Genomic DNA, 72,089 nt, shown 5'->3' with positions numbered 1-72,089 from the left:
TGAAGGAGATGAAAACTGGTACATTTTAATTTTATTAGATGCCACATTGCACTTTTGGAGGCTTGGTGCCTTCTCTATCCTTCATTTTTGCACTTTAATATTAGTTTTGTTTGCACACTACTTCAAGTTTTCTTTTTGGCAGACAGACTGCCAGTATTACTTCTAGTATTTTCTTTTAACTGCTTAATCCCTTGCTGGACAAGTGTTTGGCATTTGGGAAATAAAGGGACACAGGAGCTGCAAATCTTAAAAAAAAAAAAAAAAAGTTTCAGATTAACAATGCCACAGTAATAATAGAATATTAACAAACAAATTATTAGAATACACCAAAGTTGTGCTCCTATTATGTGTTTCTTCTCCTACTGCAATTTTTTCTTTTGTTTTCTTTTTTCCAGGGTACTGGCATGTAATATTTCCCTTCCCTGCAGCTGTGTGGTATGACTCTGGCAGCCAGAGGGTTTTATATGGCCATCTTTATTCAACTGCAGATCGACAGGAGCTGATAGGGTAGTCCAGGGAAATGCTACAAAAATTTTGCCCTGCACTGTCTTAAAAAGCCCATTTCTGGTAAGAGGCTGCTTGAGCAGATAAACCTTGAGTTCATCTGACCCCATCGTGTGTTCTTGTGTTTTGCTCTGGAATTCACCTCCTACCCAGAAGTATATGCCAGCATCACCCTACATTTCCTTCGTGTGCTGGGATAAACCTTATGCTGCCAGGTTCTCTTTCATCTGGACAAATGTGCAAATAGACTTTATGATAGATCGAAAGACTTAAATGGGCTGAGCTATATTAGATATTCCCTCCTCTCTTAACTGTAAACTTTGCTTTGAGTTTCTGTAACTTGTTTTGATTAGGAAAAAAAAGTATGTTGTGGTTTAATCCCAGCCAGCAACTGAGCCCCACACAGCCAGTTGCTTACTCCCCACCCCCAGTAGGATGGCAGGGAGAATTGGGGAAAAAAAAGTAAAATTTGTGGGTTGAGATAAAGACAGTTTAATAGTCAAAGCAAAAGCCACACATGCAAGCAAAGCAAAAGAAGGCATTCATTCACCACTTCCCATGGGCAGGCGGGTGTTCAGCCATCTCCAGGAAAGCAGGGCTCCGTCACACCTAATGGTGACTTGGGAAGACAAACGCCATCACTCCAAATGTCCCCCCTTCCTTCTTCTTCTCCCAGCTTTGTATGCAGAGCATGACTTCTTATGGTCTGGGATACCCCTGTGGTCAGTTGGGGTCAGCTGTCCCAGCTGTGTCCCCTCCCAATTTCTTGTGCCCCCCCAGCCTCCTCGCTTGTGGGGTGGGGTGAGGAGCAGAAAAGGCCTTGACGCTGTGTCAGCACTGCTCAGCAGGAACGAAAACATCCCTGAGTGATCAACGCTGTTTCCAGCACAAATCCAAAACACAGCCCCGTACTAGCTTCTGTGAAGAAAAATAACTTTATCCCAGCCAAAACCAGCAGAGACTATCATACTTTTACCCTTTTATAGAAGCTCAAAAAATCTCCTGGAAGGTCACTGGATTTATAGGCATTTGTAGAGAATAACTGTTGAGAGGTGATGAGAGAGGTCACTTTAAGTCATGCCTAAGACCCGTAGAAGATAAGCAGAATGTCACTGCAAGTCCTCAGGAAGCATGGTAAAGGACCAACTGTTTTACCAAAGGGAGAATTCCTTTTGAAACTTCTTATATCATTTTGTGAAAGGATATTTAAATTATTTTTAAAATAAGTAACTGACCTTTTGCAGTTACTCCTCTTCTGGTCAATGTGGGAATATCTTACTACTCACCCCATCCCTTCATGCTTATGAAGAAATAATAGTCTTGCAATGTATGTCTTCAGTGTAATAAGGTTTATTGCACAGTGGAGAGCAGCATGTTTTTATAAACAGGAAAATATTTCTTTTGGAATAGCTAATGCTATTTCCATCATCATTCTGCATTGAACATGATCCCTGCATTTAATTATTATTCCTTTTTCATACTGGCCACCTTCATGTAAGAGCAGCACAACTTTCACTACTGGGAAATCACTGAATTTCCAGAGGAAACATGCCGGGTTCTCAACTCTATAAATATGCATGAATTTTCCACACAAAGTTTGCTCAGGTCATAAAAGAAAATGAGTAAAGCAGGTGTTACTGGCTTCCAGAGTCAATACATAGTTATACACAAAATAAAAATCTTTGGTGTCTTTTGATGTGATCTCACATGTTTACTACAGGCAAGTGAATCTGGATTTTTACAGCGTTTAACTGTTTGTCAAACCTTTCAAATTCACTGTCAGTCTAATATCTCTGTAACTATGTTCAGAGGTAAAGATATAACTAGATTATAATCAATCTTCATAGTTTTTAAAGGTGCCACTAATTATAAACATTATAACAGCTTTGTCCATTAAGTATTATAACTACATTACAAACAGAAGCAGAGAAAATAATTTTTCTCATGTACACTTCCAGCATAATTTTCAAGCTGATATAACGTGATATGATTTTCAGCAACGAATAGGGATTCACATCACTTGGATCACTTTACAAAAAGGGAGTGCAGAAACAATCAGAAGTATTTGTTTTCTTATCAAATCATGTCTCACTGTCTGACTTATGGTAGCTGACCACACATTTTCTCTCAGCATGCCTGTCCTGGTTTCAGCTGGGATGCAGTTAATTGTCTTCCTAGTAGCTGGTACAGTGCTATGTTTTGAGTTCAGTAGGAGAAGAATGTTGATAACACACTGATGTTTTCAGTTGTTGCTGAGTAATGTTTAGTCTAATGTCAAGGATTTTTCAGGTTCTCATGCCCAGCCAGCAAGAAGGCTGGAGGGGCACAAGGAGTTGGCACGGGACACAGCCAGGGCACCTGACCCAAACTGGCCAAAGGGGTATTCCATACCATGGGATGTCATGCCCAGTATATAAACTGGGGGGAGTGGGGGTGGGAGGATCGCCACTCAGGGACTAACTGGGCATCAGTGGGTGGGTGGAGAGCAATTGCATTGTGCATCACTTGCATATTACAATCCTTTTATTATTACTGTTGTTATTTTATTAATGTTATCATTATTAGTTTCTTCCTTTCTGTTCTATTAAATTGTTTTTATCTCAACCCACAAGTTTTACTTTTTTCCCTGATTTCCTCCCCCATCCCACTGGGTGAGGAGGAAGTGAGTGAGCAGCTGCATGGTGCTTAGTTGCTGTCTGGGGTTAAACCATAACAATGCCAAAATTGTGAAGCAGAGCACATTAAACTTAAGCTGCAAATATATTTTGTTCTTAAGTGTAACAGAGTGAGCAGAAACTGCACTGTCTGTCTGATTTATAAAGAGAAAATAAATTACCTAAGCAACAGCTGAAGTCTATAACTACTTTGAAAGTATAAATAGGAAATATATATATATACACCAGTGAATTGGGGAGAAGCAGCAGCAGATTGGAGGGAACTCAGAAAAGAAGAGGGAGTTATTAGAAGATGCTTACTTGCCTGCAGGTCTATTAGTTTCCACCATAGTGGGGGCTGAAATCTTATTGTCTGAATTATTTTAAACTAGCTTGCAAAAGTCACTATAAAATGCACAAACATATACTGGCAGGAAGATGGACTGACCACACAATATGTCTTTTCTATCTCTGCATTTTCATTTCTATGAATATCACAGTCAATTGGAATTGCACTGGGAAATCTAAGAAAGACACCGGTTAAAGAAAATATCAAACTGATGCTTCATATACATATTTTAGGCATCAATATGTAATATTAACATACAACCAAAAATTTAGTGTCTGTTATTTAGATTCCTTCCATTTATGGGACAAATCCTGTGCTTGCTGTCCTGGTTTCAGCTGGGGTAGAGTTAATTTTCTTCCTAGCAGCTGGTATAGTGCTGTTTTGGATTTGGGAAGGGAATAATGTTGATAACCCATTGATTTTTTAGTAGTTGCTGAGTAACGCTTACACTAAGTCAAGGACTTTTCAGCTTCTCATGCTGTGCTGCCAATGGGGAGGCTGGGGGTGTACAAGGAGTTGGGAGGGGACACAGCCGGGGCAGCTGACCCAAACTGGCCAAAGGGATATTCCAGACCACAGGATGTCATGCTCAGCATATAAACTGGGGGCGAAGCTGGCTGGGAGAGGGGGGGCACTGCTTGGGAACAGGCTGGGCATTGGTCAGTTGGTCGTGAGCAATTGTCTTTCATTTGCATCGTTTATTTTTCTGGGTTTTTATTTCTCTGTCTTTTTGTTATTTTCATTATTATTATTATTAATATTAATATTATTACTTCAATTATTAAACTGTTCTCATCTCAGCCCATGAGTTTTCTTACTTTCTGATTCTCTCCCCTATTCCACTGGGGGAAGAGTGAGTGAGTGAGTGGCTGTGTGATGCTTATTTGCCGGCTCGGGTTAAACCGTGACACTTGCATAAAGTATATGGGGGGGGGGGGGGGGCAGGGGGAAGTGCTTTTATCATTCTAAGTTTTCCAGTAGGATTAGAAACATTCCAAATAATAACAGTCCAAAATTCTCATGTCAGTCCCTGAGGAATTTTGCAGTTCCCTCAACACTCAAGTCAGAAAATAGAGTTAAATATTGAAATAATACTAGGAAGGAGCAGACAGTCTAAGTTTTCCAACCTTTGGTGTGTCTGTCAGTTCTGGGGCAGCAACCACAGGCTCTTCTCTGGATTCAGTGGTGAGTCTGTTTATGTCATTGCCATTTATAGCACATTGGTGGCGGCTTGCGTACAAGACATGGGCTTGCCTGCAGGCTGTACTTGGAGCCCTGAAAGGACCACTCTGGTGAAAGGAGAAGATTGGTGATGTTGTGCAGCAACCAGGAATGCTGGATCATGGGTCATTCCTGAGGAAATCAGAGGCTCTGAGAAGATAACTGAGGGAACGTACACGAAAGCCTTCCAGGGCACAGTATGTGAAGCAATGCAAAAACCAACAGAGAGTCAGTGGTGACAAAATTCACACTCATTCAAACCTGAGGAACTCTCCAGCAGCTCTTAAACTGTGATACAAGTATCCCTTGCAGCATCTGAACTACAGGAAAATTTGAAGGTTGGAGTAAGAAGCTGTATGGATAAAAAATTGTAAGGGTGTTACCCAGCTGCTTGCAATTTGTGATGCAGTAGTTATTACAGCTGGAGAGCTGTTGGAAAGGTGGAGGCCTTGTGAAATATTTGTGGAGACAGAGGATGAATTCTCATTTGCTGTGTACTGGCTCCGGAGAAACCCACTGTGTAGACACCTTAGAACTGGGACTCTGTATAGATTTCATTTTATCCCAATGTTTAATAATTCTATGCTAAGAGATAAGAATTACTATTGATGGGATACGGACATGCATGACATTTTATTTTTCAGGGTGTATACAAAGATTTATATTGAGAAAATAGAGATACAGTGAAGGCTTTGGATAGCACCTTTAACATTGAATGTGACAACAAAATACTGTTGCTTCTGTGTTTTCTTGTCATGCAGTCTTGTTACATGTATATTGTTATGCCTTACAATATATATCCCAAGCATAAAAAATAACATATTTTTGGCTACGTTTCATAAATGCTCAATTTACATTCCAAGTACAAACATCTGTTTCAAAAATATTTTTGGGTGTAATTTTCATTTTAATAAGCCAATTTTTAAGGGTTTCTTAATATCTGTTATTTTGCTCTTCCTTCAGCATTTTTCTCTATGGTTTGTTTTGGTAGTAGAAAATTATAAGCAAAAGTATGGACACAAATTCAGAACAGGAGCTGCCGTTCCATACTGAACATAAAAGAAGCCCTTCCCAGAAGCCTGAAACCTAGGAAATGCATTGGGGTTTAGCCTCCACATCAACTGGAAGTAAGTACATAATTATCTTGTGAAAAGCAGACTGTGATGTTTAAAATGAGTTTACTGTAGATCACACCTTATATCAACACTACAAGACATGGTTCTGAACAATTCACAGACAGTGAGGACACTTTCAACATGAATGAAGATCCAAAAACTCACCGTAGCAAACTTCAGCATGTCAGTCATACAATTAATAGTAAATAGTTACATGACAATCCTTACAAATATTTACCAAAGCTCCTTAAACTTTGCAGAATGGGCAAGTAAAATCTGGAGCAACTCCTTAGCGTGCTTCTGTGTTCTGGAATGTCATATTCTAAAACAGAGAGAAACTTACCCTGTATCTAGTTAGTAAGGTAGATAAGAACTTTTTAGGAGGTCCTTTCCAGCACTGTTTTCTATGCTTTCTATTCTTTCTGCACAGAGGGAAAAGCGGTGCCTCATATTTTTAATCCATCTTCCAAGCATATTTTAGGCACTACACCACTGAAGCACACTTGGGGAAAGAGCTTGGTCTAAGAACACTGCTTTGAGGCATGTGAAGGGAGAAATGAGGTAAGAAGTGGCAGTACTGAGTGACTCGAACGGCTAATTTCACTTTGAAAAGAGAGTGGAAGTTTCCCCATCACTTCAAGTTTACAGATCAAAATGTACTTCCTTTTCTTGTGGTAAAGTTCTATGGTCTATTCTTCAAGTTTTATTATTTTAAATTGTAGGCAAGGGTGGGGTGTTTGGTTGGTTGTTTTTTTTAAGAAATCACAGATAATAACAGATCATAATAGAGAAAAGCACACTTTCAGCTCAGAGGCATGGTGAGTAGTTACGTGAATTCTGTATAATCTATGAAAGGTATCTCAAAATTACAAGAAAATTATACCCATTTAGCTCAGCTAAGCGATACAGATATAAGGAGTTACAGACCATGAGAATTTAAGAAACATTGAGGATTTAATGCAAAGTTAACTAAGATAAATAAGAAACTTTCCCATCATTCAGTATGCCAGGTACTTGACAGAAAAACCTGTCTAAGGCCATCCTACATCGATGGATGTATGCACTCAGGGCCGAAGGAAACAGATGAAAATGGCTGAGGTGGGTTGTTATACCTCTTTCTCACTGTCATTGCACGGCTCTATGGAGGCAATAATAAAAAACGGTACCCAGATCTGAAGACAAAGCAGCGAGGTCACCATTTAGGTGCAGCCAGCCTTGAGCAGTATGCCTTGCAGAAAATAGATACGTAAGATCTGTTAGGCAATTGCGCCAGAAAGTCTTACTTAGCCAGGTATTCCAGCCAGAAAAAAACATGCCCTTCCACCTTTCTATCAGGATATGTATTTCTAGCCAGTGGCAGGGACATCATGAGGTAATGAGGGTAGGTATACAGTGAGATACAATATCAACATCCAGATCACTAAAGCCTGCTGCAACCCTGGCAAAACCCCAAGAGCTCCTTAATGACGTACTGTCCTGATAGGACAAAAAAAGAGTGTGACAAAATGAAAAGCAATTGAACTACAAGTTACTGCTTCATAACTGCGAAGTCCGTGATGATGGCTGTGTGGCTGCGATCTGTCAGGCTGCCCCACTCAGTGACAGAAAGGATTTCAGTTTAACTACCTTCATGCTTCTAGCTTACATACTGTCATGCTCCTTAATCACTTATTACAACTAAAGTTGATATTTTAGGCATGGATCTCATACTTTTGTGAGTGCTTTGTAGAGAAATACTCAATTTTATTCTGACATTGTTTATTACCCCCCAAAAAATGAATTCTTCACCACTAGTATGGAAATCCTGATTTGACAGAACTATTGCAACCATGTAGCCCTGTCATACAGTATTCCCATTGCTATTAACAGGCCACAGTTTTGTGCTGAATTTGCAAGGCTTCGGGAGTGAGTCTGGTCAGCCTTGCTCTATCGAACTTCTCCTAAGCTGCCTGCAACTTTGTTTTACTCAACTTAGTTGTGATAGCAATTTCTCAAATTGACCAATGGTTAATTTGCTTTCCTTTTGTTCATCTTTGCGTGGTACAAGCAATGCTTTATGTAGATTGCAGTAAAAGCAGTTATTCTAGGTAGAATAAGATATTTATGGCTCTAACATAACAATGCAGTGTGGAAAAATACAGGGCTGGCACTAGAGAAGAAGAGATACAGGATGCAGGGTGGAGAAGTGCAGGTGTTGGATGAGGCACAAGCTTGGCACTGGAGACCCCACAGCTATGAACAGCTCACCAACGGTTAATCAAAGAAAGGCAGACCTGGAGCTGGGCACAGCCAGTTTTAGGGGTAACAAAGAGAACAAAGAAATATTTTCTCCCACACTTAAAAAGTACTGTACATAGCAAATTCAGATGTAGTGTGGAGATACAGGTCGATGAAGAATAAGCAAAGGTGTGAAAGTATGTTAATAAATGTCTAAAAATGACCCCAAGTGGATCCTAGAGGGAGGGAAAATCCATCGACATGAACAACATGTTCCTCCCGGTGAAGGACTCCAGTTGCTCGTGATAACACCCCCCAACCTCTAACACCAGAGTGAAACCACCAACCACACAACGCAGAGAAGCAGGGAGAAAGTGGGCATAAAACCGGGAAAAGGGGAGGAAACTAAGCATGTAAACTGCATTGTTATTCTTTCTTTTTCTGTAACAATTAAATCTGCACTAATAATGATTATACTCTTCAGATTTCAGTTATGCTAACAGGAAATTCTTGGCTTTGCTTGTCTATAAGGTATTTTTTCGATTCTCTCCCCCATCCCACTGGGTGTGGGGAGTGAGCAAGCACCTGCGTACTACTTAGTTGCTGGCTGGGGTTAAACCATGACAGGTATGCTTCTACTGTGCCTGCAAACAAGATTTTGAGTGTAATACTGTATTGCCTCAGGATAATTCAAATGAGTCACCAATCGTGGGCCTTAATCATGTTGTGCAGAAGTAAAGACAGCAGTCGTTCCAAATTACTTTCTTCTATGACTCCACAATCTGTTGCCTATTACAATCTAGTCGAGTTTTGGGAAGCAGCTTGTCAGTGCAGATACTTTTTCTCCCAGAGATGCTGTGTATCCACAGGATGACAAAACACTCTGACAAGATTGGAAGAGGAATGAAAGAAACACCAAGGGAGAGCAACAAGGAGGTTAGGTTATTTTTAGTCGGGATTTCTGGAGACTTAGAACTTAGGGGATAGAAGACACAAACAGATGTTGGGAGAATAGGAGTTTTGGCAAAGATACTGTGTCCATGGGAAAAGAAAAAAAAAAAGGAGTTTTGAAAGCAAAAGCTTTTAGTGTAAAGTAGGGCAAAGCTTTTAGCCAACCAGGAGGAGTGCTGGGAAGATAGGCTATGTATGGAGTGGTGAACTATAAGTCTAGGGCCTGGATTTCTGGTAGTTCATACTATTTAATTACTTGCACATCCCCACCACAACTTTAATCTGTGTCAGTTCACAGTCTCACAAACAAGAAGCAGGCACTGCTCAGGGAACAGCAAAGAAAAAACACTGTTCCCAGGAGGTAGAATGGATGAGGCAACTTTCCTTGAAGGAAGAGGGGTTGAAGCATATGATGGTGGTCTGCAGCATGTGGTCCCCTGGACAGAGAAGCAGCTTAGACTTAGGTCTTTTTTATGTACTAGTCTAGATGCAGCCTGACATGCCAGCTGAGAATCCTGAGAGGGAAAAGAAAAAGATTTTGTTTGCTCTGTGTTCCTCAGAAGGGCAGATGCTATAATGGGTTGCACAGAATAATGACTATTTAAAAAAGTAGCTGGGAAGACTACTATATAGCTGTGGCTTGCAGAAAGTTAAAATTGACAGAGGTCATACAGTACTAGTTCACACAGAACTAGGACTAGATACTGTTTGTTCCATGATGCAAAATTTGTTTAGATGTCCAGAGCAAGTCAGAGTTATCACAGATGGCCTTTTTTCAGGAGAATAGATCACATCATATAAGCACAATTGGATTTGCAGCTGTGTAGCTTCGAACTGAATGTACCAGAACTCTGATTTTTATTCTTTCTGTGAGTGATTTTCACAGAGCATAATATTCATGTACTCTGAAACCCACAATGCAGCCTCAAAATAATTAGGTGCCAGTTTAATATACTGTAACAAGAACGCTGTGAAAATCCATCAGGACTTTTCTAATATGAGTGATCACTTGTTATAGCAGATGATGAAATGCAGAAAAATACTTAAGAAACTACTATTACTTTTTCTAAAATGATATTTTGGAAAAAAAAAAAAAAAAAAGTAAAAAACCCCCCAACAACTGAGTCTATAAATCAGAACCGATTATTTGATTAGCCTTTATTTTTCATTAGAATCTGTATTGCTTAGGCAATGCTCATTTTATTTTATCAAACACAGCATTTTTTTGTGACCCCAAATCTGATTGATTAATATTTATTCGCAAAATAATTGTAATGTATTATCTTAAAAGAACACAGAAAAAACAAAGTCCTGAAGGATAGCCTTGCATGTCATGTTATGAGTGGCAATAGTGATTTTCTCCTCACTAATGTCACTAACGATGTCATCCTATGAATCCTTTTTTAAGTAACAGAATGAAAGCTACAGCCTCATACTGCAGCATGTGAGGAGGCAGGTGATTTTGTTTTGAAGGGAAGTTACATGTCTTGGACTTCCAGGTTGGGATGATTTCTGTAGGTTTTCATCCTACAGAAAATGTTACTCACTTTTTTTTTTTTTTTTTAATCAAGATGAAAATTTCAGGCTGAAAGAAAACATTAAAAATATTTATTTTTTACAATTATGTTTGTATTTGATTTGGAGTTTAAAATACTTCAAGTATCAAAACAAGAAGCTGTATGGAATTTTAAATTTTTCCATTCTCAACTTGAGATACAACTCTTATTGTGCAATTAGAGATTTGAAAATATCAGAAATACTGTTGTCAGCTAAAGCTGATAGGGAATCTTTCATGGAATCAAAATATGCTTTTAGTACTGTGGAAAAAGGCTGATTTTAACTTACTGTTGTGATTTAATTTACTTCTAAATTAAAAAAAGGCCAAAACCTTCTGTCTTGACAACATCTATTTTTAAGTTGCAAATTAGAATGTTATTTCTCATAACAAAGGTGAAAACAAGATCTACTTCAGACATATCTACAAGGAGACCGGTCTATTAAATAGACTGGGATAGTAAATATAGTAGACGTATATAGAAATGCGAGTTTTAATGCACAAACATTAAATAAAAATACAATAAATACAATATTCATCCCTTGATGGCCACAACCTGGTCAAACTAAGTTTGTGGTATGTGTGCCAGTTTCATCATGCAAATTTCAAACAGATTCAAAATAGTTGAGCACCACAGAAGAGCTCTGCTGCTTGTTTAATTTTCCCATACAACCAAGACAGTGGTAGAATAAAAGGTCCTGGATGAAACTTTTCTCCACAAAAACAATGCTCTAAGTGTCAAACAGAGCAGGCACACATGAGGTCAAGAGTAGCAGAAAGCATTGGGAGAGAGACACTGTCAGGGGTGATTTGCATGAAAGGTCAAGTACGAGCTCTGAAAGTCTAGTGATACACGTTCATTGGTCTGGAGGTCTTCGCAGGTAAGGGAGCTGTAGTACTCTGACATGACTGTTTTGCTTATGGTTCCAGGGCTATTTCTGCCTCCCTTAGAGTGGTGATGGTCTCCTGGAGCTCTATGTCACTGTGGTGGGGACCTTGTAGTCATCTTGGGACCATTGTAATCTTGAGTAATTTAGAGAAGATCAAAGACCTAGGGTCAGGTTTAGAATCGGCAAATTACAAAGAGTAGTTTTTGTGCTCGTGTAACTGTGATAACATTCACCCCAGAATAAATACATTTACTGTAAAAAAGGTCCCTTGTTTGTATCCTTGCCTCCTATTTTATATTGCTTTTCTTCAAAATATTATGAAAACATGGTTTAATTTTTATTAAATTACATTTATATTAAATAACCTTGCTCTGAGAAAACATTATTTTGGTATAAAAGTACATACAGAGATTTTCAGCTATAGATTTAGATTTGGAACTTGGTTTAGCTTGCCATTATGCAATCTATAATAGTATAATATAATATAATACAATACAGTACAATATAATATTCATTATTCTCTTAGTGGTACTGACTACAAAAGGATTTTGCACATCAGACTGTACAAAAAGATTTTTTTTGTACAAAAAGATTTTTTGACATCAGAGACACAATGTCAGATTAAGGTAATGCATAAAATTATTCTTTTGCTAATTTAATTCTCTCCAGTTTAAGGAAAACCATAATATTTCCTAATTTAAAACCCAAAGTTTAATTTCTAGTTGTGAAACTGAAAATCAAAGTGTTGGTGGAGACATACGTCACAGAATTCATGTAACATTTCCAGAGACTGAAATAAGATGCTTTTTTGTACTATCAATCGAAACAGCTGCATTTATAATTTTATTGGTCTAAATTGAAGTGCATTTGATGGCCACATTGTCATTTCAGAAATTTTATTCTATGCAAACATGGGTTAATTTCTATTACAGTAATTTCAGGAAGCTCACTCTAGATCAACAGCATAGGAATAAAAAATAGAGTAAAAATGGATCACCATAAAAAGAGTCTAAATATGCTCGTAGAATACTGATCTGAAACCTCAACTAAAGCAAATTAATATAAGATCCCCATTCTCATTGAAACTAACTTCCAGATTAATTTGTTGAATGCATAACAAATACGAACAATATCAACAACACTTTCACCTCGTAGAAAGCCTTTGTATGAAGGAAGAACACCCTGCTACAAAGTTTAGTTACACTGTGCTTCCAGTCTGGAAGCCTGATCTCAAAATTTAAACTGTTTAATCTTGCATATCTGTACATTATGTATGTCGGTTCTACAGACTGAAGTGGATGCTACACTTCAGAAAGCTGACTTTCCCTTCAACCACAATACCAAGACATTCTCATTATTTTCTTTCCTTTATGAGCTTTGTAAAGTATTCTGAATATTTCATAGGAAGATCTCCTTAATGCTTGATACGTATCAGTACATAAATGTGATACTCTATAAACTGTCAATGATGAATTGCCATTCCTAAATGGCAATTATTAGGTTGAACTGTTGTCCCATGTACTATTTCATAATCTTTGAAGATAACTTTTTATAAGTGGGAAGGAGAAATTAAATTCAGGTAGAGTTCTTTCCAAGTAAGTGCTCTATCTTGCTAAGTAGATTTAAAGGAAATTAATATATTTTAAAAATATATGAAGAGAACGATTCAAATTATCTGTATCAATGATGGCCAGAAAAACAAAACAGAGTTCTCAGTCTTTGCATTCAAATCCAATGGCAGTCCAATGGCAGGATAAATAATAAGAAATGCTATTGAAATAATAGGAACGATATCTCAAATGAAAAGTCAGACATCCTAGGCATCAGGGTAGTTAATTATTCTTTTGTTCTTTAGGAACAAAAGACTACTGTGCTGTCAGATCATACAGTGTTTGTTTGATGCACCTTTCTTATGGAAGCTGGAAATATAGATTCAAGTCTGACATTTGTAATCATGATCAATGTGACAAAATACAAAAAAAGAAGTTAAACATATATTGATTAATTATGAATGGCACAATCATTTCATTTTTTTTTTTTCTTTCGGACTACAATCTTTAAACTGTATTCAGATTTTTAAAATGTTTTATTACAAATATTTTTCTTTCTGGTCATCATTTTTTCAAAGGTTTCCTAAAACCAAGTTTTTCTCATATGGCTTCTCAGTTGCCTATTTATCACTAGTACGAGTTAATCAAATTTTATTTCAGATTTGTATGCATATGTCGCTGAAATTCAGAAAGCTGAATTAATTCATTCGTTATTTGAGGACACATTCTACTTCCTTTCTTCACTTTGACTTGTTCCAGTAGTTGTCCAGCAAAAGTTTCTTGTAGAACTAACTGAGAAAAAGTTGGTCCCAAATGTTCCTTGTTAGACAATCCCATGATCTGTATATAAAATTCATACCATCATTAAATTGTAAAACCCAAAGACACATGCTTTAATTCTCAAACTAACTAAAAGGAGGTTGACATTAATGGCAGTTGTGCAGCTTAATCCCCTAATCAGCTTTGGAAATCTAAATCCAAAAGTCACGCTGACAAAATAAATTAAGCAACAACCTACTTATCCTTTTCATTTCCTAAAACCAAGAGAAAAGCTTGAGAAAAGGAAAAAAATGAAAATAAAAGGTGATCTTACACTTGAAGCTTAATAGAGCAGAGGCCAGACTGAGCACCATGCTGCTGGAGGCTGCACCGTGTCACTTCCCTGGAGCACAATGGCAGCAAACCCAAGTTGTCTGACCGGAATGACAGAAAGTAACTGGGGTCTAGCGGGAAGCCTTGCCCTTGCTCCCCTACAGGTTTACACTGCAAGTGGAAATCAGACATACAGTCTGGTAGTGTGGCTTTTTAAAAAAATATAAGCCGTCAAAGCCTATCATCTGTCACACGTGATCTCAGCTACCACTAGCAATCTGTCCTTAGCTTTTTTAGACTGTTTGTATGTCTAGTAAGCTTTTAAAGCATCACAGAGCTAATGAGAAAAGGAAGAGACGTCAATGTGTCCTATATTATACCACAGGCCTCAGTCACCAAAATTATACCACATGTTGCCTAGAACTGTTAAGTGTGTTAGGTCAGTTTTGTCAGAAACTTTTTATGTCATTTGTACCTTTGCTTATTATGTATATCATTCAAGTTAGAATCACAGATTATTTACAATGTTATTGACCAATGTATTTTAGTCATGTTAATCAGCTATGACTAGTAATTTTGTAAGTTGTATGTCTGTAGATTAATCATCTGATGTTACTGCCTGTGTTACAATCAAATAATAGCTGCACTCTCACTGTAGAGGAACCGTTTAAAGCCACTTCCCTTCATCAAAATTAGAGTACACATTTTTGCTTTCCTACATTTTAAATTTGGCATTCCTATTTAATTTAATCCTCAAGATACAGATGTTGATTCTGTGAAGAGTTCTTCAGTCCCAAGAATTTGTTTTTTCCAACATTGCTAGGGCAATGTGGCTCTAATTCTGAACATCGCAGCAAACCTTTGCTGGCAGAGTCAAGAAAGTTGCTTAAGTAACGTCTTTTCTTTGCTGTTAGGGTATCTAACGCAACTCATTTAATTCTGGAAAACTCTTCAGAATAACCTTATGTATTGAATGTATTTGTCTGAAACACAGTATAATAAAAATGTAGGTAGGACTGCTAGACTTCACTTTTAAGTAATTTGTAATAACTTTATAAACAAAAGAGCTGTGCAGGTCCATTCATTCAGGTCCATACATTCATTTATGTATAGTCTCAGCAAAGTGTGTTTGTTAGCATCATGCTATGCTCTGAATATTCATTCATTTATTCATTCAACTCTGAATATCACTTCCTAAGGAAAAAAAAAACCAAACAAAACTCTTCAGAAAGTGGCACTGCTTCTGCTCTGGAACTATCTCACTTGTCTACAAATAGCTCTTCTGTGTGATAAAAAATAGATCATGTAGAGAAATAGGGCATGTATGTAAGTAAGCAAGCATAAGAAAGTGAAGCAGAGATGTTCACAATAAAGATACAGGGGTTTTGTATAACATTCTGTGGATATGAGTCCTTGGAATTGGTGATGAAGACTAAATAGCTGCCTCATCCATATCCATTGAGCTTCACTAGACTGCAAAAGTATCACTGAACCTGTTCTGTATATATTATAAAGACTATATATTATATAAACATTCAGTAGACAAATAAAACCTGATGTGTAACAAAACAATTTATCACCTAAGTTATAGATCACTTGAGTGTGTTACTGAAAGGCACAAAAGAACCATAATGGTTTCCTAATTTCTTTGACATGTGGTGTAAGTTAAAGAGATAATGAAGGAAAGATATATCAATGAGAAACAGAAGAAATGTTTCAACAAGGTACAGATAAATAATAGAGGTCACAGTACTGTTTGCTGGATGACTATTCTCTGTAATGAGCTTTTGTTAAGCAGATCTTTTTATTTTTAGTCTTTACAAAATATATTCATCAAAACCCATCAGTCTCAGTGACTCTTCACCTCCTTCAGCGAAAAATTCAAACTTACTGTCTTCACCTTTGAAATACTATAGCTATTCCGTGCTACATTCATCTTTTTCCTAAGTCATTTTCTGTTGGTGTATTGTTTTCATTAACACCTTTATACTTTGGCTAGGTATTCTTTTGCTCTTATTCATAACTGTTTCTTAATAAGTCAAAATGTCTTACAGGCTGACCTCCTGTATATCACAGAAAACTACTTATCAAGCAGATACCTCTATGTTATGTCCAATCAGTTGTCCTTGACATATGACTATTCCTCCCCATTCTCATTCAAAACTCTTTGCAATATCATCTTGTTCTGTTGCATAGTTTTCACTCCCAGACTAACTCCATTAAAACTGCATGTTTGTGGCAGGAAAGGATGTATAGGTAAAAAATTGGACTGCATCTTCTTATTTGTGTTGGTGAACACCAGCAATCATGAGATGTCGAATCAACAAGCATTTTTCCACTAAGCATCTTAGTTTCAATATCACAGACTGAAAGCATATGAAGTGGGCAAACTTTCAATTATTTCCTGTATCTATCAGTTCTCTGGGCTCTGAATGGAAGATTATGTGGCAAGAGATTTGAAAGTGATAACTTCACTTTCAGATGGTGCTTAAACAGGAATATTTAAAAAATTTGGTGCCCAGACGAATCCAAGAGAGATAATTTCTTCACAAATCTGACATTAATAGTAGATTTTGAACATAGATAGAAATCCATTCTTGATGTAAACTCAGATTTCAAAGTTAAGGGGTTTGTTTTGTTTGCTGTTGGTCATGTCCCCTCTGTCACCTCCTACCCCCCTGGGGATTTTCTTTCTTTTTCTTTCTTTTTTTCCCCCTCTAACTTAAAAAAAAAAAAAAAAAAAAAAAAAAGAAAAAGAAAAAAAAAAAGAAAAAAAAGTCTTCTTGAAGAATTCAGTCAATACAACAGCAAATCTGTTTAGAGCCCTGCAACGTCGTAGACTCTCTCAAACACAGCTGTAACTGTAGTCTGATAAAGATAAATTACCCCTTTTTCCTCAGACTTCAGACTACTTATTGTGTGTGTATTAGGCAATTCATAAGAATACCTATTAACTCTGTGGCACCACAACCTCTAACACAGGTTCAGCTGAATTAGACACAAAGGAGTAACTGATTTTAATCATATTTCTTGACTTGAATTCTATTTCCTGACTGGACAGTACATAACACACTATTATTCCAGCCACTGAAAATTAAAGTGCACAAAGCCCTTGATGCAAGATGAAAAATACCATTCCATCAGCTGTAAGAGCACAACTGCTCAAAAATCTTTTACCAGAGAATTTTCTGTAGAATCAGAAAGTATTAACAAAGGAAACAACATAAATTTGAAGATGAATAGGTCAATAATTCCCATCAGTCAAAATAATTTATTTTCTTATCACAAGAAGAACAAGGGCATCCTCACATATAAGATATTTGAGGGACAGAATACAGGGGGGTTTATTTTTCTGGTCTATTCTTTTTGCACAGAACAGTAAAAAGCCTAATGAAGAGTTTATCAGTGTAATAACACAGTGAGAGAAGAATGAGTTATTAGGGATGGATACAGATAGTGTTTCTTATGGTTTCCACAGTATCAAGTATCTTGTGTACATTTATTATACACATTCAGATATGTCAAGTATGCCTTCCTAATTAAAGTTCTAAAGATTTCATGAAGTTCCTAAACCCTTATTACTGTCCAAAATATGATAAAGGTTATGGGAACATTCCGTGTTGTTCGTAATCTATCGCAAAAAAGGTTTTTGTTAGATAGAGAAAAAGAATATACTCTGTAGCTCTCACCACAAAAATGTCACTAATACTGACAGTAATAGTCAAATATGTCATAGCAAAATAAGCTGAGAATTGTACACACCCAAGAAAAGAAAAAAATTTTGACTTGGAAAATGACAATGACCGAAGACTTCAAAAGAACATTTTGCGAAAAGATCAATGTCAAGCAGTTCACACCACTGGTTTTATTAATTCTTGTTACTTTGGGTGAAGAGACTTCCCTTCTTTCCAGGACTAACCAGACCTCTAGGGAAAACCTGGTGCTTGACAGACTCCTAGGGGAACACTTACCCTCATGGTAACGTATTTATCCCACCTGCATATGCCCAGGTATTGTACTTTTCTACTGCCTACTAACTCATCACTGAACAAGCTATTCTTCAGAGAAGCTGGGTATGTTACCTTGGCATAGAAAGAGTGAAACAGTTGCTAGGATCAAGGAATTAATTTATAATAAGTGACAAAATGTTGTGTGGCATAGATTAGTGGCTTCTGAATAGAATTTGATTTTTAAATGCTCCTCAAGTCCTGGATATTGAACATCTCTGAAGGATAATGAGTTATTTGTTACAAAATGACATTGCAGAAAATGAAGCAGCCATTACAGATGTGCTCAGCAATAGCTCGCACAATCTTGGGTATCAGAGTGAGTTTTATAGAAAGAAGAGATGTTGCCCATGAGAGTGCTATTATCTCCAACTCTTATCTGAAAATGCCTCTTATGATTTTCAGCATACATTTGGGTAACTGCCAGAGAGCTTATTTTAAAATGTCACCAAAAGTACAGATAGCTCTTCTATCAGTAGAGCGCTATGGAGTGCCACTTTGAGACTTGAACCCATGACATTGTGTCAGAAGGAAAAATCATAACAAATGAACTAGAGAGAACTTGGCAGCCTACTTCATGACTTCTTATCTTTACACAAATTGCTATGACAAAATTCATTGCTTCTTAAAGAGGAATGTCGTTTACACCCAAACTTGGAATTATAACATCTGGCCTTTATTCATTTTCACTAGCCAGAGGTTAAGGCTGTGTCTTCTTTGATAAACACTTAGGTTAATACTTCAAAGCAGGAACATTAAGAATGTTAAATACAATTCTCAAAAGTGACCTTAACTTTTTACCTTCCCATTTAATTCTGATTGCAGTTGTATGTAGTTTCAGAATAGCAGTAATTCCCCTTTAAATAATGAATTGCCAATGCAAGACCTACTACACTGAATGACAAAAATTAAAGAATTTTGGATAAGATCTTACTGTATGTGAATTAGTGGCAAAACTTACTAATTCAAAGCCAGGAATTCATGCACATTTTACGGATAACATAGATGATATATTTTGCACTTCTTTTTTGTTTGTTTGTTTGTCCTAATGCCCACTGTACTTTTTGTTTTATTCAGTAGGCCTAAATAAGGATGGAACTAATGTAATACTTAGTATACGCTTTATCCCCCATTTTCTAGTAGAGATCAAATAGCCAGGAAACACTTCTATCAGTGAGATTTTTCCTTGTGTGTTGGAGACTAGCATAAGAGTTGACCTTGTCCTTTTTGTGACTGACATATATTTATGCAGCCCTTAATTCCTTCATCTATCAGTTTAAAAAGCTGAAATTACTATGGGTAAACACATAGTTATATTTAAGCATAGTCTACACCTCTATATAAAAGGGAAAGTTTTCCCAGGATAGCTATGTCAGCTCTGCTGGAAAAACACACCTTCCGGCTGATATTGCTATATTGCCAAACTGCTGTGCAATAGCACAGTAGACTTTGTTGTTAATGGTTTTGTTGGAAGTCTTGTGTGACAGTGTAATTCTGATGAATTTTGGAATACTTAGCTTTTAAACCAGTGTTAGAAACTGCTAGGCAAGCCATTATTCTATCACAATTTTTTCCACTTTATTAATTGCTCTTTTGCTGAAATATATACTTCACCTTGCTCATTATCTTTAATGATAAAGACATACATTTAAGAATATACAGAAAGTTCAGTTACAGAAATAAACAATGATACTGTATCACTCTGCAGAAACAGTCCTTTCTCTTCCACCACTCACTTCCATAAGGATGGATGATACCCAGGGATTAAAGTTATTTCATATAAAATTCTCTCCTTCTTTTAGGTACAAGATTTCTTTGAATACAAACCTAAATATTCTGTCATCCCATCAAGCTTATAAAAGGACTGAAATTTGAAACAGTCCATTATCCTAAGCCCCACATTTTGTTTATGTTCTGTACAACTAGTCATCCATCCAGGTACTTCATTGAAGTGTAATGCATGTTTGATACAACCACATATATGTTCAGTAATATATTCTGATTATCCAAATATTTTTTATAGTTCTAAAAAGGAACACTGATGTTTGTAAATAGGTTTGACAGTGGCACCTACATCCTGACACATAAACAATAATTTACAATGCTTGTGATGTTCTCGACAGTATCTTCCTTTTAAATAATAAAAAGTACATCAAGAAATTTTACATTAAAATTCTGAAACCCCTCAAGCTAAAAAATATTTTGGGTAAACAAAGTGTGTGCCAGAGTGAAGTATGTGTACTACCCTACGTCTCATGAGGCAGTAATCATAGCCTGCATTTCCTTTGCACGTATAGTGGTTTCTTTTTTTTGGAAATGCTTTTTGTTCTAAGTACAAAATTCTATTTTTAAGCATTTAATTTAATTTTACATGAATTTCTTCACCATTAAAAGTTCCTAATGGACAACTTTGGAAACAAAAGCCCTCTCCAATATTATATGTGTTAGCTGCGGAAAACAAGGGTGGTTTAAATTTCTCCGTCATTCACCTCTCAGGAAATACATTATTGCTTGGCAAAGAACCTAAACTTCTAAACTTCAGCCTCAGGGTCTTCACTGCAGAAGGGAGATTTCACAATCCAGGTGTAGTTAAACTAAGTCTGAAAATGGAAGATACATGAGTCAGTACAGCATACCTCAGTTAAATAAGCTTTCAGAGGGAAGACTTGGTAGCTAGGACTAAGCATAACGATTTATATTTTCTGGGATAAGCCCTAGTGTTCACAACTTCGAACCATGTTTTGTGAACCAACAATTATCTGAACCTTACTCAGGGCTGTTCACCTTGTGCTGTGTTACACACAATGAACATGTCCTCAGGACTCAGCCAAGAGAAGTAAGAATTAGGGCAAATGTCATGTGAATTTTATGCTGACCCCATTTACATTATAACAGGTAGAATAACCAATTTATTTCACATGAGTCACCAAACAGCTTTCAAGTAGCTGTCACTTTCTGACACCACTGATTTGAGGAATTTCTTAATTTAATTAGGCCATTTTTAGACAAATATGAATGACTGAAGTTGGAGATGAATAACCATTAATTCAAGCTTAATCTATGAGAACACATCCTGTTTAGAATGAAACCAAAATGGACTATTATTATCACTGCAAACTTACTTTAGAAATGAACAGATGATATCAGTGATTAATGTTCTGTATTTTTTGTATGACCCAATAATGGGGAAGGATATGTTTCATGTATTTGATTTCTTTCTATTAAATTTCCTGTAATCCTAGGACTTATCTTCATTACTTTGTCTGAACCTCTGTTCTCTTGAAATGCACTGCTCATGCTCCTAGATGTGCTCAACCCAGCTCTATTTTTGCTGTAAATTGATCATGTCAGCATCACAACTTGAAAGTATTTGGTAACAGCAACTGTAACCAAAAAGGAGTCCGTGTACAAGTGAATCTTCACAAGATCAAAGCTCCCCACATTGATCTGGAAGAATGTTCTTCCTAAAGCTCCCTGCCTCAGTCCATAAAGTGAATCTATAGAAGGGCAGAATTGACAGAAATAAAATACCGGAGGAAAATACATTAATCACACATGGTTTTAATGAGTCCTGGTCCTTGCTACAATTAAAAATATAAAAGAAATCAAATGCTTAAAATAGGTCTGTAGGTTTGCAGACTTGTAGCTAATTAACCAAGCAAAAAAGATGCTCAACACTGACATAAGTACACCTACCACGTTTTGAATAAAATAGAGAATAACCCCAAGGGGATAAGAAATGAATATGAGATTAAATGAAAAAGATAAAAACCAAATATTAGATCATTCTGACTGATACAAAATTGAGTAAAAAGAAAAAAATTAAAAAGATCACCTCTCTATACCTTTGCTTTTCTCCCACTGAAATGTTTTATGTTGATCAATTGTTCTTCATTTCCAGTAAAATGGCTTTTTAAATTACCATAACTCAAATTTAAATTATAATGCCTGTAATGTAAAAAAGACAAGGAAGTGAAATACATTAAATGTGATTCTACGTGGGAAATTTTAGCATGTGATACTGCTTGACAGACACTTTTGTGTATTGTGTATCACTTATTTTTTTTCGGCTTAATATATGTTCAGATTCAGACTTCTTTTTTCAGACAAATGTAAGTTACTCTGCAGTTTAGTGGGACTATTTTCCAGTTAGCAGGATTTAATCCTGCTTAAAAAATTAATATTTTCTTCCACCTCTGAGAAGGGAGAAAATAAAAAACCAAAACCTTCAGGAAAGAGTTAATTAAGTGATGTTCTTTTGTTCTGCTTCCACGCTGTGCATAAAACTGTTTGGCTATGAACTTAGAAGAGTCCTTGTGCACCACACTGCAAATAGATATGGAGGATAACATGGTACCCATTTCTTAGATTCAGTTACTGGAAAAAAAAAAAAAAAAAAAAAAAAAAAAAAAAAGAGAGAGAAGAAAGTAAGTATGGAAGTATTTATATATTTTTTTCTCTATTAGGACACCATAAGAACAGGCAAATAATAAGAGGAGGCCTAAATTCTCACCTTCTCTGCTATCTCCCATGGTAGTTATAGCTTCACAGAATTTTATATGTGCACATGAACAAATTGCTTGTAATCAGGATTATTTTGAAGGTCAATTTGTGATACTATTTTGGAACTAGTGTGAAAGAAAGGAAAACTGAGTGTTAGTCATTAGTAGAACTTTATATTCAAGTTGGTTTTAATCTGCAAAGGTATATAGAGCAATCATAATGTAGGAAAGAAAAGTGAAGATGGTATATAAGTGATCTATTTGCAAAAGCTAAGAAGCTTACTGTAAGTGTTAAAGGCTTGTTTTTAAAAATTTTCTGAAGTATGTTGAAAAAATAATTTGCCATTTTTCTCCCTCTCCTTATCTTCTCTGTCAGTTATTCTAATTTGAAAAATGGAAGATATGTTGGGAGGGGGAGGCAAAGAAGAGTAAGAAGAATGACAAACTGAAAAAAGAGAACATTTCAAGAAATAATCTTTCATCCTATTTTAACTACAGCTAAATTTGTACAATTTTAGGAACCTATAGATGCATATTTTTAGTGGTTGAACAAAAGTGTAGGGAGACCCAGATACATATTAGACATGGATTCATATGAAAAGTATATAATTATACTGCTACATAGAAAAGTAGAGATGAATGTCATTAGGGCAAATACAATACTGTAAAATTTTAAAGTATATCTCAATCCTTACAGGATAAAGTGGTATTGAACAAACTTTTCTATTTTCATTTTTATACATGAATTTCACATTCAGCAATATTAAAATTATTTTTGATGACTTTGTAAATCCTAAATTTTCTTCTTTGAAATCTACCTTCAGTAAAATCAAGATGATTCCTTTAGCTTTGAATATTGAGAAGGAGCTACAAAAGTGTTGTGTTTTAAGCCCGCTAGGGAACTAAGCCCCACACAGCTACTCACTCACCCCCCACAGTGGGATGGGGAAGAGAATTGGAAGGGTAAAATTGAGAAAAATTGCAGGTTGAGATAAAGACAGTTTAATAGATAAAGCAAAACTGCACACAAAAGGAAAGCAGAATGAGGAATTAATTCACCACTTCCCGTCAGCAGGCAAAAGTTCAGCCATCTCCAGGAAAGCCGGGCTCCATCACGTGTAATGGTTTCTTAGGAAGACAGATACCATAACTTTGAATATCCCTCCTTTTTTCTTTTTCTTCCTGCAGATTTTATTGCTGAGCACAACCTCATATGGTATGGGGTATCCCTTGGTTAGCTGGGATCAGCTATTCCAGCTGTGTCCCCTCCCAGTTTCCTGTGCACACCCAGCCTGCTTGCTGGTGGGGTGGTGTAAGAAGCAAAAAATGTCTTGACACTGGGAAAGAACTGGTCAGCAGTAACTAACACATCAGTGTGTTGTCAACACTGTTTTCATCACAAATCCAAATCATAGCACCATACAAGCTAAAATAAAGAAAATTAACTCTATCCTAGAAAAAAACAGTACAAAATGTAATCTGATTGAACTGTCAAGGTCTCCTTCCTAATAAAGAAATCCATTTCAAAGTATTTCTTGTATCACTTAAAATAGTCACAAATATTTGAAATTACTGATGTAGTCTTATTTTTCCAATATTTGCATGATTTTTTGACTAATTGAAAATATCTGAAGATTTCTGGTAAGGAGAAGAGAATAGAAGAGAAGAAGAGAGGAGAGGAGAGGAGAGGAGAGGAGAGGAGAGGAGAGGAGAGGAGAGGAGAGGAGAGGAGAGGAGAGAAGAGGAGAGGAGAGGAGGGGAGGGGAGGGGAGGGGAGGGGAGGTGAGAGGAGAGGAGAGGAGAGGAGAGGAGAGGAGAGGAGAGGAGAGGAGAGGAGAGGAGAGGAGAGGAGAGGAGAGGAGGGAAGGGAAGGGAAGGGAAGGGAAGGGAAGGGAAGGGAAGGGAAGGGAAGGGAAGGAAAGGGAAGGGAAGGGAAGGGAAGGGAAGGGAAGGGAAGGGAAGGGAAGGGAAGGGAAGGGAAGGGAAGGGAAGGGAAGGGAAGGGAAGGGAAGGGAAGGGAAGGGAAGAAAAGAGAAGAGAAGAGAAGAGAAGAGAAGAGAAGAGAAGAGAAGAGAAGAGAAGAGAAGGGAAGAGAAGAGAAGAGAAGAGAAGAGAAGAGAAGAGAAGAGAAGAGAAGAGAAGAGAAGAGAAGAGAAGAGAAGAGAAGAGAAGAGAAGAGAAGAGAAGATCTGAGTTGAAAGGGACCTACAGTGACCACCAATTTTACTGGCTGAGAACTTCAGGGAAGACGAAAAGTTAAAGCATGTTATTACGGGCATTGTCCAAATGCCTCTTAAACACTGACAAGCATGGGCCATTGACCACCTCTCTAGGAAGCCTGTTCCCGTGTTTGACTACACTCTCTGTAAAGAAAGGCTTCCTGATGTCAGGTCTAAGCCTCCCCTGATGCAGCTTTGAACCATTCCCATGAGTCCTATCAGTGGATCCCAGGGAGAAGAGCTCAGCACCTCCCTTTCCACTTCCCCTCCTCAGGAAGCTGTAGAGAGCAATGAGGTCACACTTCAGCCTCTGTTTCTTCAGACTAGACAAACCCAGAGCCCTTAGCCGCTCCTCATAGGACATGCCTCCCAGCCCTTTCACCAGCTTTGTTGCCCTCCTCTGGAAGCATTCAAGGACCTTCACATCCTTCTTGAATTGTGGGGCCCAGAACTGCACACACTATTCAAGGTGAGGCCACACTAACACTGAATACAGCGGGATGATCACCTCTTTTGACCGCTGGTCATGCTGTGTTTGATGCACCCCAGGACGTGGTTTGCCCTCTTGGCTGCCAGGGCACGCTGCTGGCTCATATTGAGCCTGCTGCCGACCAGCACCCCCAGATCTGTTTCTGAAGGGCTTATCTCCAGACACACCTCTCCCAGTTTTTATTTGTGTCTGGCATTACTCCATCCCAGGTACAGAATACAGTGTTTGTTGTTAAAATTCATGCCGTTGATGATTGCATAAGAACTGTTCAGCAATAACTAAAACATCAGAGTGTTATCAACACTGTGTTCATCATAAATCCAAATCATAGTACCCTACAAGCTACTCTTGTCCCTCAAGAGAGCACCTCCCAGTTTGGTATCATCAGCAAATTTGCTAATGGTACATTCAACTACTGCATACAGATCATTGATAAGTATATTGAACCAAACTGGCCCTAGAACTGAACCTTGAGAAACACCACTGGTGACTGGTCACCAGCCAGATGTAGCCTCATTCACTACAACCTTTTGACCCTTGCCGGTCAGCCATTCTTCACCCAACGTGCTATGTACCTGCTCATCTCACGGTTGGACAGTTTGTGCAGAAGGATACTGTGAGGGACAGTATCAAAAGCCTTACTAAAATCCAGAAAATCTGCACCCACTGCCTTCCCCTTATCCACTAGCTGGATGACCTTATTGTAGAAGGATATAAAATTAGTTAGACAGGACTTTCCCTTCACGAACTCCTGTTGACTGTGCCTGATGATTTCACTGTCCTTTAAATGCCTTTCAGCAGCACCCAGTATGATCTTCTCCATATTTTTTCCAGGTTATGAGGTTACACTAACAGGTCTGCAGTTTCTATATTGCACATCATAGGAAAGAATTCACAGCTCAGGGGAAAGGGACATTTGTTTTGCCTTGCTTTTGTCAGACAGTACCTTTAGCAGGATTTAGACAACAACAAGGACTGTTTTTCATTATTGGAATCAGACTCAACCCTTCAGCACGAGCTATGGTTCTGCTGAAAGTCTTTGCAGCTCTGTATATTGCAGAGCTAATTCCAGATTTTTCATCAAGATTTTCCCTGGATTTTGTGGGAATACCTCAGCAAGGAGACTTCTGTGGTGATTGTGTCTTTAATACTCTTTAATGATTATACCTACACTGTCCTGCTTCAGGAAGCAGTCTAATATTTAGCACTTTCTCAAATCGGGCTTTATGCTTCCTTGACACCTAGGTAAGGGCAGGGGATCTGGCTTCCACTTTTCACTGAATACCAAGCAAGACAGCTTAAACTTAGGTTACCTATAAATCAATTTTCTTGTAAGATGTCAACAAAATTGTCTGTGAATAAATCTATAGACTTGTATCATTGCCATTAGCTTAGGTGAGATACCCACTAATATCAGGCCAGGACGGTTTACGCTGCAGGTAATGGGAGGCTGAGGTCTGCACTATGATGTGACAAAGACTTTTTCTTGCTGAGAGAGAGAAAGGCTTTGGGCATGAAATGCTGGTATGCATTTGAGCTTAAGCTTATCTCACTTACTATGTGATGTTTTATGATGTTCTGGCCCTTTTAAAATGTCAAGGTGAAGATCTCTTATAATTTCCTAAAGCATCCACATGCTAATACTCAGCAAATATTTTAAAGATACCTAAAGTGTGATACAGCAAACAACATGTTAATAAAGAAGACATCTTCCATGTGGGCTTTGTGAGAAAGAGGTACGTCTGGGGCACAATTCTTCTCTATTTATAGACTCGAGTATATCTACTTTACTTAAAAGTGCCTGTTTCTCTTGACTAACTACAAATTGACAGCAGGGTAATTAGTGCAGATGTAGACATCTATATTGCAGACACCTCCTGCTTGATGAATCCAGCTCTACATAATTTATCTGTAAATAATTTAAAGGAAATTACACAAGAGAAAGTAATATTGTAATATTATTCACTGTTTGAAAATTATGCTGCTTTTATACTCCATTCTGGGAATTTTTCCCAACTTCACCAGCAATTTGTCAAAGGCCAACAAGAAAACACCTAAGTCAAACTTGCAAAAGAGCTATATCAAAGAACCCAAAAGGTGTTAAGTATACTGTTGATTACCACAGACCAATATAATATTTTTTTTAATTTTAGTTTTTATTTTTTGAGTCTTTTTCCCAAATGCAGAGAATAACCGAACTAAAACAAAAGTTCAGAAACCTTAGCTTTTTTACTCAGAATGTTGGAGGTTTAATATGCAATCTGTGTAAGCCTGCAAAAATGAGGAGAGTCCAGTATAAGAGAACTGATGCTTAATGCATTGATCTCTCCTGTGTTCTCACTAACCTGGAACAAGTTTGACCTTCAGTGATTATCTGCCTCAGCAAAGCTGAATTCTTAAAGAAGCAATTCCAGTGAGAGGAATATAGCTCAAATGTTAGTTAGCTATGAATAAGTCAACACTTCTAATTATAAATAACCTGCATATTCTATGAACATTTCATGCTTTGTGGTTATTATATTTAACATTGCTAAATACATGTGGACAGAACTATTAACAGTAATGATATCGATCTCTGTAGTATTGACTGTATTTTGTGCACATGCTGAAGACATGAAGGAATAAAAATTCCCTGCTGAAAAGGTTTGCAGTCTAACTTGACAGCATAAACAAGGAAAGAAAAATGTTGAACTAAAGCCAGCAGAAAATAAGTGAGAAAGACATGCATGAGTACCATTAGTTTCAGAAACCTCTTGCTTGTCTTTGATGCCTCAGTTTTAGGATTTACTTAGTGGTTTAGAGTTTATTGTAGTTAGTAAGATTTCTCTCTGTCTACTTGTGTAGCTGATTATTTGCAATTTACAGTAACCACTACTAGTGGAAGTAGTGGTTTCCAGAGTTTTTAATTATGGAGCCATTTTTGTAAAATGGGTTCTATTTGCATCACTATTATGATCTTAAATACTGGCATGAGTAACTAAGTTTCTGTTAGACAAGAAATCGAATTTGTAACCAACAGACTCCACTTGGGTCATGACCTCTAGCATAGAGCCAGGTTGAGTCATGACTTCACAGAGCACCTGTAGGCATTGAAGAGATATATGCATTAAAGATTTGTACTTCAAACAGACATCTCCAGAAAAACTCTGTCTTTAGTAATCTGATCATCTAATCCAATAAATGCCTCTGTGCTCAGAAGGGAAAGAGATGCATTTCTCTGAAAAATGAAACTTATTGTATTATCTTTGTGCAAAATGAAGATCCAAGTCCTATTACTAGTAACTGCAGCACTTTCTCGCAATCAACAGCAAGTCTCTTAACAGCATTAACGTGATGAGTTCAAAGTCCCAGAAACTACTAGTTTGTGTACTTTAAGCACTAAGTGAACTCATCTTACTTATCTAGCCCTTCCAGTGTGAGACAGATCCTGGACTAAAAGTGTGAATGTAGTGCACTGCATCAGTGATAACTTCTGAATTAACAATGTAATTGCACTTGCCATTCAAGTTCCCTCTGTATCAGGCAGTAAACAAAGTGGAAAAAAAAGACAGCTTGTCTCCAGCACCATAGGGTAGGATTCAACTTTCCTCTTTAAATTCCCATAGTGTAGGTGTCAATGTATGAGATGGATGTCTAGGCTTCCAACAAATGCAGAGAGGAGTTAATCAAATATCATTAATGTAATCTGGAGAGTTATCTTTTCATAATTAGGTAGGCAGGTATAGATTCAGTTGCATGAACACATTTTGAGATGCTCTACCATATTTTAAGATTTCTCAAGGGTGTTATTCCAGCACAATGTCGAAAAACATGTGTTGTGGTTTGACCCCAGCCAGCAACTAAGCACCACGCAGCCACTTGCTCACTTCCCCACCACCCAGTGGGATGGTGGTGAGAATCAGAAAGAAAAAGGTAAAACTTGTGGATTGAGGTAAGAATAGTTTAACAGAACAGAAGGAAGATACTAATAATGATAATAATAACAACAATAATAAAATGACAATACTAATAATAAAACAATAGGAATATACAAAACAAGTGGTGCACAATGCAATTGCTCACCACTCGCCGACCAGTGCCCAGTTAGTTCCCGAGCAGCGATCCACCCCCACCCCCCGCCAGCCAACTCCGCCCAGTTTGTATACTAGGCATGACATCCCATGGTCTGGAATACCCCTTTGGCCAGTTTGGGTCAGCTGCCCTGGCTGTGTCCCCTCCCAACTTCTTGTGCCCCTCGAGCCTTCTTGCTGGCTGGACATGAGAAGCTGAAAATCTTTGATTTACCATAAACACTACTTAGCAACAACTGAAAACATCAGTGTGTTATCAACATTCTTCTCATACTGAATCCAAAACATAACACTATACCAGCTACTAGAAAGAAAAATAACTCTATCATCTCAGCCAAAACCAGGACAACATGTATCTATAGAAAACTTGTCCACTTCTGGCCCAGCAGCTGGGGGACAAGTGGAACACTGAACAATATCGGTGTCCTTTCAGGTAAGGAAAAAATAAATCCAGAACACCAGGTAAATAGAAAAGAAAATAATGAGAGAAGCGAGTGTTATTCATAGATATTCTTTTTTTATTTATTTATAAGCATACTAAAAAAAAAAATAAAATTGGCAGGGAGCTGTTGAAGAACCCAAAGAACATGATTTAATTTCCTTTAACAAGTTCAGATGGGCTTGTTGTCCAATAAGAAGTCTTTGAACACACTTTGGGCCTGAGACTGGTCATTAGCTGCAGTAAACTAGCAAATCCTGGGGAGTCTGTGCATATATATATATATATATATATATATAAATTCTCATGGGTTATTATAACCAAAGTCAAAGCAATGGTCTTCAATCCTAATTTGTAATTTAGATTCTTCTGAGAGGGCTTCAGTATCCCATCTGTCCATTTCAGATAATCAGCAATTGATTGACTTCAGCAGTGTGATTAGAGTTACATATATTATGCACCAGTAATCCAGGCCTTGGCTATGGATACTTAAAAAACCAAGAAACTACTTTTTTTTTTTTTTTCCTTTTGCTTTGGCATAATCCTCTGATTTAACATATTTGTGCTCATTCTCTTCTTGAGGCATTGTCCATAGGAACAAGCAATTTTTTGAGGGGTATCAAGTCAAGCCAAGAATAATTGTAAAAGGGTTTGCTGCAAGTAAAACCAGAGAAATTCTATAACAAAGAATGTTTTAACAAAAAGATTAAGAAGGAGGGGAAGGGGTTGATGAATGTTGTCTATTAGACAGCAACACTACATTAACCCTGTATGTACTTCATGTGTTAGTCATACATTTACAGGGGAAGGTAAAGAAAAGCCCACTTAAACTGCTTATCTTTTTCATTTCAAATGTCTATTGATTCCAAAATACTGATAAAAAGAAAAAAAATGGTGCGTTAAAAAGCTTTGTGGATGAGCAGCGAAACTAATTCCTTATAAAATATTGTTCTGAACTGTTGTACTACTTCCCCCCACAAAACCTCCCTAGCGAGCTGACGTGTTTCTTTCTTATACATCTTGTTTTGATTGAATTATAAAACACATTTTTCCCACATCATATGGAATTCTTCAAATATGTCATTATTCTTGTTCTTATAAAGCAATTTCTTCATGGCAACACACCAGTTTTATCTTGTTATTTTGGTGGTTTATTTCAACCATCATCAAAAGATCAAACTGTTTGCAATACCATGGGCAAATGCAATCCATTTTAAAAATAATTTTCAATCCAAACTACTGAAGAAAAACCATACAGCAATTATATTTCTGACTTAAAGGGTAATTTATAAGCCTATACTAATTCTATAACTCCAGGCAAGAAATACCTAATGTTACGACTTTTCCACATAAAGTGTTTCAAATTGCACCCTGAATCCCATACCTTTGGGATGTAAATTTTTCTAGGCCACATTTTAACAAGTCTGCAAAAGCAATGATTCTTTAAGGGAAAAGACTCAGGTTTAATGGGCACCTATTGCCAGAGAGACCAACATGAAGGGGTACTGGGGGAGGTGGAATATGACAGCTGTCAACCATCTGTATAGCTTCTCAACTAGTGGAGCCAAATTATGCCGCTTCACAACTTGAAGCTTTACTTTGTTTCCTGCAGCAGCCTACGTGAAGGGACTAATCTGGCAGCCCAAACAAGAACTCCCTGATAGTCAGACACTGTGGAGCAAATGTGATGCAGAATAAAATTTGCCAACTCCATAACCAGGGGTGAACCTGTGTATAAAAGGAACCAGTTGAGTCTACTTTGTAGTTCCATTAACATGAAAGGAAAAGATGAAGTTTTGGCCCAATATATAAGAGAAATAAATCTTACAGTTCTGTTTTATTAACTTTTGACCCTTTTAAACTAAAGCTTAGAAATGTGGAAAGAAAAGCTAAATGCTATAGTGCCTGATGATAACTTATTTTGTATTGTTTAAACTACACTATCCCTAGTCATTTTATAAGGAAATTTAGATTATGAAGAAAATTTTCACAATTAAGGAAAAAAATCCACAGAACCCAAGGCCAAACTGAAATAAGCAAAATAGAGTAAGCCAAATTCTAATTTATATTAGGCAGTTTTATACTACTCTGCTACCACAAAGAGGTTTGGAAATACTTGTAAAACTAATTTATGCCCACTTTAAAGCCCATTTATGCTGCCAGAACAGTGGTAACTCAGTCACTGAACTTCTGAGAGATATAGCAGTCAACATCGGTCAAAAAATTCTAAGTGTGTATGTGTTTATTACAAGGGTCTAAAACTGTTATTTGTCATTAACACATCTAAAATATTACAGTCAGCAAATGAGTGAGAAGCTGTCATGTGAGCCAGGCACCCAATTACAGAGGACTATACTCTGGAATTTTCAAATTGAAAAGCTTTCATTAATTTGTCTGGGAGCAGAAATAGACTGCCGTAGAGTGGTCTTAAACTTTCCATTAATAGAGAATCCAGAACAATTGGAATGAGGTTTGTACAACCTGTAAATAGGAAATTTTTTGGCCAAAATATTCAATGACAGTTTACAAATGGCAAATATTGAAGCAAATGAGATTCAGAGTAGGTGAGTAATCAAATCTATGTTGGCTTAAATGAATGTTATCCATAATAAATGGCTGAACCAGCTCTTCAGAAGAGTTAGTACAGAAGGAACCATAATTAAAACAAGTCATTATGACTAGCAGAAAAAATTGACATATTCCTCTGATTCAAATTTCTGATGAACAGTCATTTTGCAAAAGTAAAAAAGTTAAATAATTCTTTTGATGACAAAATTTATGAAGAAAGGTCAGAATCCTAGTTACAAGATTCCAATATTTTATAAATAAAGATATCTTTTTCAGAGATATCCCTCTTGAATGTATCCCTTTCCCTAAACTACATTACCCACTGTTCCAAAAGATCAAAAGTGTTGATTTTTTAAGGCATTTCTAGTGGCAAAAATATATTAAACCTCATGTAATACAACTGGAGAATTGAAAAGTATTCCATTTATAGATGTCATTCTGCAGTAGACTACTTGTTGAAATTGGGAACACTTTTTAAAAAGCCAATCACATCTGAGAGGTAAAGATTCACCAAGTAATGATCAAATCCCTGATAGTCATTAAAATTAAGGACCCTGCCAAAGAGCAGTTTCAAATAAAGACTTGTGGAGAATAAAGTAAAGATTATCATAGACAAACACTTGGTACATGTGACACTAGGTCCAAAGAAATTACCCCTCTATTCTGCAAGCTAATTCCAGGCATAGTCGGCTAATGAGCAATAGCTTTTGATATAACTGAGGTAGAAATAGTTCTTCTTTGCTTGTCTTCACCATCTTCAATACTGATGCCAATTCACAAAGCTGAAAAAGTTTTAACTCACACATTACAGATTTGGAACTTAGAAGATATACTCACAGTGTGGCCAATGTGACAGATTAATTTGGATTTGCAGTTTAAATTTCAAGTGTCTTCAAATGCACATTAGGTTTAGTTAGCCTTTTGTCTTGGTGACGTCTGGGACCTACCAGGCTGATTCTAAAATTGTTTAGGGTAATCAATCTGGACCGGATATGTGAAATAAAATAAATTCTCTTGTGCTGTTTGATGGGTTTGTTTGCACTATCCTATTTATGAGGTACAGCAAGAGCCTCCTCCTTCTGTGGTCCCTTCCCTCTGGAAGGAATACCACACATGGACCGTTTATTAAAGAACACCAGTGTATACATTCTAGAAGCATGTATCTTGATATCATGGAAACTAGTTCTGACATGCCTTCACAAATTCTGCATCCCTTTGAGACCATCTACTTAACAGATAATAGAAACAGGTGACACAGACATTGAAGTGTCATTCTCGTTTAAAAGAAAGAGATTTCATAGAATCGTAGATCCACACAATGGTTTGGGTTGGAAGGGACCTTAAAGAACATCTAGTTCCAACCCCCCTGCCATGGGCAGGAAGGAGATGGGAACGTGTAGAATTTCGTGAAGAATGATAGATTACAATCACAAGAGAACTGATGCTTGTCAGATGAAAAGCAATAGACATATATGAAAACAAATTTTAATGTAAGAATGACTAATTTTTCCAATGAAATGCAAATGTTGACTATATGAATTTAGCTTTATTATAACTTGTCACTTTTCAAAGATAATGTTATTTTTAGAAATCTAATATTTAACCATACCTGAATATTGACTAGCTAATCTGATATATTTCAGTCATGGTAAAAATGGGAAGAGTTGTTAATGCATAATTAAGCATAATAACAATAATAATAATAATAATAATAATAAAGTTATTTCCACCGCAGTAGTACATCCCTCTCTCCCACCCCTGCTCCTCTCACCTCTCTTTCTCTTCTTCACTCATTCCAATCAACCTTTATTTTATCCTTCATTTGTTAACATTTATTTTGTAGAGAAATTGCATTTAACTAAAGCTAGCCAGAAGGATTGGATAGATTAATTATTCCGTGACTCCCAAGTGGTAATTTCGACTTTTTCTATTGCTATAAGGCTGCCTAATAGTTTTATTTTGACCCTCATGGCATGATGAGTACAGAGAGAACATGATATATTACTACTTTAAAGAGAATTTAAAGGGACCGATAGTATTCTCAGTGATTAAAAATAATAACTGCAGCAATAGCCGTACAATAAACCATAGAATCATAGAACCACACAATGATTTGGGTTGGAAGGGACCTTAAAGAACATCTAGTTCCAACCCCCCTGCCATGGGCAGGGACACCTTCCACTAGACCAGGTTGCTCACAGACCTATCCAGCCTGGCCTGGAACACTTCCAGGGATAGGGCATGCTCACAGTGAAGAACTTCTTCCTTATATCTAATCTAGATCTACCCTCTTTCAGTTTAAAACCGTTACGCCTTGTCCTATCACTACATGCCCTTGCAGAAAGTCCCTCTCCAGCTTTCCTGTAGGCACCCTTTAAGTAGTGGAAGGTCACCACCATAAGGTGTCCCTGAAGCCTTCTCTTCTCCAGGCTCAACAACCCCAGCTATCTCAGCCTGACTTCACAGGAGAGGTGCTCCAGCCCTCTGATCATCTTCATGGCCCTCCTCTGCAGCTGCTCGAGGAGGTCCATGTCCTTCTTATGGTGGGTGCCCCAGAGCTGAACGCAGTGCTCCAAGTGGGGCCTTATGAGAGTGGCCTAACCTGACGCCTGACTGCTTGGAAAATGTCTCTGTATTCCTCCCAGTCTACCTGTCATTGCTTCCACCCTCTGTAGGCTTCCTTTCTGTGTTTGGGTTTGTCCTGGAGCCCCTTGTTCATCCACGCAGGCCTCCTGGTGTTTTTGCCTGACTTCCTCTTTGTTGGGATGCATCACTCCTGAGCCTGGAGGAGGTGATCCTTGAATATTAACCAGCTTTCTTGGACCTCTCTGCCCTCCAGGGCTGTATCCCATGGTACTCAACCAAGCAGATCCCTGAAGAGGCCAAAGTCTACTCTCCTAAAGTCCAAGGTAGGGATCTTGCTGTGCACCCTCCTCACTGCCCTAAGGATCTTGAACTCCACCGTTTCATGTAGACAACAACAGAGTGGAATGTACTTATACAAGACTAAACTGTCAGATAATGGTCAATAATAGTTCAAGAGTTCTATTTTAACAACTAATACAGAGACAAGTGATCAAATGCATGTGTGGCAGCTGATATGATAGGACACAGCACTAAAATATGAATCCATGGATGTAGACAAGATTCTGAAAAAAATGTCTCCAACTGTGGAGATCCTTAGCATTGTCCAGTGGATCCTGAAGACTACATGTAATTCTACCTACTGCATCATGTGTTACAAATTGACTGCTAAATTAGTCCTTGCTTCTACCTGCTGGCCAAAAGTCACTCAAGCAGAGAAGATTTTTCTTTTGAACACCTTGCTGACTTGCTGCATGGTTTTTGCTGGACTGATAAGGCCCAATATTTTATGTAATGCTTTAGACTATGGCTAAAGAGTTATTCTCAGGAATGCTTCAAGTCTCCCCAGTCTCACCCCCCACTGCACCACTGCCACTTTTCCATTTATCTGAATAAAATTAGTTCAAAGCAGATCTAGATTACTATAAAAACGGTATTTTAGCAGTTTATGTACATTTATGAGTGCATTTTCTCAATGTGCTTTCAGAGATGTTCCACAACAGAGAAGTGCATAAATAGATGTGGTGACAATGACTAAGAAGGAAACTGAGAAAATAAATGAATGAAAAAATGTTATTACTTAAAAGGTCAATAGGATAGGCACTGATGACAATAAGCACTGGTGTAGTCTAAGAGACAGAAGCTGGTTTCAGTTTTGTGTTTTATATCTGAAGGTGTCACTACCTTTCAGGACAGTTATAATTGTCTTTGTGAAAAACTGATTATAGCAAGAAGTTTTCCCTATTTACAGGCTTGAAGCAATATAGAACTAGTAAAATTCCCTATCAGCAGGTATATATGAAGACATTTATATGTACATAGGAGCATGTATATATGCTTCTTCATCACACATATAATAAGACATGCTCTAGTGTTCGTTCATATATTCCCATTTTACAGCTACATCAGAAGAAGGAAAAAGAGGAAATAGGTCAAGTAAGGGAGAGCTGTGAATGTTATAGATTGTAGCAAACCAGAGGGGAAACACAGATATGACTTGTAACTGGGAACTAAAGTAGGCTGACATTTTACCAAGACTGATACAACTCTAAGATTGAAAGTGGGGAAAAAAATGTTAGCAACAGACACCATAGACTAAATTAGTTTTATTCACACTGGTCTGGTTCCTTGTAGATATGATTCCAATAATGATGTCTGGTCAATGCCAATTACTTCCCCTGATGAACATTAATTAGCAACTGCATACTCTAGTAGCTGGGCTACAAAAAGTTTTTCATTTTTTACCTTAGTTTTTTAATATAAGAAAATGAAATCTACTCCGATTTTTTTGTGGATGACCATGGGATTGAAATTATTTGCTGAAGATGGTATTGGGATTTACTAGTAAAAGGATTAGATTCTGCATATTTAATATTTGCAAAGTTTTAATATTAATTTACTCAGCAGAGGTGTGATCAAGGAAGATAGTTGTTTAGGATATTGATAATCATGAATAACGTAACAATTTGTTTATGGATTAATTTTAATAGATGTTAATCATGTTCTTGGGTGTGTAATATTAGACTTTTATGAGCTACATGCTAGAAACATTTGGGTATTTCAAGGGCATGTATCAAGCACTGTCATTGCATAGGAAGGCTCCAAACTTCTCAGGTTAACACTCATAAAATTTAGCACATATTTAATACATCACATTTTCAAAGTCTTTGGGTACTGACTATTTTTTTACCCACTGATTTTTGCTCCTAATCTTTTGCCTAGGAGAAAAATTAACTGTGCACAGTTTGCCTGAGGTCAGAGACTAAAGAACTGAAAATCAAACTCCCTGACCTCCATGCATGTTTTATGTGCAGAGAACTGAGGATTGAATGGTGCACATCTTGAACTGCAGATTGAATGGTGCACATCCTGATATGCAAAACTTTGATTTTAAGATTTGACCCAGTACGGCATAGAAAAGTCTCCTTTCTCAGTCTGTTCCTGCACACCTACTGACGTGTGAACCCTGTAATCTTTGACTCTTATCTCCTCAATCCCACTTCTTTTAAGACATTCTTCAACAACACAGAATAAAGTTAGGCATGGAGAAGTGTTGTCCTGCTCAAGTTCTATACATAGATAGGATCTGAAAGATTCATCAACCTTCCACTCAGTTAATGGCACCATTTGCTAAACATTAATCCAGGTATTGGGACCAGTGATGTTTAACATATTTGCCAGCGACGTGGACAGGAGAATCGGAGTGCACCCTCAGCAAGTTTGCCAACAACACCAAGCTGTGTGGTGCCGTCAACACTTTGGAGGGAAGGAATGCTATCCAGAGGGACCTTGAAAGGCATGAGAAGTGGGCCCATGCAAACCTCATGAACTTCAGCAAGGAAAAGTGAAAGGTCTTGCACATGGGTCGGGGCAATCCCAAGCACAAATACAGGCTGGGAAGAGATTGGATTGAAAGCAGCCCTAAGGAGAAGGACTTGGGGTGTTGGTTGACAAGAAGCTCAACATAACCTGGCAATGTGCATTTGTAGCCCAGAAAACCAACATATCCTGGGATGCATCAAAAGAAGCATGACCAGCAGGTCAAGGGAGGTGATTCTCCCCCTCTACTCTATTGTAAGGCCCCACCTGGAGCACTGCGTTCAGCTCTGGGGCCCCCACCATAAGAAGGACATGGACCTCATTATTATTATTATTATTATTATTATTATTATTATTATGCTTAATTATGCATTAACAACTCTTCCCATTTTTACCATGACTGAAATATATCAGATTAGCTAGTCAATATTCAGGTATGGTTAAATATTAGATTTCTAAAAATAACATTATCTTTGAAAAGTGACAAGTTATAGTAAAGCTAAATTCATATAGTCAACATTTGCATTTCATTGGAAAATTTAGTCATTCTTACATTAAAATTTGTTTTCATATATGTCTATTGCTTTTCATCTGACAAGCATCAGTTCTCTTGTGATTTTAATCTATCATTCTTCACGAAATTCTACACATTCCCATCTGCTTCAGGGCAGCTAAAGCAATTTTGGTTTGCAGTCAGTGCCTGGTAAGTGCAAAGGATTTATCTAAAATGCAAGACTAAATGTAACTGAAAATCTGCTAAGCTATATTTTAAAAGTACTTTTTGAAAAGTATAATGTCAACCACTTATTGAGGAGTTATGAAGAAAAGCAGAAAAAAAATCCAAAGAAGTTTTAACTTGGAAGTGGAAGTCAGTGATGGCAAGAATGGAAGAGTAAACTATAGAAAATAGATTTCTTTGGGAAGTCCAAATATTTGAGGTCTTCAACATAAAAGAAAACGGAAATGAAAATTTAATATTTTAAAATGAAGATAGACCACTGTTTTCAAAGGATGTGGTTTTCATTGCACAAAGCATTGGTTGCTACAACCCCATAACAAAAATCAGACCATGTCTTACTTAGAACATGACAACTGAAATCACCAGATGGCTGATCGCCTTAGATTATCAGACAAAGATGCAAAACTATGCAATATTTTTCATCATTGAAGACCCTTATTGTATTCTTAACTGAGCTTGTTATGTCAGACATACTTCAGACACTAGATAAGATATAAAGATACCAGAGATTTAGATGTCAAATTAAAGATCATAGAAAATAAATTCACAATAAGAGGACAACAGCAAGCAAGCTTTTCTTCCAGAATTTCAAGCATCAATTAGGAAGATTTGATCAAAAAATAAAAGAAGAATTCAGATGCTCTGTAGGTCACGTTCACAATTTGCAGGATAGTGTTTCTACCACGTTCGCTACAAAAAAAAAACACCAAACAAGGCAAAACAAAACAAAACAAACACCAAACCCCACCACATAAATTCAGAGTGCATTGTTATTTACAGATAAATGATAAATCCCAATAAGAACATGAAAAAGTATCATTTTGGCCAAACAGTTGTGACTTGCCAAAAATAAGAAGACAATACTGATTCAAAGGAAACCAAATGCACACCCACCAGGAGAAAATATTCTCTAACAGACTTCCAGAAACTTGAAAAATTGAAAAGAAACAACTTCTAAACTTCATAAAGTTCCTCAGCCTGCAGAGGTGCCAAACTTTAGCAGCACAATGTGGCTACAAGTTTTCCCAAAGGTACTCTAAGCTGAGCAACATCTAAGAATCATTCTAGGATGGGCACACTTAGTGCACCGAAACCTCCTCATGCGCATCCAGTTGTACTTCTCAAAGCTCAGCATGAAACTTAAAAGTTATATTTAAAAATTCAGAAAGGAGATGGGCATCTCTGCTTTACAGAAGTGAACTGGAAAGTAATTCTGTAAAGGAAAGACTGAATTTAAGTGAAGATAACTGAAGGTGCTGCAACAATGCTGTTTTAAATCAGCGGGAGGCTGGAAAGAAAGTCTTGGAAAAGGGTCTGAGAAGCAGTATGTAATAGATTTTTAGAAAGGGAGACTGAAAAGATGTGAGAACCCACAGCCTCAAAATACAAAAGAAGACTGCATGTAAATATAGTCAAAGAGGAAATTAAACAGCTGTTGTAAAGGCTTCATAAAAATGGGAAAAGCTACTATCCAGCTATCTTAGTCATGTCTAACATCAGTGTGTATCTTCAAAAAAACTAAGCATGAGTTTTAGCAAGCTCAACCTTGTTTCATAGTTTATTTCTCAGGGAGTCATGGAAGCTGATGCGTATAGCACATAGACTTCTGCTTGTAAAACAATTACACTTCATAGAGCACAGGAGACATACAGGTGTAGGCAGAATAACAGAACATCAGTGCACATATCTGTACTTCTTCCTTATAGTCCTCACCTGCTCTTCCTGCTCACATTAGATTTCTTAATGAAGTCCAGAGTCATTCTCTTCCATATTCCATCTCATCTATCACCTCCTGCTTTTTCACGAAAACTTGCTTTCTTCTGTTTTATGCGTGGATTTTTCTGAGGGGTTTTGTTTATTTGTTTGTTTATTTTTTGTTTAATTTTGTTTTGGGGGATTGGGGTTTTTTGTTTTTGTTTTTTTTTTTTTTGTTTGGGCCTTTTTGTGTGCTTCTGTCTCTATTGCTTTAAAAGGACTGAAGACCATTTCTTTCATGACTGCATGATTGGCCTTGTTTTCTTGATCCTCTTCCCCATGCTGATAAATTATTTAGTTATTTCAGTGTGCCAAGCAGTTTTGAATAACATGGTTTGCATTCGTATGGTGGGTTACCCTTGGTTGGCTGCCAGGTATCCACCAAGCCACTCTATCACTCCACTCCTCAGCAGAACAGGGGGAGAAAATAAGGTTAAAAACTCCTGGGTTGAGATATAGGCAGTTTAATAAAGGCCATGTGTGGCCTTTAATGAAGGCAATGGCCATGCACGGAAGCAAAGGAAACAAACAAAGAAAATTATGCTTTGGTTCCCATCAGCAGGCAATGTCCAGCCACTTCCTGTGAAGTAGGGCCTCAGTATGCTTGGTGGTTGCTTTGGAAGACAAACACCTTAATAACAAACACCCTCCTCCTTTCTCTTAGCTTTCTATTGCTGAGCAGGATGTCATATGGTATGGAATAACTCTTTGGTCAGTTTGGGTCAGCTGTCCTGGCTATGTCCCCTCCCAACCTCTTGCCCAGTCCCAGCCTACTGGCCTTTGGGGATGGGGTTGGAGAGACGGCCTTGATGCTGTGTGAGCACTGCTCAGCAGTAGGCAAAATATTGGTGCGTTATCAACACCCTTATAGCTACAAATACAAAGCACAGCAGTATGAGGGCTGCTATGGGGAAAGTGAACTCCATCCCTGCCAGACCCAATACAAAAATGCAATTCTTTGTCCACATGACCGTTAAGGTTTTGTAATGATCATCACCCCTTGGGGCAACAATCTTGGCAGAGCAGAAAGAAAACAAGCGTTTTGCAATTTGCCTAGCTATGGATAAAGTCACCCACTCTGCTCTTAGAAAGAAGTTTCAGGAGTGAAAGTGAGCATGATGGTTTCTGAGATCAGTTAATTTCTTTTTCACATTAGGAACTTTTTTCCAAAAAAAATTCACTTCTAAGCTTCATGCCACTGGATGTGCGTGCGGAGGCTGCCACGCACCAAAGGCGCGCACCCACCCTAGGTTGATGATGTTGGTTTTCCCTTGCCATGCACCGAGATGCACGTTGGTAGTTCAGTGCTATTGGAAAACATCAGGCATCATGGGATGCCACATATTTCAGGTTTTCACTTATTGCAGCAGAGTCCTCAGGAAGCAGCAAGAGCAGGCTAGGCCGCAGGGTTGGGGGAGCGGGGAGGCGGGGGTGGGAGCACGGCCAGCCAGGGCCCTGGGTGGGAAGGAAAGGCTGCAGGGCCAGGTGGTGCGTGCAGAGCCCTGACTTTCAGCAGAAAAGAGCTTGTAATCATTAAAGTACTGTTTTGCGCAAAAGGTAAACATGAAACGCCTGTTCAGCTCTCAATAAAGAAGGAATGGTAGAAGTCCTATCACATCCGCCCTGAGTTGCATTTCTGTCGAGTTAGTGTACAATGCAAGTTATGTGAATGGAGAAAGCTTTTTTACTTCCTGTAAAACTGATAATCATATGCAGTTTTCTACAAAATACGGTTATTTTTTTCGTTAAGAGGAAATGAAGAGTAATTTCCAAGCTTGCATAAATTTTTTATTTATTTTTTTTCTGTTCTTCTGCTCAGATTTCTCTGCACTTCTGATACAGAAAATCTACGGTTCTCTTCCTGTGTTCACAGGCACACATATACAATATCCCTGAGTGATATTTTCACCTTTCCAAAAGAGTAGCTTTAGAACCTGTTCAGGCTCGTCCTTCCAGACATTTACTAAGACTATTTATAAAAAAGATTTTCAATATATTGCCACACCTGACAAAGGTTATAAAATTTTTATTTTTTTTTTTTTTTCAGCACAAATCTTTTGGTTTAAGGTGTAAAAAAAAAATCACTGTCTTAATAGACTGTTAAAAAAACCCTACCAACCAAAAAAATAAAAAAAAAAACCTTAGAGTAACTACATCTGTATTAGCAGAAAAAGCCTTTGGCTAATATATTTGATTCCATTTGAAGAAATAGTTTAAGCTAATGCTCTACTAGTTTATCTACAGAAGCAATCTCTTTAAGTGTGAACAAGACTGGATTATTCATATCCCTTTTCCTGTTAAAGGCACATTCTAAAAGAAGTTCAGTATCGGTCACTTTAGAATAATTAATAATTTTAATTGCCTGCTAATTTAAGAATTTACCTGTTTCTCATGATGTATTTAAGTATATTTCTAACTCAATTTCTTTGCCCTCTGCTATCTTTCCACTAATATTCTATCATGCACATTTATATCCACTGAGATAATACACAGTTACAACAGCTCCATTCTTTGCCAATAAAACTAATGTCAGCACCAACTATATAAATTTAAGCATGTGAAAATCTAGTTATGTTGACCCTGGTTTTAAAAGAATCACAAAAAATAAAAATAAAATTAATTTGTTGCTAAGTGTTAAAAAAACCCCAGCCAATATAATGAGAGAAAATATTAAGCTTCTTAGAAAAAAATAGTAAGATGAACTAACCTTCTATGAATTATAGAAAAACAGGTATCAATCTGTTGTCAAGTTTGGAATCCTAATTTCATGTGTGGCATTCTTTGAATGTCCCTATCCTTAGAGGGAAGTTGTGGTTGTAAGTGTGCAGATGACAAGTCGCTGTTCTCTCCCTGGCAGAAATACGTTTAGAGAGCTAAAGCTGAAGACTTACTAAGGTGTGAATTACTGCTGGGCAAAGGGAAGAAATCTTAAATAACCAAACAATTTATTTTAGTACTATTATGACTATTATAAAATTCAATAAAGGGCAGTTTGTTTGAAGCCTCCCGTGCTGGATCACGGCTCTATCAGTTTGCTCTGACGAAAATTCCTTTTTAGACTAATGCAAACACTATTTTGCAGGCAGGTATAATTTTGTTGCCTATGCCCAGAAGCACAAACAAAGAAACAGAATACTACTGGTGATGAATTTGCCATCCCACAGAGAAAGGTCTGAATTTAAGGCACTGCTCAAAGAAACAAAACAGTTTGAAAGTATGAGTTTAGTTGAATTTTTATATTTGGGTAGCAGAGGGTGTGGGACAGAAACAGTGCATCGCACCACTCATATGTTCTGTACTGATTCATAATGTTTCATGTGAATGATGAAAGTGGGAATGTTTTTTGAAAAGTTATATGTCTTCCATTATCTCCCTTTCCCAGTTCTCAGATCTGTTAAGCATTATACTTGCATAATGGCTCTTTGCACCATTGCTTCTGGTAGATGTCAGTGCTGCACACTGAAATCTTACAATGGTTTTCAAAGATCATCAAATATCTCTTTCTGCATAAAAACTGGAAACCCTGTTTGTTTGGTTTTTTTTAGAAAATGAATGCCTTGCCACTTAAAATATCCTAGAAAATAAGGGGGTCCTGGAAATTGTAGGCTTTGAAAACCCCAAACATCAGCTTGAAATATGCGTCTAGAGAAAATAAGATGTTACTCTCTAGTTTCTGCAGGGATATTGACTTGAGAGAAAACAAATAATAAATAGTTTTGCCAAAATGCTTCTCAGTACCATTTTTAATCATATGAAGTCCCACTAAATGACAGTTAAGAGTAAGAAAGAGAAGAATAGTAGGTCAAAATACGAAAGGATATTTTTTTTTTGGCATTTAAAAAGGCTTTGCATTTAGAATTTTAAGAACACTAGTTCAAACAAACTATTACAAGTCGGAGAGCTGAAAGGGTATTCCCAAGATGAATGATTAACTAGACTTTTATTCACAAATCAGTCTAATTGTATGAACCAATGAAACAGCTATTAAATATTATGATTAGATCTTTTTTCTTGTAGAATAAAACTACATCATATGAATATGATGTGATGCACCTTGTCTGTAGATGTATCATAGTATTCTAAAAGCTAACTTTCTTGCCTGCTAGGCAAATATGTTAGGATAATTTCATTTGGATATTGTAATGATTTCCTTTTGCTTCAGAAAATATTGTACATCTGTACACCTGTAGATTAGTGAGTCAGATGGAGGTGGCTGTTAGATTTTTGCTGTGTCCTTGAGAGTTCTGCAAACTTTTATTCAGTATTAACAACCACCTTCACAGTTTTATAGATAAGGTCATGTGGAAGATGCTCAGATCCTGAATTTTGTCTACCCAGTATAAAATATCACCAGTCTGACTGATTTCTGATTTTGTCAATGCCTTTTTCACTCAGTATGTTTTGCTCATCTCAGACGACCAGTGTCCAATGTGACTTTGAAGTGCTTGGGAAAAGGTCTTTCTTGTTACCTGCATTAAAAAAATGTTATGGGTTTGTGTGGGGTGGGGTGGGTTTTTTTGGTAGCGGGGGAGGGGCCGCAGGGCTGGCTCCTGTGAGAAGCTGCTAGAACTTCCCCCGGCTCCAAGTCGGACCCACCTCTGGCCCAGGCCGAGCCCATCAGTGATGGTGGTAGCACCTCTGGGAGAACAGATTTAAGAGGGGAAACCTGCAGTGAGTGGGGGGATTAGAATGTGAGAGGAACCCCTCTGCAGGCACCGAGGTCAGTGAGGAAGGAGGGGGAGGAGGTGTGCTGGAGCAGGGGGATGCCCCCGAAGATGGCCGTGACTCCATGGGAAAGCCCACACTGGAGCAGTCTGTGACTGAACATCGGCCCATGGAAAGGACACACGCCAGGGAAGTTCATGAAGAACTGCAGCTCTTGGGAAGGACTCATGCTGGAGAAGTTCATGAAAGACTGTCTTCTGTGGGAGGGACCCCACTGTGGAGCAGGGAACGAGTGAGGAGTCCTCCTCCCCCTGAGGAGGAAGGAGCGGCAGAGATAATGTGTGATGAACTGACCACAACGCCCATCCCCTGTTCCCCTGTGTTGCTGGGAGAGGAGGTGGAGAGAACCGGGAGTGGGGTTGAGGTGGGAAGGAGGGAGGGGTGGGGGGAAGGTGTTCTAAGGTTTGGGTTTTACTTCCTAATATCCTTGTTTTGTTTTGACTAGTAATAAATAAAACTGATTTTGTTTCTTCCCCAAGTTGAGCCCGTCTTTTGCCCGGGACCATAAGTAGTGAGTGATCCCGCCCTGTCCTTGTCTCGACTCAGGAGCCTGCCTTTATATTTTCTCCTCATCCCACCATGGCCGGGAAGGGGCAGGGGGGAGTGAGTGAGCGGCTTCGTTGTGCTTTGTTACCTGCTGGGCTTAAACCACGACAAAGAAAAGGAAGGAAAAATCAAACTATTGCTCAACATATGAAGGCATGGGAAGCTGTACATTGTAATCTCAATAGTTGAATGTATTTGGAGTGTAATTTGTTCAAACATATGCTATACTAATCACATTTCATAAAAACCCATTGCAAAGAGCAACAGTTCAGTTATATGTATTCAACATTTTTGCAATACAGACCCATACACTAAAAAGTTTTCTTGTCTCTCTGCTAGTTTTCTTTTACCAGTGCTCTACCACCAGGATCATAATTTATTTGTACTTCTGAACAAGATATTCTCCCCCATCAAATAGTAGGTGTCTAAAGGGATTTGGAACCTCATTTTCAGATCACAAAGACAGTGTGGCTGGGCTGGGGTACACCTCAGTTTTGGTTCATGTTCCTGATTTAAAAAAAAAAAAAAGTATTAGATGTATGCAATGGCATTAAGGAACTTTTTAACAATTTATACATTTCACTGATGAGCAGTTCTTCCTGTGGAGAAGGTACAACCAGAACTACCCCTCCAGACTAAAGGCTAAGACCTTGGACTAGAATCAAAGACCTTAACACTGTTTCAGCTCTAGTCTTCAAATTATAATTCAGACTCACTTTCTGATCATCCTCTTATATTTGGGTATAAATCCATATTAAAGGTCTTTGGATCTGTCTGGAACAAATTGGAATGATGAACAAAGCTTCTGCTCAGCTTTGTTCATAAACTGCTTTATCAGGGCCTGACTGTTATTTCTGTCCTTTTAGTCACGTAGGTTTTTCAGGTTTGTTTGCTGAAGGAGTAGAAAAATGATGTTTCCTTTGCCCTGTTGAACAATTTAGTGGGAGATGGTTTTTGGGGGTGGTGATCCTACTCATTTTCTGCGTACTGCCACATGCAGCATAAACTCTGATATTTCAGCTGAAAATGTGGAAATATCTGAGGAAAGGATGAGAGGAAGAGTTCTTTGGGCTCTAGAGGTGGACATATGATGGAGTGTTTCTATTTAAAGTACGAAACATTAGCGGTGTTCAATAAGGGCAAAACATCAACTGTGTAAATGGGGATAAATGTACATGTATACTTTTAAAGCTGCTTTGAAATATATCAAAAGGCTATTCTGAAAGCTGTATGGCAGAAATAAGTCTGTTTTCAAATCTGTTTCCAATACTTTCTGGTTCTATATATTCACACTTGTCTATGCTTGGAAAAGCCTGTGATTGCTAGTGTTCCCATCATCTGGTCCAACAGCTACAGATATTTTCTACTTTTTTATTCTTTTATTTATTTTATTGTTTCAGTTTTTAAGCTTTTCAGTTAGTAAATAAGAACAAATTTGTTTTCTTTTCTCCTGGATATATAAGTCATTCACTGTGCTACCTGAAAAAAAACATACCATTTAATCAATTCACTGGAAAGAAAGTATGTTTTTATAAGTTATACTGCATTATTGTGACTGATACTAATGAATGAAAAGTTCTGAAACATTTATTAAGAACATTTGGTTTGGCTTAAAAATCCTTTGATTATGCTTTGCATCTGCTGTGTAATCAAAAAAGATGGCACTACCTGTCATAACTGACAGAGGACATCGATAACAAGTAGTTATTGAAATTATCTCCTACAGTCTTAAAAGACAATCTTCATAGTTCTTGGAAAATCAGTCATGTAAAAAGTCTACATATAGAGCAAACACAACATGATCCAAACTAAAAATAAAGCTATTAAACATTCCATTTCAGTTTTAAAAAATATTATGCACTATTCACAAAAAGCTTAAGCAAAAAAAAAAAAAAAAAAAAGAGGTTGATTTACAGATGTTCTTAAAATAGTTAAATTTTAATATTCATGGTATATAATTCACTCATTTTTTATTATTTTCTTTATATTCTGCTGCTTCTTTGGAATTTATTATCTTTCTATTTTGTCTATATCTCGTATTTCACAGCAACATTTTCAGTATGTTCATAATGTTGGTCAGTAAAGGAGCAGAATACCACTATCTTATTTTTGTGAATAACATGGCATGAATGGTGAACATATATTTATGTATACATTTTGCAATGCTCTGAATCAATATACAACTGTGACCATTACATACATTCTTGATCAGAACTGTACAGCCCATGATTTAAGTGGGAATTCAAAATGCTGAGAAATACATATCCTCTGGTTATGTCAGTAAACTGAGATTATATCTATTTTTAAAATGTATTTTAAAGTAGCATTTTAACATGAGAAGAAAGAGACAGAGCTCTGACTTTTTCATTCTGTATTTTCCTGTTTCAAGAAATGGACAGATAACAGGAAAATAGTGTTTGTAAACATTTGTTTAAAGAAAAAATGTTCACCTGATTTTATGGTATTTTCCAGACTTTTTTTTAATGCTGTTTGTGAATATTTGTGTGCCTGGTTTCTAAGAACTGTTGTGGAAAAGAGAACAAACAGCAAGATGAGCAAGAATATGACCTGACAAACAATGTTATTAATATGGATTTATTTGAGTATTCTGTTAAGATATTAAGATGGCCTTCTTGAATGTCTTTATTGGTTTAGAAAATTTTCTGTCTTGGAGAAGAAACAATATTGTCTGACTTGGATGAGCCTCATACAAAATAAAGAACAAATTATACTAATATAACTTTCAAGAAAGAATAATTACTGCAGGAAGTCCACAAGCAATCCACAGAGAGCAAGATATTATTGCATGAGTTTAATCAATCCTCAGCATTCGTGACAGCCAAAGTAAGTAAACTGGCAACTTACAAAGAAAAGGAGAGATTAACTGAGTAATGATAATTAATATGAGTAGTTTTTATAGAATTTTCTCATTGTATTATGTATAATTTTTAATGAAAATATAAATGTTCACCAAAAAGCAATACACAACATTAGGAAAATGACTGAAGAAACTGGAGTAAGTAGACCAAAGATATGTCCTAATAGCTTCTCTTCATTATTGGGTTTAGACTAGCCTGTGTCTCTGAAAGGAACATCAGAAATGTGCAGGATCAGGTGCATGTATTTTATCAGTCAACACATGCTGACTGAATAGACTTCGACGGTAATAGCTGTAATGCTTGCAACAACACCATCTGCGCTGTTTTTTTTCTGTGGACCTTGATAAGAAAGCAGCAACTGTGAAACTTTATCTACTAAGCTTCCAACTGAGGAATGCATTATCAAGTGCTAAAAATATTAGGGACTTAAGTAGCAGGAATTTCAACTGTACTTAACATATTCCTAAGTGCTTTAAAGAAACTACAGGGAAACTGCAAAAAGAACATCCAGTGTCAAAAGTATAAGTGTGTGCCACCTGAACAAACAGGTCTAGAATTACTCCAAATATTCTTAAATACCAGATAATCCACATGGAAGGAAACTCATGCAAAGACCTCAGCCACAGGAGAAAAACAAAACAGAAAGAAAATAAGCAGATGCTTTCATTCATTGCTGAGATCCAAAACTACAGGAGACTGTGCTTCACTCATTTTCGTGCTTGTAGAGTCGGTTTTGGTTCAGTTTTCAAAGAGCAGATTCCCTGACAATTCTGTGGTTCAGGAAGACAAGCTCTATGACTGAAAATAGTTAGAATGCCTGTTAAAGTGGAATAAGATTATTAAAAGTAAAATATAAGCACGAGTTTAAAAAGTACCCTTTTATATATAAAGTGTTAAATAAAAAAAAAGAAAAAAAAAGGCATTTAACACAGAACTTGTCAAACAGATCAAATGTCCAACTATTTCAGATTTTGTACTGAAGATGCCTCCAGGGATTCTAGAAGAAAGTCCTTACCCAACAAATATGGATTATTGCTCTACAGAGAAAGACTTCAGTAGAAGTTTATGTTTTCTACATTTTACAGCAGATAATTTTATTTTATCCACATTATATTGAATACATTTTGGCCTTAAAGATCAAGTTTGGAAATTAATTTCAAAGTTAATTTTGTATTCAGTAAATCACTATTTGTCTTTGTCTCTTTTCCATTTTATTGGATATTCTTTGCTCCCAGTGCATCGTCACTGTCTTCATCTCTTGTGATTCAGCAGTTTCCTATGTACTTGCATCTCAGACTATTAGGCTCCAGCATTCACTTATCCCAAAATATTCATCCAAATATTTTTGCCTTCTATCCATAACCAGTCCTGTTCATCCAAATATATATCCAAATATCTTTTGCTGTTATTCATAAGCAATCTTTTTTTCTTCACTTTTTGAGGGGTACAGATTAAATACCTGCCCCTTCAGGTTTCAGTGTCAACGTTTTCATCAGACTTTGATAATGCTTTCATAGTGCAGAACTTTGGTTTTGCAACATCATGGAGGAAGATGGTTAGTCAAATATAAACATTGATGAAGGCCCCTTAAACTTTCTAATTGTGAAAGCTGCCATAAGGCTAAAGTTGAACAATTTCCCCAACATAGATGGAACAGCAGAGGAAGGATGAGAAGGGGAAGGGGAGAAGCGGGTCAGAGATTACACGTCATTCATTGATGGCAAATCCCAAACATTCTAAACCACAGGATGGAACAACCCGGCAATATTATCAACATATTCTCTGTGACTAGGGTCATGTCCTGGTTTCAGCTGGGATAGAGTTAATTTTCTTTCTAGTAGCTGGTATAGTGTTATGTTTTGGATTCAGTATGAGAAGAATGTTGATAACACACTGATGTTTTCAGTTGTTGCTAAGTAGTGTTTATGGTAAATCAAAGATTTTCAGCTTCTCATGTCCAGCCAGCAAGAAGGCTCGAGGGGCACAAGAAGTTGGGAGGGGACACAGCCAGGGCAGCTGACCCAAACTGGCCAAAGGGGTATTCCATACCATGGGATGTCATGCCTAGTATACAAACTGGGCGGAGTTGGCTGGCGGGGGGTGGGGGTGGATCGCTGCTCGGGAACTAACTGGGCACTGGTCGGCGAGTGGTGAGCAATTGCATTGTGCACCACTTGTTTTGTATATTCCAATTGTTTTATTATTAGTATTGTCATTTTATTATTGTTGTTATTATTATCATTATTAGTATCTTCCTTCTGTTCTGTTAAACTGTTCTTACCTCAATCCACAAATTTTACCTTTTTCTTTCTGATTCTGTCCCTGTTCCTTCTGGGTGAGGGGAGTGAATGAGTGGCTGCATGGTGCTTAGTTGCTGGCTGGGATTAAAACACGACAGGTCACTAGAATGATTCTGTATTGTTCATGTATTTGATGACTTAATAATATCTTCAAGATTACTTTCAGGCCATTAAAATTTGATACTGTTTTGTACTGCCAAGATACACTGAAGAAAGTTTTTAACTGAAATGACGTCCAAGTCTTCTTTCAGACAGTGAAGAGGTGATTTAGAGCCAGGAATGTGGGTTCACATTTGAAGTACTTTTTTCATTAGTCCTTGCCCTACATTCATTGTCAGCTATTATTTTATGAAGTCCAGTAAAGTATTTTCCTGTTAAATTTATTAGCAATACTTGGACAACTGTAGGTTTGCTTCCCCCCACCCCCCATGTTTTCCAAGAACAGATAAATAACTCACAGTGTGCTGAACTCTAGAGAGGAAATTTGAGGTGGTCTACTTCAATATTAAAGGAAGATTATCTCTTCTAGATTTGCCAGTTTATAGATAAGTCAATTTGTAATCCACAACGATTTTCTTTTCTTTCAGTAATAGTTAGCTGCACAGCTTCTATTTACCTTATGAAAATACAAAAGAAATGTATCTGAGATACTAATATTATGAGGAAAAAAATCTTTTTTGGTCTACATTTCCATAAGGTGTCATGCTACAGTAATTTCACTGTTCTTCAATATCTACTCGTTTACTCCTATGTAACTTCAGGATGAAGGTGTCAAAATCTGAACCTGTGCCCACATCTGAATTTTTGTCTTCAACAGTAGGCCAACAATTATATTAGTAAAAGCATAGCTAAATTTGTCAGATTTGTAAACAAGCAGTGATTATTGTACTGTTGTTGGGTCAGTAAAACTTCAAGTTTTGAAGGCATAAGAGTGCATTTGAACCATACAATCAATCAGTAGATTAATCATACTTATGAACCCGGTATCTTCTTGATGTGCTCCAGTATTGCACAGGTTTTGCAACCAGCTCCTGAATTATCAAATATATTCCTTTCAATTTGTTTGACCACACACAGTCCATGAAGGAGCCAAAAGAAGCGCATCAGCAATTAGTCATGAAGCTTGCAATATAAGCTGTCACTATGCCCTCTAATATGGCCACAGCAAGTTAACTGAGGTCATATGGAATGATATAATGCTACCCTGTAAAACATTTCTGCCATGATGAAAATCCCTGCTATTGCATAAGCACTCAGGCTTTATCAAAAACAGATAAATGAAGGAATTAAAATGAATCCTCTGAACATGTAGCCATAAGTGCTTACTGAAAATGCATTGCAACTTCCATCAGCTGTCTCTGCCAAACTCAATAATCAAAACAATGTGGTATGGTCAATTTGTGCATGAGACAGCTGTTTTGTGGATTACTTGTTATGCCTGCAGGGAACTGAGTGACCACAGCTACCAATCAACAGTAGATGTAATATAACATCCTAACATTGCTTTCCTCTACAGCAAGACTTGACACGCTACAGACAATACTAGCAAGATTGCTAGGTTTTCTCTGAATCGTTTAAAAAATGTTGAAATTGGATGTAAGCAGAAAAAATGTCAGTGGAAATACAAGAATTAAATGTTGCATTACTCTTTCATTTTTAGCTAATCTGTCAAATCGTTTTCGTCCTGTGCCAGTCTAATTCAACTAAAGAAAGATTATAGGACACAAATTCCTGAATCGACATTTACTTGTTCTTACTAAGCATGCACTTCTTGGTTCTCCTTTGAAAATCATCCATACAACATCTCACGTATGCAGACTCCAACATGCAGAATTGTTCAGCCTTGATGACGAAAAGAAGAAAAGGTCTCACAGATCTCAAATAAAGGATTCAGGAGAAAAAGATACATTGTTGACAGAGGAACTTGGACTTAACATTTACCTCATGAGCCAGAAATTTCTTTCAGAAATACAGGATTTTTCTGTCTCACTGCTGCCAAATTTCATTTCTTCACAGTTTTCATTTTATTTCCATTTCAGACAGTCTATTTAGATAGACTGTTGCTTACTTATTCTGTTAGATAGTATGTTCACATTTTAAAAACAATAATGTTGTGAATTTTAAAATAATGAAAAATAAAGTACTTCTTTTTTCCCTCAGAAATTTACTACTTCTTGTAGATGATATGTTTAATACTTGTCTGATTGTATTTGTAGTATTTTTAAATAATCTAGGAGGAAAAAGTAGAATGCAAAAAACTATGCTTCTCAGCATGCATGATATAGCAATATTGCCTTTCCACTGCTTAGGGTATAAATAAAGATTATAGCTCCAAGATACCACAGCCTCAACACGGCTTGGCTCTGGTTTGTTGGCTTTAGCTCCTTTGAATGTGTTTTTGTTTTTCATGTTGCTTTTCCCCCACACATTAATTTTCAAAGAGGAAATACTTCAGTAAGAAATATGGCAATTTCAATGTGATTGGCTGCAGATTTGACACTTGGCTAGTACCATTGCTATACCTTTTGCAGTTGCCGTGTCATTCTTGTCTTTCCTTATGGTGCCTCTGTTACCGAGCCTGTCTGTCCTTTCTCTCCCAACACTTTCATAAGAATCATAAGGTAAGACAGGTAGAAAGAGCTTTCCCAACCAGATGAATCTGTAAAAAGTTTAACTTAATAGACTTATTATGTGTTACTTTTGATTTTTAGGAAGTTTACTACATATTTCAGTCCTCCCATGGAACTGGATTGTTTGGTTTTTACAAACTAAGAATATCTCCATAGGTTTAGGAGAATATCTTCATAGCTTTAGGACAAAATAAATCAGAAAAGGGATATCAGAAAGATTCATATCTCTTGTATTTGACAGACTTGGCGATACATGTGACACATCTCTGCAGATATTTGTCCAGTTTTTTTCAAGATATCTAAAGCCAGAAGCTTCTGAAACCCATTCTTCACAAAAGAACTACCCTCTGCTTCTCCAAATGAGGGTTGGCTGGATGCAGTACAGAACAGGAGTCATTACCAGCAGCAATCAGAAGGGGCAATTATTACAGTAGAAGATTAAAATGTAATCACCCATGATGTCATCCAGAGTGTTACTGGAACTACTGTGTGATGTTTATATAATCCTGATGAATAGAACTTAAAGTCATGTTGTTATGTTTTAAGTAGTATGGGGAGTCTTGAGTGTAAGTTAAATGTCATTATTTTCAGTGAAGTCATTCCAAACTGAAAAGCCTGCACAATAAGTTTTCAAACAGCAAACTATTCTTCTTCTTCAGTTATGTGATCTGCAAATGGCTGGACACCAAGATTTCTTTTCAGAGAGCTTGCATTTAATCTTCTAACATTTGTGCCAAGTTTCAATAGTCCGCAAATTTTCAGAACCTAGAATGACAGAGTTTATAATGACAAAACTGACACTCTTGTAGCTATAGATGTGCCAGCTACTTCTGTAATAGTCAGTAGATAATTACTTATAGCTTTCTACTCAGTGAATTAAGACAGATGAAATTTTTCGTTAAAAGATGAGTTTTGCTGTAATAAAGTCCATTTCAGGACATGTCCACAACAAGAAACTAACTGCAGCTTGCTCTCGGATTTCTCAATATTTTTTGTTGTTGGTTATTTTTTGATTCAGGAGGACTAGCATGAATGAAAATATTCAGAATGAAAGGCCAGATAGCTAACTGCAGCTCACTTGTCCATTAAAGTCAACTTATCTATATAGCGTGCACAGGTCAATGCAAAGAGCTGAAATGAACTGTGATCTGATGAATCAGCTCATGTGGAGAGGAGCCTGTAGGTGTTCTCAGGAAGCTCTAAGAGCAGCTTCATATCTAGTACCTTCTTACTGAACTTCAGCATGGATTTCCATTTAGTGAAACAAAAAATATCTCCAAAATTTACTGTATGTCTGACAGCATGAAAATCACCCAACATACTTTATTTTATAGGAATACTGATTTTCAGTCATTTTATTTTTATTAGCAATGAAAATAGCTAACCCACTACCACCACCGAAACGGTGATTGTCAAGAACACATTATGTATTCTAATTTTCAAAATATTTCACTATAGTTGAGTAGTCAATATTATGGTAAATTATATCAGAAGGAGTGGAATCAGCAAAATACCTTCTATTGCTACCATTTACCACTACTTCCATGAATCAACCAGTGCTCAGAATATTTTCTTCTGGATGTTAATTTGAACTGCAGGATAATGTCCATGTAAACTGTGCCAGGTGGTGATTTATTTCATCATGAGAGTAGTTCAATATTTTATCTAGATAAAGTTTCTTTTTAATAAAATTTTCAGAGAGCAGTCATGAAATCATTAGATAATCCTTTTTTATTATTATTTTGCTTCCCACTGCTGTTTTCTAACTTAATTTGACCTTTTGAAAGCCTCCAGGATTGTTGGCATCAGGGAAAAAAGAAGAGATAGGTAAATTGCATCTACTATTTTCTGCTTTCTTATATACTGATACTAGGTGGCATGCAGCAGCCCAGAGCTACTTAAAAGAATAGTTACAGAAGATACAGATGACATCATTTGCATTTTTACTAGTTTAGGAATGCAATTGTATATTTAGCTTTATTAGAAAATTTGTAATAATTTATATTGAGCTCCTATCTGTGAATTTAAAACCATATACAATTTAAGTCACTTAGTTTTAAATTTCAGAACTCTCAAAATGCTTAAAAAGAGCAGCTGCCTCTATTATAATTTAGTTTTATTTATTTTCTTACCTCCAAACAAAAGAAAAAATAATTCTCCATTTCCTCCCCAAATCCTACCCATCCCTTTTTCAATTAATACTTCTTAAGATATGGTCACAGTGATGGGAAAACCATTGCAATGAGTTCAGGAATCAGAGTAAGTCAAGTTGGGATTGCTAGATGAAGGACTCAAGAAACAGTGGTAACAGAACTGGAAAACTGACTAATTTGTCAATAGACAGCTGATTCTGAAAGTTACTATGCTGTTTAGTTCACTAATTAATCCTATCTTCAGTCACACTGCACTCATCCTTGTTTTCCATTTTCTTCATTTTGTGGATACAGTGTGCTCTCCTGCAAGGTATCAAGTAGGTTTTTAATAGGCTATAATTCCATCTTTAACTTTTCAGTTACACAGTCCCTCATGACTCATTCTTTTCTTCCCCCACCCCCTTTTCCTTCTCACTTGCTCTGCTCTACTAAACCTCCAATTTATAAAGTTACATATACATGAAAAAAGATCTTTTATCTAGACACTCAAACTGGAAAAGAAAAAAATTCAGAGTTCATCAAATCAGAGCTGTTATAACCATTATTAAAAAGAAGAAAAGAAAAACCAAAAAAAGAAAAAGTCTAGCTGTTAAAAACAGAATAGAAATTCCACTCTTTCCTTTTCCCTTTTACACTAATTCATCAGAAATTAAATTAACTTTTTTTTTAATCCATGTGTGGATCTGAACATTTTTAACTACATCATATGAAACCTGGATAAAATACCCTACTTTTGCAAATTGGATAGATTGAATTTAGTATTATATAGTCTCTCTAGTATAAAGGGAAATATATATATATATGCAACAGGAAATTTTCAAGAAGGGCAAAGAACTTTCTTCCTGAGAGAAAAAAATTTTTTTCTTAGACAGTACTCTTCCTATAATGTTGGAACAGCACAAGCCACCTTTCATTGGTAACAAAGGAATAAGACCAATATATGTGTTTCAAATGAGTGAATGAGCTGCCACGGGAGCATTATTAGGTTCTGCTAGGTGTGTATTTCATCCTGTTTAACTGAAAGGTTAATTTATAAACTAGCGTCGCCCAGACATAGAAAGAGTCTAAGAAAGAGCATGACATATGTCCCCTTTCTGTTGCTTATGAAATACCTTGAGTAGGAGTCATTTGAGATGATGTTCTTTCAAGTTATCTTCCTGAAATACCAGGTTTTTTAATTAAGTTGTCATCCCATCAAGGCAATTACCTACCCTAGACAAGCAGATGAAGGCCCTATTGCTGCTTTTTGTTTGTTTGCTTATTATAGTTGAAAAGGTAGATCATGTGGTCCCTACACAACCTACTGCCCATGAGATCCTTTCTCACTCTACTAGACCATGGGAAGCCATTAATGTTGGCTTGTTCAGTTTGTTAGAGAAAGTAAAGAATGGTAATTGCCTGCACTCTTTGATTGCTCTGTGTTTTTCCTGATGGATCACTGAAGTTGATCCCTGATATTTTAACTTAGGTAATCAAATTATACTGATGTTCTCCTCACATATACATAAGCGATTCCTGGGGCTTATGGACTAAAACCAGAATGTAACCTGATTTTCATAAAAGAGTAAGTGTATTGACCTGCTGATTAAGAAGCTCCAATTTTGCTATGGGAGTTAAGAAACATTGTGTCTTAAATGTTCTAAATCACCTGAAAATAAAAAGGGGAATGGCAAACTTTTTCTAAGTCTTTTGTAAGACTCCAGAGAGATTTATGATGCTTAATGTCTAAGAAAAGCAGTGCAGTCCATAAATTAAGTTATAATACTTAATCACATTAGGATTAGCTACATCTCTGTGCACCCTTTCTTAACTGCAGTAGCCTAAGGATCATGCTTATAGTACTAAAGCATCATTAAACTAATTGAATTTCCAATTAAACCATTCGTATAAATTGAGTGATTTTTGGCAAGCGAAACAATGTATTTGTTGAAAGATTATATTTGGCCAAATCACTCCACATTTGTCATCACTTTAACTGCAAATATAGAACACCTATGGGGATTTACAGTAGTTTTGTGACTTCTGTTGAAGTTGATATGTGCCAAAATTTATTTATTTATATTAAGTTTAACTTATAAGCACAGTGCGATGAACACATATTCTGGGTTTTAGGTAGATTATCAGATATACAGAGTTGCTAAAACAGATGTGTAAAATCTCTATCTTTTGGGCACTGGATTTTCAGTTTAACTCAAAGTTGTATGCATAAGCGTCTTTCTCCCTTTGCACTAATGTGAACAGTAGCATTTCAACTGATACTGGCATGAAAAGGATCAGACATCTAATGAAACAAACTATCAGGCTGTTACACAACATTTCATCTTTCTCTGTGATAAACAGCATATTAAACCTGAAAGTGCAGGTGGAAATAATACACCTATGGAAAAAAATAACTCTTAAGTTTACTACATTTTACCATTGTTGCTAACTCAGCTCTTCTACAAATAAAATAAATTAAAACCAAAGCAAGTGTTGCTATCACGCTTTTGGAATCTCAGTGGATAAAAATAGTTCTCAAAGGTTAATAAAGACTACTTGTAATGAAAAGTGATATTATGCAATTGTTATTCAGCAGTGGCTAAAAATGAACCAGATATGAACCAATAACATAGAGTATGTTATTGCATTTTCATAATGCAGTTTAATTTTGCAGTCCTTCAACAATAAAAGTAAGTGATTCAAGTTTAATAGAAAAAACTGGAGTCAAAGTGAATGAAATATCTTACTTTTACAGCCATGGGAACAATTCATAACATAACAAATGCAAGTGCAATAATAAGTTATGAGAACAAGACTGACAGGAAAGAAATCACTTTATAGTGTTAAGACTGTACAAAAAATAAAACTGAATTAAGCTCATTAGTGGAATAGCATCAGCCTATACTTGAAATCACATTAAGAAAATTATTTATATGCTGAATTAATATTACAAATGATTTTTTTTTTCCTTTTCTCTCTCGTATATGTATGTGTATTGGGTTTACGTGGCAAGGTTTTGGTAGTGGGGGGCTGGAGTGAGTGGCTTCTGTGAGAAAAGACCAGGAGTTGTCCCCATGTCAGACAGAGATGCTTCTAGCCAGCTCCAAAATGGACCTCTTGCTGCCCAAAGCTGAGCCTCTCAGTGATGCTGGTGGCATTTCTGGGATAACCTATTTAAGAAAGGGTAAAAAATTGCTGCACAGAAGCTGAGAGAGAGAGAGAAGTAGGACAAATGTGAAAGAAACAACCCTGCAGACACCAAGGTCAGTAAGGAAGGAGGGGGAGGAGGTGCTCCAGGCACAAAAGCAGATTCCCTACAGCCCATGGTGAAGACCATGGTAAGGCAGGCTGTCCCCCTGCAGCCCATGGTGGGCCATGCTGGAGCAGATACTCACACTGCAGCCTATGGAGGACCCCACAGTGGAGCAGGTAGATGTGCCCTGAAGGAAGCTGCAGCCCACAGAGACCCTACACCAGAGTAGACTCCTGGTTGGAGCTGCAGCCTACGGAGAGGAGCCCACGCTGGAGCAGGTTTTCTGGCAGGATCTGTGGCCCGTGGGGGACCCACACTGGAGCAGTCTGTTTCTGAAGGACTGTACCTTGGGGAAAGGATGCATGCTGGAGCAGTTCCTGTGGGAAGGACCAACATTGGAGTAGTTGATGAAGGACTGTATGCCATGGGAGGGACCACACACTGGAGCAGGGCAAGAGCATGAGGAGGAAGTAAGGGCAGAGACCAAATGTTATGAGCCAACCATGACCCCCATTCCCCATCCACCTGCACCTCTCAGGGGGAGGAGGTAGAACAGTCAGGAGAGAAGGAGTGAAGTTGAGCCTGGGAAGAAGGAACGACGGGAGGAAGGTGTTTTAGTTTTGTCTTTGTTTCTCAATATCCTACTGTATTTTTCATTGGTAATAAATTAAATCCGTTTCCCCCAAGCTGAGTGTGTTTTGCCTGTGATGGTAACTGTTGAGTGATCTTCCTATCTATATCTCAGCCCATGAGCTTTTTCCATCTTATTTTCTCCCTCTGTCCTGTTGAGAAGAGGGAGTAACAGAGCAGCTGGGTGTGAGGGGGTGGTATCTAGCCAAGGTTAACCCACCACAATATAGGCGTTGCTTTATTTTCTGTACCCCTAATAAGGGTTCATTAAATATGTCTGGACATGGTACAAAGCCCACTGATAATGCAGAGAATGAAAAGAAGCAGTTCTCTGAATTATTAGGGTAGGGTACTATCAGGATAAGACCCTGATTATGCCAGTTGTGGACTGAACAGTGTTTTCAGCATCCACTGATGTTCCTAAAGGATAAGGGTGCTCTGTGTGTCATAAAACCAGGGATCCCCCTTTAGACCTCCATGGCTTTTGCATGAATTGCTGAGTCAGCCCCAATCTTCTGTTGCTAAAGATCACTGCAGAATTTACACAGGTGAACAGCAGCACACCTTTATGCAAATGCCCAGTTGTCCAGTTGGACAAGCACAAAAGTAGTAAGTCCTTCTGTCTACATTTAAATGAGTTAAGGACTAGATACAGATACTAACTTCTATGAGGAAAAGTTTCAAAAGGGTGAGGTAAAATATATGAAGTTAGGATATCACATCTTGAATGATGCTACATCTTCAAATTAGTGCTATAAGGCACTTAGTCTGCCACATTCTTGCAGTCACTTGAAGTGACAAAAACCACACAAAAAATCACTATTCATGTCTTAGGTCCACAGGATGCAGAGACAAAAACACTGTCATGTAACATAACCAGCTCACACCAGCCATGAGGAGTGAAAGTCAGCCCATGCTAGCTGGACTTTTGTATTTACTTCTTAGGCCAATTAGAAACAGCCTTGTGCTCATCTCACACGCACTCAAAATGTCTGAAAGCATGTAAGTGCATTAGTGGCTGCCAGATCTGCTCCATCACACACATGCTTTGGAACCTGTTCTGGGCATGCATTAAAGCACCCAGGGCCTCATAATCTCCACTGTTCTACTCACCCAAGCTCTGCTTTCACAGCTGCTGTACAAATGAGAAACAATGCAGGAAACAGAGTGAGGGAGAGAAGGGGGAAGGAGATTCCTCTTATCTCCTCTCTTCCTGGTTGACAGCATTATGCTTGTTTGGGCATTTCTGAATTTGTGCATTTGGCAGTGGCACAGAGTCAGCCTGACTGGTGCTGTGTGGATAGCTAATGTGATCAAAGGCACCTAGTATTGTGGCCAAGGAACTTGCTTGGTCTTGATTCTTTAGGAAGAGCCATACTCAGGGAACTGCCCTGAAGTTACTGCAGAACTAAACTTTGCTGATCTGTGCACTGTGGACAAAAAAAAAAAAAAAAAAAAAAAAAAAAAAAGGAATTTTAGCTACTTTGCAAAGACTCATTTAATCAACTCTACTAAGTCTAAAAGGCAACAAAAAATACTTGCAAGTGCGAGAGCTAGTTTATAGCCAAGTATCTCAAGCTATCTAAAATATCAGCTCTGCATGCTCAAATACTAATAAAAGCATGGTAAAACACTTGTTTTGTCTGACAGACATACGGATAACAAGAAGTTCTGCTCATGAAGGGCAGACCTACATGCCACCACTAATATGCAGAGGAACTTTGATAGAGTGCTCTGATGAACTACTCTTTTTCCCTACAGATATCACTGGAGGGATGCAATGTTGTCTCAACCTCTAGAGTTTAGTGCTCTTGCTTTATCCATACCATACCTTCCACTCAGAACATGGGATGCTGGTGTCTGTGGGAAGGAAGTTATCTAGTCTCAGTTATGCTGCTACAGTGAAAGCACAACTGAACATGATGGCATAAACATCTATGTAGAATAAAAAGCTCTTGGAACTCTTGTAAAATTTCCTTTTCTCTTCTAGAAACCACTTAAAGCAAAGAATTAAAAAAATTAAATAAGAGCTGCTTGGGCCTTAGCTTATTTAAATGTGAAATCTGTAGGCACTATATATATGTATAAAATTGAACATGCCATCACGTTTTAATGTTCTCCAGTTCAGCCTTCTCACACCCTGAGTTTGCAGGATCGGAGACCATTTTTCTTTTAATCAATAGCTATCCTCCTAAGAGGTTTTTGAACCTCTCATGACATCTCTGGATTAAACTGTTATTAACATCTTTTCCAGTCACATGAAAAGTCATTGCTTCATACCATGCTATTTTATCAATATGCTGGAATTCCTGTATTTCAAATAAGTAAAAAGATATGGATTTACATTTTTATACTATTTACATTTCGGAAAATATTTTTATTTTCTGTAAAGTATCATATCACCATTTTTTCCTTCCACTGTAAAGATATTAACCTCTAACATGCTGTATTGGATTTGCGTGGCAAGGTTTTGGTAGTGAGGGAGCTACAGGGGTGGCTTCTGTGAGAAGCTGCTAGAAACTTCCCCTATGTCTTACAGAGCCAATGCCAGCTGGCTCCAAGATGGACCTGCCACGGCCAAGGCCGAGCCCATCAACGACAGTGATAGTGCCTCTGGGAGAACAGATTTAAGAAGGGAAAATAGTTGTTTTGCAACAGAAACTGCAGCTGGAGAGAGGATTGAGAACATGTGCGAGAAACAACCCTGCAGACCCCCAGGTCAGTGAAGAAGGAGGGGCAGGAGGTGCTCCAGGCACCGGAGCAGAGATTCCCCAGCAGCCTGTGGAGAAGACCCTGGTGAGGCAGGCTGTCCCCCTGCAGCCCAGGGAAGGCCATGGTGGAGCAGATATCCACCTGCAGCCCATGGAGGACCCCACACTGAGCAGGTGGGTGCTCAAAGGATGCTGTGACCCCGTGGGAAGCCCGCGCTGGAGCAGGCTCCTGGCAGGACCTGCAGACCCATGGAGAGAGGAGCCCAGGCTGGAGCAGGTTTTCTGGCAGGACTTGTGACCCAGCGGGGGACCCACGCTGGAGCAGGGGAAGAGTGTGAGGAGTCCTGCCCCTGAGGATGAAGGAGCAGCAGAGACAACGTGTGATGAACTGACCCCAACCTCCATTCCCTGTCCCCCTGTGCCACTGCAGGGGAGAAGGTAGAGAATTCAGAGGCGAAGTTGTGCCCAGGAAGAAGGGAGGGTTGGAGGTGAAGGTGTTTTAATATTTGGGTTTATATTACCCTACAACGATCTGATATGTAATAAATTAAATTAATTTCCCCAAGTCGAGTCTGTTTTGCCCATGATGGTAATTGCTGAGTGATCTCTCCCTGTCCTTATCTTGACACACAAGCTTTTCATTGTATTTTCTCTCCCCTGTACAGCTGAGGAGGGAAGTGATAGAGCGGCTTTTCTGGGCACCTGGCATCCAGCCAGTGTCAACCCACCACACATGCTAATATACTTATATTTGGTAGATGTATTTAAATAACTTTATAAAATGGGAAATTTAATATGTTGCATCAGATTTTCTCAATATTCTTCAATATTTAGATATATCAGAAAAAAACCACTGTTAAAAATGTGCATTCATTATTTCAATCCCTTTCTCATTATTCTAAACACATATTCTTGCTGCTCTGATTTAACCTTTCTGAACTGTGCAAACTCAGCAGACAATGTGGATACACCTTGCCTACTGCAGCATTTACCCAAATGCACACATATTGTAGGCATTCTTTATGAAATTAGATACCAGACCCTCTGTCAGAGGGGAAAAATCCTAAATAGTGATCTGGTGATCTGGAGAAAGGAATATAGATTCTGTTCTCTGGATCACTATTCACTGATGTCTGGATGTAAAAAAACCTGATGGCCATTAATGACACTTCAAAGAGACAGAACAAATTGCAGGATCTAGCCATGCAAGGTTATCAGATGACCATAAATAAGCCCGTGACTAGGATGCTTTATCAATTTCAAGATCTATCATCTTATTCAACTAAGAGCAACATCAAATGCCTTTGCAAGGAAAATTTCTGCACTGTTGTAATTCTTTCCATTTCAGAATATCTTCTTGTGCTCTTTCCCTTTACTTTCCGTCTCTCACAACAGTATATATTTATCACTTATCCCCTACTTTAGATTTTCCGATCTTGATTTAAGGATAAAATCTTACTCCATGGATATTGATATTGCTAGGTTATTATCACCTGGGTTTATGGGTGATTCCAGATTTATTCATTAGTCCTACAAGCACTGTTGAACTCAAGCACAGGCCGCTCCACCATGAAGACAGATAGGAGCAGCCTCACGTTCACAAGCTATGGTCCTCATGGGGGACTTCAGTCGTGCCAATATCTATTGGAGGGAGAACATGGCAGGGCATAAGCAATACAGGAGGTTCCTGGAATGCATTGACAACAACTTTCTTCTCCAACTGATAGAGGAGCCAACAAGGAGAGGTGCTATGCTGGACCTTGTGCTCACCAACAAGAAGCGGCTGGTACTGAATGTGAAGCTCAAGGGCAGCCTTATTTGTAGTGACAATGAAATGATGGAATTCAAGATCTTTCAGGCAGCGAGGAGGGTGCAAAACAAACTCTCTACCTTGGACTTCAGGAGAGCAGACTTTGGCCTCTTCAGGGATCTGCTTGGTAGAGTACCATGGGATACAGCCCCGGAGGGCAGAGAGGTCCAAGAAAGCTGGTTAATATTCAAGGATCACCTCCTCCAGGCTCAGGAGCAATGCATCCCAACAAAGAGGAAGTCAGGCAAAAATGCCAGGACGCCTGCATGGATGAACAAGGAGCTCCTGGATGAAATCACACACAAAAAGGAAGCCTACAGAGGGTGGAAGCAATGATGGGTAGCCTGGGAGAATACAGAGAAATTGTCCAAGCAGCCAGGGATCAGGCTAGGAAAGCCAAAGCCCTGATAGAATTAAATCTGGCCAGGGATGTCAAGGGCAACAAGAAAAGCTTCTGTAGGTACGTTGGTGATAAAAGGAAGACTAGGGAAAATGTGGGCCCTCTCCAGAAGGAAATGGAAGACCTGGTTACCTGGGACATGGAGAAGGCTGAGGTACTCAATGACTTTTTTTCCCCAGTCTTCACTGGCAAGTGGTCCAGCCACACCGACCAAGTTGCAGAAGGCAAAGGCAGGGACTGGATGAATGAAGAACTGCCCACTGTAGCAGAAGATCATGTTTCACACCATCCAAGGAACCTGAAGGTGCACAAGTCTGTGGGACCTGATGAAATGCATCTGTGGGTCCTGAGGGAACTGGTGGATGAAGTGGCTAAGCCACTATCCATCACATTTGAGAAGTCATGGCAGTCTGGGAAAGGTCCCACTGACTGGAAAAGGGGGACCATAACCCCTATTTTTAAAAAGGGAAAAAAGGAAGACCCAGGAAACTACAGGTCACTCAGTCTCACCTCTTGCCTGGCAAGATCATGGAACTGATCCTCCTGGAAGCTGTGCTAAGGCACATGGAAAATAAGGAGGTAAGTGGTAAGAGCCAACATGGCTTCAATGAGGGCAAATCGTGCCTGGCAAAATTGGTGGCCTTCTACAATGGGATTAGAGCGTTGCTGGATAAGGGAAGAGCAACAGATGTCATCTACCTCAACTTGTGCAAACCATTTCACACTGTTCTGCACGACATCCTTGTCTCTAAATTGGAGAGACATGGATTTGATGGATGGACCACTTGATGGATAAGGAATTGGCTGGAAGGTCGCACTCAAAGAGTTGCGGTCAACAGCTTGATGTCCAAGTGGAGAGCAGTGATGAGTGGTGTTCCTGAGGAGTTGGTATTGGGACCAGCGCTGTTTGATATCTTTGTTGGTGACATGGACAGTGGGATTGAGTGCACCCTCAGCAAGTTTGCCAAAGACACCAAACTGTGTGGTGCAGTCGACATGCTGGAGGGAAGGGATGCCACCCAGAGGGACCTTGACAGGCTTGAGAGGTGGGCCCATGCAAACCTCATGAAGTTCAGCAAAGCCAAATGAAAGGTCCTGCATATGGGTTGGGGCAATCCCAAGCACAAATACAGGCTGGGCAATGAGTGGATTGAGAGCAGCCCTGAGGAGAGGGATTTGAGCATGTTAGTTGACAAGAAGCTCAACATGACCTGGCAATCTGCATTTGTAGCCCAGAAAGCCAACCGTACCCTGGGCTGCATCAAAAGAAGCATGACCAGCAGGTTGAGGAAGGTAATTGTGCCCCTCTACTTCATTCTTGTAAGGCCCCACTTGGAGCAGTGCGTTCAGCTCTGGGGCTCCCACCATAAGAAGGACATGGACCTCCTCAAGCAGCTGCAGAGGAGGGCCATGAAGATGATCTGAGGGCTGGAGCACCTCTCCTATGAAGTCAGGCTGAGAGAGCTGGGGTTGTTTAGCCTGGAGAAGAGAAGGCTCCAGGGAGACCTTATAGCAACCTTCCACTACTTAGAGGGTGCCTACAGGAAAGATGGGGAGGCACTCTTTATCAGGGACTGTAGTGGTAGGATGAGAGGTAATGTTTTTAAACTGAGAGAGGGTAGACTTAGATTAGATATTAGGAAGAAATTCTTTATTGTGAGGGTGGTGAGGCACTGGAACAGGTTGCCCAGAGAAGTTGTGGATGCCCCATCCCTGGAAGTGTTCCAGGCCAGGCTGGATAGGTCTGTGAGCAACCTGGTCTAGTGGAAGGTGTCCCTGCCCATGGCAGGGGAGTTGGAACTAGATGATCTTTAAGGTCCATTCCAACCCAAACCATTCTATGATTCTATTATTTCTCTCAATGGAAATGTCATAAAAATGAGATGTTACCTCTGTTTTTTACCTTTTCTGCAGTATAGTACGTATAATAAGGCATTATGCAATACATATATTTTAGTAACATATAAAAGTCTGTAATAATATAACTTTTTAATATCTCCAAGTCTTCAGTACTATCTTTTACACTGTGAATATAGATATGGGGACATACTTTTTAGCAGGGCCTGTAGCAATAAGACAAGGGGTAATGGTTTTAAATTAAAAGAGATTAACTAAAGCATTTACACTATGTATAAAGAAGACATTTTTTACAATGAGGAGGCTGAAACACTGGAACAGGTTGCCCAAAGAGGTTGTAGATGCCCCATGCCTGGAAATGTTCAAGGTCAGGTTGGACGGGGCTCTGAGCAACCTGATACAGCTGATGATGTCCCTGCTCATTGCAGGGGGTGTTGGACTAGATGACGTTTAAAGGTCCCTTCCAACCCAAACCATTCGATGATTCTATGATACATAGCCTATATTCTCTACCTGATCAACTTGCTTTTCAACAGGAGCACAGTGAAATTCCTGTGTTTCATACTCACATACATGCACGTGCTTATCAGTTCACTTTTTTTTTCTGTAAAGGGTAAAGTAATGACATGCAGGGATCTTGCATGCATCTAGTTTTCTTTCTAGAGGAAGGACACACTCTGTGGCATTACACAAAAATTTGCCTCTCATTTTTTGTAGAACCTTTTGCAGCACTAAGACTCTGATTACTTCAAGTATAATAGACATTTCATAATTCCCCTCCCCCTCCAAAAGGACATAAAACAATGGAAAAAAAATCTGTCTGATGCAGTACTGTATCAATAAACAATGTATCCTTGTTAAATTACAAACTAGCTAAATACAAAAATGAAGACATTTCAGAAAGGAGAAAAAGCAATAAGGTAAGTTGCAGAGTCCCCCATTTCTGCCATATCAGACTTGTACCTTTCCCTGGCTGGCTTTGTTGCAACAATAATGTTTTTATTTGTTCACATACAACCAAAATGCTCTGGCTGAATCAAAATTTCACATTGCTCCACGCAAATTAAGGCAGCAGAATTCATTACAGACTGGAGCGAACTCAGGTTCTGTGTATAACTTTTCACCTTGGTGATGTATTGTTTGTCTCTAATATTAACCTATTGATTATTTGTGCTGCTACAACAGACCACTCTATTACAGAATTTTTGTTTCTATGCTTTAATAAAGGATTTCACAATAATGACCTGAAATATAATGGTCTAGAATTAGAGGGGGTTTTTGCCAGGCTGTGGGTCTATGAATATGTTTTAACATTTTTGGTTTTAACATATGTGAATAGGAAATCTACCTTTCTAAAATATAGTTGCTTATGCTAAATCCATGACATCAGATTTTGGTATATAAAGTGAAAACCTCTGAAGTTTTCTTAACAAAAATGTTCTTTAGATTTAGTTTTGATTCTGGCTTGCCTGTGATACATTTACTTTGGTGTAAATTTAGTATTAGAGTTCTTTCACTGCAGCAAGCATTTTCAATTGTAACTGATAGTTGCAACTCCCTTTCCTCGCCCTAGATAAGTTCTAATCTTTGCAAAGTCAAGTCTGTTCCACACAATAACTTTATTTTGGTCAGGATTTTAAGAAATTGACAGTGCCTCCAACAAAATTTATTGGGTTTTAATATTCTAATTCAGACAATGTGCATTCAAAAGTCAATGATCTTGGTCTGCTCTTAGTGTTTTCTCAAGACAAAAAACTTTTCTAGAGCCACAGGCTTACACAGCTCAATTAATTATTTAAATTTATAGGGATTTTCCTGCCTACTATATTTCAGTCCCTTTTGTGCTTCAACTGCAAAGCACAATAGTTGGAAATTCTTCAGAAACCTCCTTTCTGCCCATGCACTAAAAGATGCTTGGGGTTTACTTAGTTACTGCCTTGGTTATTTCTGATATCACACATTAGGGAATGTTGGTAAGAAATCTGATTTAATTTTCTGGACCTGGAGACATTACTGCCTTTGATGGAATGATGCTATACTTTTGCCTCATGTAAATCGGTATTCAGTGATTTCAGAAGATACATTTGCCATTTGACAGGTGGGTCAAACATCCTGTCCACTTAGACATGTATACAGCTAGCCAGGGTATTTGTTGCCTTTTCATAATAAAGATAAAAGCCTTCTTGCAGTTCAGCTAGCCCATCTCCTCTGTGCTGTCAATATGGTTTAGTAACACTCACATGATTAACTCTGCTTCACAGCCTAGATTATTTTCTTCCTCTTGGCTCTCATTAGTAAGGGCAAGTTTCCAGCCTATGTGGTAGATCTACAGTTTACAAAGTAATGAAAACAGCATTGTTTCCAAAATATATTCCTACAGTCACAGCACTTACTTCTATGGAAATATCGTGCAACTGTTACTTCACTTAGTTTATATCTGTTTTCTTTCTTTCTTTCTTTCTTTCTTTCTTTCTTTCTTTCTTTCTATTTTTGAGATCTTAATTACTTATATAGATGAAATTTCAAAACTGTAGTTCTGTTCTTGCTACTGTGTATATCAGCAAAGAATAAAATACAACGTAAAGCTATGGTATTTTGGAATTAAGGTATGGAAATTATGTTTTATAAGAGCAGCAAATTGTATTTGTTTTTCCAGATGTACTATATTAATAAATTTTGAAATTACAACTCAGTCCAGTTGAAATACCAATTTAAAGTACTGATCCAGCTCATTCACTTTAGTTTTCTTATGTCATGCAAATTTTTATTTATCCTGAGATATTTAGTTTTCTGTCTTACAAGAAAAAAACCAAGATACTAGATGTGATTCCATATATGAACTAATAATATTTTTGTGTGTACTCATAATATGTTATTATTGCTAATAGTGCACCGTTCCTGACAATGAAACAAATACAAAATAAACAAAAGCTGGAGGTAAATGTAAGGTCTTGCTTCCATCCGGTTGTTTCTGTGAACACAATTTTAAAAATGCCACACAGTTTTGAATCCAGGTACAGCAAATGATATGTTCCCCTCAACATTAAGGAAAGTTGTTCCTAAGCGACAAAGGGATATTTGGAAACTCACTCTGACTTTATTCAGTGCACATTTGTAACAGCATTATATCTTATCTGAAGGACTCTCCAGATGAAAATCAGTTATCGAAAATGAGAAATTACTGACAATTCATTTTCAGAAAAAATCAAATATCGAGAAGTGCAAATATCTAAAGGTCTATTGGTTTATTTGGTTAGACTTTGTATTTTCTTAGGTAGCATTAATTCCAGCAATATAAGTCATGAATTCAAGGGACCTGCAATGGAGTTGTGGCAGTAATATTCCTGTGGCTACTGAAAATATCCAAAACATAAACTTAATATTTTTTTTAGGATGTATTCAGAGGTGACTGAAATGGAGAAACCTTTCTTTGCCATTGCTCCTGCTGCTATTCTGATACTCCTTTCTTGTTGTAGATAATGTGGGATCAGCATATTTTATAAGGATTTGATCTGGAGCATATCTACTGAGCATATTTGAGTTTCTCAGTCCAGCAATCATGTGAAGTCCTGTGCGTATATGAGCATATGTTGAGCAATGCCAAACCTGTTGCAAATGGAGAGTGTTGTGGATGGAAGAACAATGCAAGAGAGCAGCATGCAACAGAAAGAGCAGGAAGAGCCCTGAGGGAAAAAGATACATGCAGCACGGGAGAGGTTACAGGGAGAAACTGGACTATCATCAGCTACGTGGCTGGATAAGAGCAACATAAAAAGAGGGGAAGAGCAATTCATAACTGAAAGGACCATTGGGAGAATAAAAGGCATCGATAAAGCTCTTTTTCTTTTTTTTTTTTTTTTATCATTTTCTCTGCAAAATAGTCCACAGTACAGAGGAAAGTACTTCTGAGATACACGGACTCAAGAGATAAGAATTAAATGGAGACTTGGGAGTCATATATGGGACTTCCTGACATATGATAGGCTGCCTGGGAATAAATTTCTTTACGCATAGTTTTAAACTGTTCTCTAGGTTTGCCAGGCTCATAAACAGACTTGTTTACTGAAATTCAATGGAGCATGTTAAAGTCAAACTGAAAAACAGAATCTGTTTCAGCACAGGGGAGGACAGAGTGGGCTGATGTCACTCATCACTGCCTCTCAAGGTGATCAGGAAAACTGTAAGGAATGTGTATAGGGAGCCCCAAGAGAACCAGCCCCATTTGAGGAAGGCAGCATCGCCCTAACTCCTCATGGCAAAGGCTGTGATAGCTCCATGACTGCCTGTGCCCCATGGCTTGGATCTGTCAATGAAAAGTTGTCAAAAAAGTACACCTGAGGATTACTTACAAGTATAATCTATTAAGATTTTTGTGGAATTTGACCTACTCCTTTACTAAAGGGATGACAGAGAATCAAAATTTTAGTGCAGGCAAGCCCAGATAAAGGTGTTTTTAAGTTTTAAACTAACAGAGTGCCAAATTCTGCCAGCTTTACATTTTTAAATTAAAGAACTGTGTATTACATGTGTGTCTCTCAAATTACGTGAGTGTTGTTGTTCCATACAGGGCATTCACTTTTTGTAGGTATTTGCTCCATGCCATGTTTATATATACAGATACATGCACTCATGCAGACCCACTATCTGCCACCAACAAAAATTCTTTTACTTACACTTCAATCTCTTTCCCTTCAGCAATCTGTAAAAAAAATGACCCTGGTTCTGACGAAATTAAACTTAGTGCCAACATTCTCACCCCAGTTTCCAGTGCCTAGATAGCTCTACAAAGCCTTGGTAAGAAAGCCTATCTGTGCCTGTGTATGGTGTGCCAACAAGGGCTTCTTTCAGTCCCTGTGGCAGCTTCAAGGACACAGACGTTTAGCATGAAAAGGTATGTTTTTCCATTCCTAACATTTCTGAATCTGGCCTCAAGCTCGAGATATTGCTTTGGACTTATTTCTCTTGTCCCCAGCCTTATGGGTCCAAAGAACATACTACTTTCTTCAGGACAGGATACTCAGAAAGAGAAAAAGAAATAAGAAATAGAAAGGGAGAAAAGAGGGATGGGAATCTTTTGTAGCTTTTAAATTGCTCCCCATTTCTCAGTACCTTGAGAACCACACAACCACACCAAGCTCCTGTGTTGAAAAATACCTTGTTCTGAGAGGAGGATTATTGATTCCATTTATTTGCATTAAAATCTTCGTTGCACTTCCATATCTCCTATTCTTAATTCCAACTAGATTTTAAAAGCATAATGTGTCATAATTAATCACTATAAGATTTTTGTGTGGAGGAAGATTTTGCCTTTAGAAGATTTTGCCTTTAGAAAGCCATTTCTGAGCACACGAAGATGAAAATGGTGTTTGGGAATAGCAAACGTAGGCTGACGAAGGGCGAATTTTGCCAGACGAACCTGGTTACTTTTTATGATGAAATGACTGTGGTTGAGACAAGAGCAGTGGATGTTGTTTATCATCTCAGCAATAGCAGGACTTTCCTCATGGTCTCCCACACCATCCCTGTATCCAAGTTAGAATGTTGAGGTCTTAGGTAAGGGGACTACTAGATGGGTGAAAATCTGGCTGGGTTGTCAGACTCAAAGTATGGTGGTTAATGGTTTGTATTTTGCCAGTTAGCAGGGTTCCTCAGGGGTCCATTCCGGGACTGCCCAATATCTTTTATTCTATTCAATATCTTTAACCTAGAAGAGGAGATGGGGTGCATCCTTATCATGTCTGGGGACCATACCAATCTGGGGGTACAGAAGAGCCATTCAGAAGGACTTTAACAGGCTGAAGAAATGGGCTGATATGAACCTCATGAAATTCAACAAGGACAAATGCAAATGTCTGTACCTGGGATGAAATAATCCTCTTCAGAAAAATGCAGCCAGTATATTGAAGGACATGACTATTCTCCTCTG

The sequence above is a fragment of the Accipiter gentilis genome, chromosome 2, assembly GCF_929443795.1.
Source record: "Accipiter gentilis chromosome 2, bAccGen1.1, whole genome shotgun sequence".
In the NCBI taxonomy this organism is placed as follows: Eukaryota; Metazoa; Chordata; class Aves; order Accipitriformes; family Accipitridae; genus Astur; species Astur gentilis.
The sequence above is the reverse complement of the archived record's forward strand: the minus strand, read 5'-3'. Positions refer to the sequence as shown.